The sequence below is a fragment of the Oryx dammah genome, unplaced genomic scaffold (assembly GCF_014754425.2).
Source record: "Oryx dammah isolate SB20612 unplaced genomic scaffold, SCBI_Odam_1.1 HiC_scaffold_27, whole genome shotgun sequence".
NCBI classification, from domain to species: Eukaryota; Metazoa; Chordata; class Mammalia; order Artiodactyla; family Bovidae; genus Oryx; species Oryx dammah.
In genome coordinates this window covers 115,368,892-115,440,980 of record NW_024070211.1, presented here as the reverse complement: position 1 = coordinate 115,440,980, position 72,089 = coordinate 115,368,892, and positions in this window count along the sequence as shown.

The following is a 72,089-nucleotide window of genomic DNA, read 5'->3' as shown; positions in this document are numbered from 1 at the left end:
TCTAGGCAGAGCCAAAGACGGCGGGTTGCACTAGGTGGAAAGGCAAACAGGACATGCGAGTGAGATATTGTGGACTATATAACAGGAGAGAAAGGCGTGCTGTCCAGTTAGTCAGCGCTGAGACCAGAGCTCAGCACCACCAGGATGGCTGAGCCACTGTGAGATTGCACCTCAGCATCACAGACCTGTGGAACAGGATGGAGAGCTCTTTCCCTCCAGTCTCTATTCCCGTCCATCATGGGAGCTGCAAATTCCCACCCTTTCAGGTTGCATGTAGTAGTGGGTTTCCACAGGCATCTCTCTCAGCCTTGATGTCAGAAGGGCAGGAAGCCAGAGGTCCACAGAGTACCTGAGGTTAAGCACTGTCAAACCTGGCCAGCGTGAAGCTAATTACAGGAGCAGCAACTAGATTATTAAAAAGTGAGCCAAAAGCAGGAGGCAATGTGGATGAAGTCTTTAACATAGGGAGATAAAATCGCTGAGGTGAAGACTGACAAGTGAATTCCAAGCAGAGTACCCAGCTGGGAAGTTCAGGATCAAGGTGCTGGCAGATTCAGTGTCTGCTGAGAGCGTGCTTCTTCCTTAATGACTGTCTTCTCACTGTGACCTCACACGGCAGGATGGACAAGGGAGCTCTCTGGGGTCTCTTCCATGACACCACTAATTTCATTTATAAGGGGTCCATTCTCATGATCTAATCACCTCTCAAAGGCCAAACCTCCTACCCATCACCTTCGATGTTCAGTTCAGTTGCTCAGTCATGTCCTACTCTTTGCGACCACATGGACTGCAGCATGCCAGGCTTCCCTGTCCATCACCAACTCCTGGAGCTTACTCAAACTCATGTCCATTGAGTTAGTGATGCCATCCAACCATCTCATCCTCTGTCATCCCCTTCTCCTCCCACCTTCAATCTTTCCCAGCATCAGGGTCTTTTCCAATGAGTCAGTTCTTTGCATCAGGTGGCCAAAGGATTGGAGTTTCAGCTTCATTATCAGTCCTTCCAATGAATATTCAGGACTGGTTTCCTTTAAGATGAACTGGTTGGATCTCCTTGCTGTCCAAGGGACTCTCAAGAGTCTTTTCCAACACCACAGTGCAAAAGCATCAATTCTTTGGTGCTCAGCTTTCTTTCTAGTCCAACTCTCTCATCCATACATGACTACTGGAAAAACCATAACTTTGACTAGACGGACCTTTGTTGGCAAAGTAATGTCTCTGCTTTTTAATATGCTGTCTACCTTGGATGTTAGGTTTTCAACATATAAATTTGGGGAGGACACATTCGATCTGTAGCAGTGGATTTACATATGGTGATTGTTGTTGTTTTTCAGTCACTCAGTCATGTCTGACTCTTTGTGACCCCATGGACTGCAGCATGCCAGGCCTGCCTGTCTCTCACCACCTCGCAGAGATTGCGCAATCTCATGTCCATTGAGCTGGTAATGCTACCCAACCATCTCATCCTCTGTCTTCCCCTTCTGCTCCTGTTTTCAGTCCTTCCCATCATCTGGGTCTTTTCCAATCAGTAAGCTCCTCACATCAGGTGGCCAAAGTATTAAAGCTTCAGCTTCAGCATCAGTCCTTCCAATGAACTTTCAGGACTGATTTGCTTTAGGATTGACTGGTTTGATCTCCTTGTTGTCCAAGGAAATTTCAAGAGTCTTCTCCAACACCACAATTCAAAAGCATCAATTCTTTGGCACTCAGCCTTCTTTATGGTCCAACTCTCACACCATATATGACTACTGGAAAAATCATAGCTTTGATTATATGGACCTTTGTTGGCAAAGTAATGTCTCTGCTTTTGAATATGCTGTCTAGGTTGGTCATAGCTTTTCTTTCAAGGAGCAAGTGTCTTAATTTTATGGCTGCAGTCACTATCTGCAGTGATATTCAAGCCCAAGAAAATAAAGTCTGTTTATTTATTTCCATTGTTTCCCCATCTATTTGCCATGAAGTGATGGAACTGGATGCCATAAATCTTAGTTTTTTGAATGTTGAGCTTTTAGCCAGTTTTTTCACATCAAGAGGCTCCTTAGTTTCTCTTCACTTTCTGCCATAAGGCTGGTGTCATCTGCATATCTGAGGTTATTGATATTTCTCCTGGCAATCTTGATTCCAACTTGTGCATCATCCAGCCAAGAGGCTCTTTTGTTCTTTTTCACTTTCTGCCATAAGGGTGGTGTCATCTGCATATCTGAGGTTGTTGATATCTTGATTACAGCTTGCGCTTCTATCAGCCCAGTGTTTCTCATGATGTACTCTGCATAGAAGTTAAACAAGCAGGGTGACAATATACAGCCTTGACATACTCCTTTCTCAATTTGGAACCAGTCTGTTGGCCCATGTCTGGTTCTAATTGTTACTTCTTGACCTGCATACAGATTTCTCAGGAGGCAGGTAAGGTGGTCTGGTGTTCTCATCTCTTGAAGAATTTTCCACAGTTTGTTGTGATCCACACAGTCAAAGGCTTTAGCATAGTCAATGAAGCAGAAGCAAATGTTTTTCTGGAATGCTCTTGCTTTTTCGATGATCCAACAGATGTTGGCAATTTGATCTCTGGTTCCTCTGCCTTTTCTAAATCCAGCTTGAATATCTGGAAGTTCTTGGTTCACGTACTGTTGAAGCCTAGCTTGGAGAATTTTGAGCATTACTTTGCTATCGTGTTAAATGAGTGCAATTATGTGGGAGTTTGAGCATTCTTTGGCATTGCCTTTCTTTGGGATTAGAATGAAAACTGACCTTTCCCAGTCCTGTGGCCACGGCTGAGTTTTCCAAATTTGCTGGCATATTGAGTGCAGCACTTTAATAGCATCATCTTTCAGGATTTGAAATAGTTCAGCTGGAATTCCATCACCTCCACTAGCTTTCTTCATAGTGATGCTCCCTAAGGCCCACTTGACTTCACAGTCCAGGATAGCTGGCCCTAGGTGAGTGATCACACCGTTGTGGTTATCAGCATCATTAAGATCTTTCCTGTGTAGTACTTCGTGTATTCTTGCCACTTCTTCTTAATATCTTCTCCTTCCTTAGGTCCATACTGTTTCTGTCCTTTATTGTGCCCGTCTTTGCATGAAATATTCCCTTGGTATCTCTAATTTTCTTGATGAGATCTCTAGTCTTTCCCATTCTATTGTTTCCCTCTATTTCTTTGCATTGTTCACTTAGGAAGACTTTCTTATCTCTCCTTGCTATTCCTTGGAACTCTACCTTTAGATGGATGTTTCTTTCTTTTTCCCCTTTGCCTTTCGCTTCTCTTCTTTCCTCAGCTATTTCTAAGGTCTCCTCAGACAACCATTTTGCCTTTTGCATTTCTTCTTCTTGGGGATGGTTTGACCGCTGCCTCCTATACAATGTCATGAACCGCCCATCCATAGTTCTTCAGGCACTCTGTCTATCAGACCTAATCCCTTGAATTTACTTGTCACTTCCACTGTATAATTGTAAGGGATTTGATTCAGGTCATATCTGAATGCCCTAGTGGTTTTCCCTACTTTCTTCAATTTAAGTCTGAATTTATTAGTAAGGAGTTCATGATCTGAGACACAGTCAGTTCCCAGTCTTGTTTTTGCTGACTGTATAGAGCTTCTCCATCTTCAGCTGCAAAGAATATAATCAATCTGATTTCAGTGTTGACCATCTGGTGATGTCCATGTGTAGAGTCTTCTCTTGTGTTGCTGGAAGAGGGTATTTGTGATGACCAGTGCATTCTCTTGGTAAAACTGTTAGCATTTGCCCTGCTCCAAGGCCAAATTTGCCTGTTACTCCAGGTATCTGTTGATCTCCTACTTTTGCATTCCAGTCCCCTATGATGAAAAGGACATCTTTTCTCTTTTTTTGTGTTAGTTCTAGAAGGTCTTGTAGTCTTCCTAGAACCATTCAACTTCAGCTTCTTTGGCATTAGTGGTTGGGGCATAGACTTGGATTATTGTGATACTGAATGGGTTGCCTTGGATATGAACAGAGATCATTCTGTCTCTTTTGAGATTGCACACAACTACTGCATTTCAGACTCTTTTGTTGACTATGAGGGCTACTCCATTTCTTCTAAGAGATTCTTGCCCGCAGTAGTAGATATAATGGTCATCTGAATTAAATTTGCCCAGTTTGGTCCATTTTAGTTCACTGATTCCTAAAACGCTGATGTTTGCTCTTGCCATCTCCTGTTTGACCACTTCCAATTTACCTTGATTCATGGACAGGTTCCTATGCAATATTGTTCTTTACAGCACTGGACTTTACTTTCACCACCAGGCCCATCCACAGCTGGGTGTTGTATCCACATATATGATAGATGGTTCATTATTGAGTATAGTTCTGAAAGAAAAGAACTTTCATTTTCACTGGTCATTGGTGTGGCTAGATTCTATCTCTGTACATTTCAAACTTTATATCTCCTTCACCATTCACGTACTTTTATGTTGGGACCTGTAAACAGTGCCAGTACTATGATATGACTTCTGGACTCTGCCTCTTATATCCTGATGCTGAGTGAGTCCACACAGGTGGACAGAAGTTTCTATATTGGGATGGTTAACAAGAACCTGACTAAACTGCAGGCCACATAAATACACCTCAGGAAACCCAAACTAAATGTTGTTCCAACCCAATTGCCCTCAACTGGATTGCCACAATACTGGTAGTCATTCCAGACATACTGCTTACCAACTAGCAGAAGTATCAAGAAGGGAAGTCGCGGTGATCTTAACTAATTGCATTTAAATACCAAACTTTCCCAAATTAAAAAAAAAACAAACAAACATGTGGCCATGTGAACATATGACCTGGGCCTTATACAGTGTCTTGGAAGGGACTTAAACAAGTGAGGGACCTCATTTAAGATTAGGGTTCATTAGCATTGTGGTAAACCTGAGGCTAGTTGAAATGATATCAGTGGGCAACACATCACTGTTCTACCCCTCCTCCTCTCTAGGCTCTTCTAGGCCAGCCCCTCCTAGGATTCCCAGGCCCAGCACCCAGCACACAGCTGCGCTTACACAATATACTTAAACAACACTGTTGTTCAGTCGCTAAGTCCCAGCTGACTCTTTGCAACCCCAGGGCCTGTAGTCCGCCAGGCTCCTCTGTCCATGTGATTCCCCAGGCAAGAATACTGGGGTGGGTTGCCATTGTCTTCTCTGGGGGATCTCCCCAACCCAGCGATTGAATCTGCCCTTTCCTGCTTGGCAAGTAGACTCTCTACTAACACGGAGCCACCTGAGAAGCACGTACAACCACTATTCAACTCAACTACACTTTGGATGGATTTTTATTTGAAGCGAGTCCAATTTTTTCAATAGAAAATAAATTTGGTATTTGTAATACTCTATCTGACAGGATTTCTTAAAATGTAGTCTATAATAACCATGCTTCTAAGAATAAAAGAACTGGAGGTTGGCTTTTGAAACCAGATAAATTACACAGGAACAATGCCCTCATAATAAATTCAACCAACACTTCATTTACATCAATATTGTACAGATGGACACAAAGGAATTTATTATAAATCTTGGCCCCAATCTACACTCTTCACTAAAGTGTTTTGGGCTTGAATTACTTTTTCCTCCACCAAAAAAAAAAAAAAAAAAGAATACAGGCAAAAAGCCTCCCCACAATAATTTATTATATTTATTTTTTAAACAATTAATTTTTTTCTCAAAAGATAAAATATGTTTCCATAGCCTCTTCTATCTAGACAGCAGAAGTAGAAGGCAGTCTTTCCAGAGGCTTAAACACTCTTTGTTTTAAGCAAGATTCTAATAAATGCACCCAATTTATAAGTGATACTTTGAGGAGTATCTCACAGAATTTAAAGCAATCCAGGATTTAATAGCAATCAACAGAATCAAGGCAAAGTGAAACTATTATGGCTGAACACACTGGAAAAGTGGAGTTTGAATTGATGCTGCATATTATTCATTTTGACAAGTGCAAACTCACATTGAAGATAGCAGGGATAGAGACGCGGACTGCAAGGAAAGGTAATACAAATGTATTATTAACACAGAAACAAATCTGACTTTAAACCTGGCATGTCTCCTGGTTAGCAAGAATAATAATAAGGCCTTGAATTCTCATTGTACTTTACATCGAAAGTAATCAAAGAAGTTACAAATTTTCACAGGAAGTACGATGGTTGGTCTACATCAGTTACATCTTCCAAAGGAAACCTATCACCAAATTGAATGTGTGCATATTGGGTTGAGTACAAATAGGTGACATCAAAAATGCACTCAGACACGAAAAATATGGAGAGTAGAGCTGCAGTGTTCTTCCTGCAAAGATCAGCCAAGCAGCTAATCTGAGACTGACCCTATATATAAGGTTTAGGGAGGCTCTGAAGATACTAGCAATGCAGTGAACTCCAGCAAGTCTGAGCATCTGCTGTAGACTGGGTCCGGGTGGGGAAGTGACAGCCCTCACAACATCTCAGAAAATTGCCTGTGACTGGTGGGGTCCATTGGACTTTCACAAGTACTGTAGTAAGATGGAGAGGGCAAAGGTACAGTCAGGATTCCAACTGTGGTGACTGCCGAGGCCCAGAGCATGTATTGAGCCTACCTATCATGTGCACATATGAGCGCCATGGATTGTGTCTCCGTACTCTCAGAGTACTCTTACGAGGCAAGTCCTATTATCATCCCCATTTTGTTTATAAGGAAACTGAAGCACAGATAGATTGAGGAATTTCAGAGGATCACAACTAGGTGATGCCGACAAAATGGCCAGGAAGGAAGAAACTCAGTTTAGTGGCCATAAGATCCATCCTTCACAACTGTGTGTTTTGTTTGTTTGCTAGCTTGCTTACTGTATCCACGGACTGCCCCAAGACTTGCAAGATACAGTCAAACATCCTGGGTTCTAATTTCCCACAGAGCCCATCCTCTGTCTCTTCATCTGTTCCAGTGACTGGTTAATGAGAAATTTATAAATATAATTGCTAATCTAATGGCCCAAACAGAACCAAACAAAAGATAGAGAATGTGATCAGAACGTACCTACTAGAGAAAACACTCCAGACAGGGAATTATTTGATGTGTCTGCTCTACATGGAAACATCCACAGCCTGAGAAAGAGTTAAAGTAACACTCGTGGCTGTCACAGGTAGCCATTATTCTAATGCCACTGCTCCCTCTGAATTAGTGTCAAGTATGTAAACCCAAATTTATATTAGCATAAATATTGAGGAATGTTTAACACTCTGCTGTATTCTTGATTTATAGGAGGACAAAACAAAACAGATAAATCATTTTCCTTAAGTGCCATGGCAATACATCTTAAAATAACCAGCCCCTCAACTCCAAAGGCGCCAGTTTTTCCTTTACCCACATTTGTAATTCTCATTAGTATCCAATGAGGGCTGTACCCACCAGGGAGAAATAAAACTGAACAGATACCATGCACTCCAATTTTCAGAGCAAAGTGAACAAAGCAGATCTTTTGACTTAATCGTGGTCAAGTAGTGCCACTAAGGCAAGGAATACCAGAACATCGGAAACTCAGAATTAACCATTCGTTAACATTGAGCTACATTGAATTCATCAACAGTGGAGATTGTAAATGAATTAGCTCCCCATAGAAATGTTGCAGACTATAAAGAAAGGAAGAATGATTGAATGAAAGTACGTCTTTCTTATCTGCCCTAGAAGTCTGGTTTTCAGCTCCACGAGGAGTACATTGTTCTTTAAGAATTAAAAGGGAGAAGTAATTATCAATAATGTAGTCAGCTTGTGTATGTCTGACAGATAAAGTCAAGCCACTTTTAAAAAATCAATGAGATACAGAATATGAATTTATCTTTTAACGGACAGGAACAAAGAAAGAAGAGAGGAAGGCATAACCACAGTCCTAGACTCAAGATTTTCAAGTCGGGTCCAAAATTTTTTATACAAGGTGCTTCTTAAAACCAAAAATAAAAGTGGAAAAGACTGAAGAGTCAGCCGACAGCAGTGAGCTAGCTTCTTACCAGCTAAGGGGCTTTTGTTAAATATTCAGGAATTTCCTGAACTAGATCTTAGACTGTAGATAGCTTAAAATTGGCCCTGGAGGGAGTATTTACACAACGGAAATAAGCAAATGCTACAAAACAGGCTTCCCACCCATCCATCTACCTCCGACCCCTTACCCCTGTCCCCAGAAGCACTTACTGCACACTATTGGTCAACTCCTAGGATGTGCCCAGATACATTTGAGCCTGATTCCAAAGTTGTAGACTTCTACTCTCACACTTTTTAATCCTGAGTCAAATTACTTCATTAGTAGTCAATTCAGTGAATAGGAAAGTTGCCACTTTTTAAAATGCATTGGGTAATGAAGATGCTGCCCAATAAAAGGTGATTCAGTAAAAAGTTATTGTCTGGGAAGAAGAAACCTGGCCTTTGGAACTGGGAAAATCACTTGACTGCAGGCTTTCCCACTCAGCAGCTGGGTTCAGTCCAGTTCAGTTCAGTCCCTCAGTCGTGTCCGACTCTTTGTGACCCCATGGACTGCAGCACACCAGGCCTCCCTGTCCATCACCAACTCCTGGAGTTCACTCAAACTCATGTCCATTGAGTTGGTGATGCCATCCAACCACCTCATCCTCTGTCATCCCCTTCTCCTGCCTTCAATCTTTCCCAGCATCAGGGTCTTTTCCAATGAGTCAGTTCTTCACATCAGGTGGCATCAGTATTGGAGTTTCAGCTTCAGCATCAGTCCTTCCAATGAACATTCAGGACTGATTTCCTTTAGAATGGACTGGTTGTATCTCCTTGCTGTCCAAGGGACTCTCAAGAGTCTTCTCCAACACCACAGTTCAAAAGCATCAGTTCTACAGCATTCAGCTTTCTTTATAGTCCAACTCTCACATTCATACATGGCTACTGGAAAAACCATAGCTTTGACTAGATGCACCTTTGTTGGCAAAGTAATGTCTCTGCTTTTTAATATGCTGTCTAGGTTGGTCATAGCTTTTTTCCCAAGGAGCAAGCGTCTTTTAATTTCATGGCTGCAGTCACCATCTGCAGTGATTTTGGAGCCCAAGAAAATAAAGTCTGTCACTGTTTCCATTGTTTCCCCATCTGTTTGCCATGAAGTGATGGAACTGGATGCCATGATCTTAGTTTTCTGAATGTTGAGTTTTAAGCCAACTTTTTCACTCTCCTCTTTCACTTTCATCAAGGGGCTCTTTAGTGGGTGGATTGGGCAATTCACTTCGCCCTTCTGAGCCTTCCTTTCCTTTCTCATATGCATAATGGAAATAATGAAACCTTCCTTAACTACGTCACAAGATTGTTGGAGGAGGTGCCTTTGAGACCATATTCTAAAATGTGAGGCTCTCAAAAGGTCAAGAAATTCACAAAATTAGCAGTGCATTATATTTGTCTTATTTTCTACCCCTTCCTCATAATTTTTAGTCTCTATAATTGCAAATGACTCTATCTCCTCGTGGTCTGGACCTGTATCATGATTCCCTAACTATCCTGTTGGTCTTATGGGCAAAGATTACACCATGTGTTTGTTTTGAATACCCACAATGCCTTGCACAGCCATAGACACATTGCAGTGTCCCAAAACTGACTTCTTGAGGGCTTCTTACTACCAGAAATGAATAACTAAGAGCTTTGCAGAATTACACAGAAATTAAAATTCCACTAAGAAGTTCCTTTTTTATTATTTCAGCCTGAGCATCTTTTTGGCTCCCTCTGATCACAAGTTTCCGCAGATTTGACCTTTGAATCATTCACAGCCTCTATGTCAAATCGCTCCTCCAAATTCTCTGCTTCATGAAGTTCCTATGGCCCCAAATGCCATACGATTCTTCCCAGTCTACACCTAACTGTATGGGTCTTACTCTAATAAACAGCAGAATAAAGATGCCACAGGTAATCAGGTAATAAACTGCTATCAATATCCACTAATCCTTATTCACTTTAGTTTCCTATTATCCTCTTTTGTGCTTATTTTTTACTTACGTATTTATAACCTGCAGAAGAGATCCTCTATTTTTCCCTGTAGAATAGCAGAGAGTAGTGGAGAACACATGTAGGATTTTGGACTCAGCAGATCAAGGGTCAGATCCCAACTTTATTGGTTAATAGTTGCATGATCAAGGAAAATTATTTCACCTCTTTGACCTTCAGTTTTCTCATCTATGAAATGGGAACAATAAATTAAGTGAGATAGAGATGTGAAGTACCAAGCACAGTGCCGAGCAGAAAGCTCCTCTTACTCACCTGTCTTGCCTACCTCTGGAGATATTTACAACCCATACTGCAGTCACACAAAACATCCTAAGAACAGAGGCTCAGACTCACCTGCCGTTTAGCCTCTGGTTGGCTAGTGCAAAGTAAACTTCTAGCTAGCTGAATTAATTGAGGTAAATCACTGTTTACTGCTATTTGGGAACAGTTTAGAAATGCTTCCTCTGACTGATCAAGGTTGAATTTGATCTTCCCAGTTGCCACTGGATTTTTTTTTTTTTTGGATTTCCTTTTCTTCTCCCTCTCTTTTCCCTCCCTGCTTCTCTTCTTTACTTCCTGTCTTTCTTTATTTTATTTTTGCTTTCTCATTAGGTCAACAAATGTTTATTGCATGTCTACAGGAGACAGGTACAGGTTTTGTGGGGCTTGAAGTTTGTAGGAGTTGGGAGACCCTCTTATGATAAAGAATATAAGACTGCAAATACAAAGTCAGGTACAAAAGTGAATATTTTTAGAATGCATAGAGGAGGGAACCTAAAGCTTAAGGCTGCTCCACTCTATAGTAAATATGTGTCTGATATCCACCACATGCCAGGCACCTAGTGAGGCTCCGGGGATATGGAGATGAATGCAATAGACAGAGTCCCACTCAGGTGGACCCAGTGGGCTAATAATTTTCCAATGATGCTGAGGCTTTTCATGCTTCCTCAGAGGGCTACATGGTCCTTGCCCTTCTCACAGTTCAGTGTCCTTGAATACCAGCACCCTTTCTGTGTCTTCCCTGCTCTGTACTAGAAAGAGCCCAGATTCTTCAACACCTAGTGGCTATCCACCCTCTCAAATTTCCTCCAGCTTCCCTCTGGGTGTCAGTGGAGCGATTCCTAGAATTTTCTCAGAATTTGAAACCTTGTTTATGGATGAAGACCTAGGGTCCAAAATGCTTTTAATGTAGAAAGATAGTAGGAGCAAAGCCAAGTGCCCTGCATTGGGCTTCAAAGGCACTTCTGTTTCAACATATTGTCTCTCCCAGACTGACTGTTCACATGGAGAATAAGAAAAGGCAAAGAAACCTTATCCCTCCTTAGAGAGGAATTTTAGCAAGCCAGCTCACAACAAGAATTGTAGATAGTTGGCTGTCTCTACTACCTTCTTGGCTCTATAACTAATCAGCCTTTAAAATTCAGCACTTGCCATTTTTGGTTGTGATGGCTGTCAGCTTTATCTAAAACATACATCAAAGTCTAGAAAAGAGTTGCATCTTTATAGCATTAAAAATAAATTTAAAAATTAGGACATAATGCTTGTGTTCTTTTTATTTGAAACTTTATTTTCTCTTTCTTGCTGAAGAACGTAGTCCTATTCATCTAAGAGATGGACCCAATCTCACCAAATTAGCATCTTTTTTCTGGTCTGGGTATAAGAGTTTGGGTGTGTATAACTGCTGAATCTTTTATCTTTAAGTGACAAGGATTAGCCACTAGGTGCTCCTTTTAACAGGACAATATAATTGTGCCTTTTCTTGAATTTTGGCTTTTGATTAAGTGAAGCTGGTATTCAAGCAATAGAAACAATGATCCCTGAAAAAACATATATATAAGATAGGTATCGATTCCATTTGAGAGTAATAGCAACCCACAACATTGCTGTGAAATTATCAAATTTGGGTTGGAAAGCCTTAAAGAATGAAGGCTGGGGACTTTATTGTACTATCACATATTGCATCTTTGCAATAGCAGAGAAAAAGCATGTAGCAATTGCAGCTGAAAACATCAATGTAAATGCTATTATGCCTTCCCAGCTCTCAGTCATATTGGCTGCTGACATCTCTCAGTGCCGGTTGATTGTCAGCGGCAAAGCAGGTCTGTTGTTGATTGGCTGGCCAATGTCACATGATTCCACTGCCTGCACCCGCGTAAATCACCCAGTGAACTGTTGTGTGAAATTGTTCGTACACCCTTTGGTGAACTTGCAATGTGACAGCTCACATCAGAAATAGATCAGATGTCTTCAGACCACATTTGCACTTTGGACAATCCATCTAGGAACCTGAGGTTCCTGCGGACCCCAAGACTCACATTCTTACTGTCTCTAATTCACATGCCGGGTCGTATAGGCTTTGCTCCCTCACGGGCGCATCACTTGCGTCTTTATTTGCTGAGTCTCCCTTTACCTTTGTGTTATGTCTCCTCACGAACCTTCATGATGAACATTCTGCAGTGGCCTTCCCAGTTGATGTTATTTCCCCAGATCTGATAAAGAGCTTAGCAACGCGCTTCAGTCTTTGTGTTTGGATAATTTATGTGGTGAAGATGTAGCAAAATCAGAATTAGACGGACATTGAGACATCTTCTTTCCTAGGAGAAAAAGATACTATGGACTGCATCCTCAAATCTCAGTGTGGACACATTTTGCTTCACAGATATCTTATTTTCTGAATACATAATAACATTTTCATATGCTGATAGTGAGAGTGAAAAATATAACCTTTCTGGAGGACAATTTGGCACTAGCCTAGAAGAAAAATTTGTAATGTGTGCAAAAATGCAGTTGTAACAATGCTGAAACAGAGTTGTTTATAATAGCAAAGTAGCTATTTATAATTATATGTATTTATAATAGTTATAGATATTTATGTATTTTAATAGAATTATAACATTAAAATAAATGAGAAAATAATAGACAAAAAAAAGAAAGAAAACCCAGATGTCTGTTCAAACATGAAATACTCTGCCATAATTATTGAAACTTTTGAGATTATGTTTATATTTAGTATACCTAAGTAAGCAAGATACAGAACCAAACACAGAAAACAATAATTTTTGCTACCACAAATTTAAAATATATTTGGTATAGCAAATAAATACAAAAACAAAACAGGATAAACAAAATCAAATGTTTGTGACACATACATTGATAAAAAGTATCCAAAGAGCTCTTACAAATTGATTTCAGAAGAAAGGTGGAAAAGACAAAGAAGAGGATGCTAATATAAAAACAGACAAAGAGCATACACAGATAATTCATAGAAATTCAATGGCCAAAAGACAAATGAAAAGATGCCCAGCTTCACCAACAATCAATAGAAAGCAAATGAAAGCCATCATTAGATATTTTTCAGCAATTAGACTGGGGAAAAGACCAATAATATTCACTCTTGGCAACAGAGTAAGGAAACAGGCAGTGAGAGTGTAAACGGGTTCAACGTTAGACAGCACTTGGAATCACTTAAAATAACACATACAGAAACACCTAAAATAATACATACATGATATATAACAATATAACAATTGCTTGCAGTTATTATGTCCTTAGCGTGTGCTCAGGCTAAGCGCCTGTACAGCTACATGTATTAACCATTCTATCCCCACACTGGCCCTGTGAGCAGTGCTAGGCACTCTGCCTTTCCAGAAAGCACAGTTCACAGACTCCTGTGTGAAGGTGCCTCCTGGAGTGGGCAAAGCAGGCTCCCTGAATATGAGGCAGGACTTCAACTTTCCCCATTCTACATAGGAGAAAACTAAACCCTGGAGAGGTTATATAACTTTTCTGTGGTCATGCAATGGTATGACAGCAACTCAGCAATCTCAAAAAAAAAAAAAAAAGAAAAATGATAAAGAAAAAAACCCTGATTCATAGCATTTGCCAATGCCTGTGGTGTAAATACTTCTACCATGACAGATTTCAAGCTGTTGATAGAAACATGAAGTCACGGAACTCAGAATTGGGTAGATTTATGTGTAAGTGGCTCTCGTGCTGGCCTCAGCACTCCACAGTTTGTAAGTGGTACAACTAGGATGCAAATCCAGACAGCTTGGCTTCCAAAGCACGTGCTCAGTGCTCAAAATTCTAGTTCTAGGACTACACACAATCTACAAAATACATGTGACCCAAGTTTTATGTGAAGGAATATATCTAATGGATAAAATTGAAAACACTGTAAGCTTATTCACGTATCAGTTATTGGTTGAGAGTCTTTTATGAAACAGTCACTATATAGGTGCTAGGATACACCTGTGATGAAAGTACACTGTTCCACACAGCCTGCAGAGCACAGAAAGAACAAGAGACTAGGACTTAGGTAAATTGTAATTCATCTAATCAAAGGGGCCTGTATAAATGGAAACATAGGTTATATATGTGAAAAGATTGAATCTGTGTCCGACTCTTTTGCTGCCCCAGGGACTGTAGCCCACCAGGCTCCTCTGTCCGTAGGATTTCCCAAGCTAGAATACTGGAGTGGGTTGCCATTTCCTTCTCCAGGGGATCTTCCTGACCCAGGGTTCAAACCTGCATCTCCTGCACTGGCAGAGGATTCTTTACTCCTGGGCCACCAGAGAAGCCCACGTGAAAAGATACAAAGTTTAAAACTTGTAACATTACCACTAATGGTCTTCTCTGATAGCTCAGTTGGTAGAAAATCCGCCTGAATGCAGGAGATCCTAGTTCGATTCCTGGGTTGGGAAGATCCCCTGGAGAAGAGATAGGCTGCCCACTTCAGTAATTTGGGGCTTCCCTTGGGACTCAGTTGGTAAAGAATCCGTCTACAATGCAGGAGACCTGGGTTTGATCCCTGGGTTGGGAAGATTCCCAGGAGAAGGGAAAGGCTACCCACTCCAGTATTCTGGCCTGGAGAATTCCCAGTCCATGGGGTCACAAAGAGTCAGACACAACTGAGCAACTTTGACTTTCACTTTCACCACAAGTAATGTTTTCTTCTTTTTAAAAACTGTATATATGTAATCTTTTTATAATTAAACATAAAAATAGACAAACACAATTGCTATGCAAAGATGCACTGAGGTTGTTAACAACAACACTGTGCATGATATGAATCCTTAAAAAAAAATATTTCTGCATAAGACAAATGCCTACAAAGATATGCACTGAATCGCTAGCAGTAGTTGATTAACTAAAGCTTTTGTCTTCTTCTTTTTTGTCTGCTTTTATTTAGCAGTGGTTCTACTCAGGGGACATATATAGTTTTCGCAATGAAGAAAATATACAATATAGATTATTTTAATAAATAATAAGAATAAGGAATAATAAGAGAAAAAGTCAGTTCATGAGATCTCTTCATTTTTTTACGTGAGTAAGCTCAGAGTCACTTTTCTGCATCAAATCCACTGAAAAGAATGAGCTGGTGGGATGTCTGCTGTCCCTAAAGGATGGAGGTGGGCTCTCTGAGCTTGGAGGCACCACGACAGTAGACAGGATGTCTCCCTTTGATCTGAGTATCTGCCTTCAGGTAATAATAGCAACTCTGTGAGCTGGTTCAACCCAAGGGGAAAACAAGACAGAAAAATGCCCAATAAACTCCATACACGAAATCACCTCCCCAGTGGAAATCGCTGTCAGGCTCCAATGAAGTCACACACTTTTACGCATATAATGCCAAAGGTCAATCTACGGTTTTCATTCATACAAATATGACGTGTCCCAACCATTGTCATTCTCAGAAAAATACAATGCACAACTGCACACCAGAAAAACAACCACCCAGCAAGGGGAAAAAAAAATTCAATAGCATTCACATGGCTCAACAAACCCACAAAAGCCAGGAAATTCAAAGTGAAGTTTTACACTCCCTCCTTAGTTCCACACTATTGTGAAAGGGAAATAAAAGGCACAATGGCGTGTGTTAGGGGTGCAATGTCAGCAGTAACAGCACTTCCAGGCTTTTATTGACTTGTGTCATAACCTTAACATTCTATAAACAAGGGACTCGGCTTAACACCTGGGACCTTTAAAAGAGAAATATCTTCTGGAAGCCCAGACTAGGGAAACCCAGTGAGGTTTCTCAGTCTCTTAGGCATACTCAGTAAATCATTATAGAGAGAGGAAACAGATAAAATTGCTGTTAAGATTACAGCCTTTCTGGCCTCTCAGGGAAATAAATAATTACAGCAAAGAAATCCTACTTACTTATGAGAACAGAAGAGACTCCTGAGGACTCTGGCCTACCAGCTAATTATTAGACATGTTCCTGTGCAAAGCTGTACATTTAGGGAATAAAAGTATTGCTCGGTGATACTTAAAAGTGCTGATAGTTTAATGTTTCTTGTCTCACCATTTGTCAAATACAGCACACTTTAGTTTGAACGTTTAATGCCTAAATAAACTGAAATTCCAGCCAATTCAAGGAGGACAGAAACTTTTGGAAAGCAAGCATAATTTCATTATCAGGCATGAAACCTGGATATTTTTTTAACCTGTTTTTTTTTTTTTTTAAATCAGCTCATGGGTATGGAATGGTATCAAATGCCTTTGAAGGCATCTTTGAAGAAGATCATACATTTTTTTCTCTTGTAATTTATCAACTTGATGAATAGCATAATTGATCCCATAATGTTAAGCCATACACATATTTTTGTAGTAAGCTCAGTCCATTCGTATGTGAGGAGGCAGAGGAGGCAGAGAAAGATAGGCGCTTCACATGTTTAAAAAGAAAGAGAGATGGATTTGGTGACTAGCTCCCAGGCTCTGTACACCAGCCATGCCAACTCTGAACCTGCAAGAATACCAGGGGCCACAAGGAGGGGCCCTGAGGGAAAGAATGAAGTACTTCCCCTCTCCACTGCACCGCCAACTCACAATAACCAAGAAATAGCAGTGATCTAGAGTGAGGGGGCTGAGCTGAACTTTCTTGCCTCATAAAAATAAAATCATTCTTGGAGTCACATTTCAAGACTCTGTAGTCACATCAAGAGTGCAAAAGGTCTATATGTTTCACTCCTCTATAAGCTGAGTAAGTATAAGCCATTACTTAAATGTACCATCATTGTTAGCTTTTTAACTGTAAAATGATACACATTTTCATATATTTTTATATTGTCTAATAAAGCAATTGTGTAACTATTACAGAAACCAAATTGTGCATTTTATTTTTAAACTAGCAATAGGAAGCAGAGGTAAAACAACAAAACATTTAGCTGAAAAATCAAAAACCCTATTTTTTAGATGTTTTAAAATTGCTTTTATGAACTCAATGGATAGTGTATCCAAAGGTGAGTTCCATCTAGCTGTGAGTGTGGCGGATGGAATCTTGACACTCTGCTCTGCCCAGGAACAATTTGTGTGTTTGTCTTCCTCAGACTACAGAGACTCCTCAGTAAAGAAAAAGGTCTATCAATATAGAATGGTTACTTGCTCTGCCTTTCACCCATCAGCCTTAACTTGATTGATCAGCTGGATCTTACAGAGAGATTTGATGAGGTTTGACTGACATTGTACATGGTTTGACTGAAACCATTGATTGTTATAGTCCCTAAATCATTGATACACACTCCCAGCCAATTTATTTAGATCAAATCATACAACTATCATTTGGTCCAGGACTGCAAAAAAAAAGTCATCTTATATTTTTGAATAAAATATTTAAAGACCTTGCATTTTCTAGAAGGATGAAGGAAAAAAATATTCAAAAGTAGGAAAATATGAATGGTAGTTGAATCTCAAAGATGATTAGAATCTCTAAGCCAAATATTTTAGAGCACTTCTTTGCCACAGACTCCATCTCAAACACTCCTTTCTCTTCTAAAAGTTTGGGGAAATCACCATAACATCTTGTCTCACCTGGGGAGCTCCCAACAACACCCCAGGAAAAGCTAGAAACTTTCCTTTTTCAGATAAGAATTGGGGGACTTGCCTGGTGGTACAGTGGACAAGAGTCTGCCTGCCCGTGCAAGCGACATAGGTCCGATCCTGTCCAGGAAGATTCCACGTGCCATGGAGCAACTAAAGCCCGTGTGCCACAATACTGAGCCCTTAACGACCGAAGCCCATAGGCCCAGAGCCTGTGCTCCGCAGCAAGAGAATGCACTGCAGTGAGAAGTCCATGCACCACAATTAAGAGTAGCCCCTGCTCACCACAGCTAGAGAAAGCCCATGTGCAGCGACGAAGACCCAGCGCAATCAAAGTAAACAAAAAGGACTGGAGCACAGAGACCTTAGATAACCCACATCCATAGGGAGGGAGCCAGGTACCAACCTTGAGCTTCTGGCAGATCCCACGGCCATGCTCATCCCCAAACACCACGCGCCCTCCCTGATCTATCAGGCACTTGATCTGGGATGGTGGTACTCGTGGTTTAGTCACTAGGTCGTGTCTCACCCTTTGTGACCCCATAGACTGTAGCCTGCCAGGCTCCTCTGTCCGTGGGATTTCCCAGGCAAGGATACGGGAGTGGGGTGCCATGTTCCTTCTCCAGATCCTGTGATGGGTCCCACCACAGAGACGCTCACAGGCTCATCCTCCTCCCATCCTTAGTGCAAAGCCTAAGGCTCAGGCATTGTTTCCCCCAGAACAACAATGGAATCTTTGTCTTAGGAGAACCTAGAGACCCCATGCTTCTACATGGGAGCCTTCAGATTCCAGGATTCCATCACGTCTCACTACTTCGCTGCCATCCCTCCAGTCCACCACCACCTTCTACCTGAATTACCACAATGACTTCCTGCATGTGCCCCCACCCTGCACCCTCCCTTTTCCTCCCCTCAGTCTAATATCTTAGCCAGACAGACTCTTTTAAAACCTAAGGCTGATTATGGCACCACAATGCTCAAAGCTCTCCAGGTTAGCCATCAAATCAAAACCACAGTGAAATACCACTTTACACCCTCTAGGATGGCTATAAAGCAACAGGAAAAAAAAAAGCAGACAATAATACATGTTGGTCAGGATGTGGAGACACTGGAGCCCTCATACACTACTCGTGGGAATGTAAAATGGTGCAACCACTTGGGAAGACAATCTGGCAGTTCCTCAAAAAGTTAAACATAAGACACGGCAACTTCCCTCCTAAGGGAGAAATATTGATGAAACATATTTCCACAGCATAACTTGCTCATGAGTGTTCCTAACAACTTTATCCAAAATGTCTAAAAAGTAGAAACAACACAAATGTTCATCCACTGACAAATGGGCAAATAAAAAGTGGTCTATGCAGACAATGGAATATTATTCAGTAATAAAAACAATGAGCTGTGTGTGCAGACTACCACATTGATGAACCTTAACAACATGATAAGCAAAAGAAGCTAGCCACAAAGGACCACATATATGGCTCCATTTATATGAGATGTACAGCATAGACAAATCCCTAAGTAAAGTAGATTAGTGGACGTCTAGTGCAGAGAAGGCTAGGGGGATAAGGAATGACCATTGGCGACTGTGGGATTTCTTGTTAAGGAGATGAACCTGATCTAAAATTGATTAGAACAATTTCACAACTCTATGACATACTAAATTGTATGGAATGTGAAATATATCTCAATAAAGCTGCTATTTTTTATAACTCTCCAGGACCAAACAGAGAACCTGGCACATAGTAGGTGTTTAGTAAATATTATTTGAATGAATGCATGAATGGGAGTTTTTCATTTGTAATCAAATTAATATCATGGAGTGAGCAAGCAGAGTTCAGAAAAGAAACTTAGGTTTTGTCTCAATAAATCATTCCTTGGGAGGCCGTCACTGAGGTCACTCCCCTTGGTCCAGTCTCCCCCAGTATTGTCCCATTCATGTCACATGAATTACCTGCTCTCCATGAGGAGAGAGGCCGTAGTTGCATCCTCACGATGCCCCCCTACACCCCCCACCAGCCACCAGCACAGATCCTGGTGCTCAGTCTGTGAACACCTGTGAACTTAGTACTTGTATGTCAAATAAGTCAATATTTATTTACACCTGCTTCATGTCAGGCAATAAGTAGTAGAGGCTATGGAGACTATAAAAAGGCTAACAGTTCTGAACTGACTTGTTATCATTAGCACCTATTACTTTTGTAATGCAAAAATAGTGTTTAAAAGCTTTTTAAAGTTCTAAATCCTGGTTTCTTTTGCATATTTGGAAGAAAAAAAGTGATAACTAATTCAGAGGGTTTGCCACTGATACCTGATCATCACAGGTATGAACACTAATAATGTGGATATGCACCATGATAGGCCAAGTGGCAGAATGGAGTGTATTGAATATGAATGCACTTCCTGGTCTGATTCTTGGCCCAGCCACAAATCACGTGTGTGAGTTCAGGTGGGCTCCTGGGTTGCTCAAAGCCTCAGTTTCCTCATCCGTAACTCAGAGATCTTGACCCTATGCCTACTTCACAGGCCTATTCTGAGGATAAAACAAGATAACCAACTTGTTATCAACACACTGCTAATTATCAGTTGCAATATCAGCAGCAGCATAAAGAGGAAGAGACGGTCTTAGAGAGAACTGGGAAGGAGGTAACTCTTCATCTAAAGGCTTCAGGGAGGTTTGATTGGCACTATGGTCTAGGAGTCAGACAGCCCAGAGTTCTAACCCTGGAGTGACCACTCATCAGCTTGGGGAACTGGGGCAACTTTCTTCTCAGCAGACTCATTCTCTTTTACTTCTAAGTGGGAAAATTAAAAATCCCTACTTTTGGAGTTGTGACAAGAATTCAATGAAAAACTGCTATGTTGTATGTCTTCACATGGTGAGCCTCCCATCAGTTGCGGCTGTTACTCAAACCCTGATTCTTAAGAGAGAACTGTGCCAAGCACTTTTCAAAATGGATGAAAAAATAAGGTGCAAAGCAACCTCCTAACCGGAGAAAGGCACACACCTCACCATGCCCGTGACAAACATTATTTTGCTTCCTAATAATAGTTCACTGTGATCACATCCCACAACTATCTTCTAATGGTTATCACAGTTACTGGAGCCAAAGGTTTCCTTTCTGGAGCTGGTTGGAAATACCTTATAGAGAGCATTAGAAAGCTTCTCTAGCAATTGACAGTCCCTGTGTTTCCCTACAATGGACTGTCAGAAACTCCACCATAACACTGATCATTAAGCAAACTGTAGTCTCCCACAAGAATGGTATCAAAGTTGGGAACAGTGTTCCTCTGTGTCCCATCTCCACAGGGCACTAAAGATGTGTTGTTCCAGGAGGACAGAAATCAGGCTCAGTACATCAGGACCCTGCCTTTGTCCTCATCTTAGTTGAAGGGTTTGGGTCCCCACTTGACCAGCTTCTCATCTTTCCTATTACATATTCCCATATTAACTAGATTATGAGCGCCTCAGTTATTTCCATGATTCTCCAGTACCATGCATAAGAGATCCAGAAAGCTTGTGAAAACACAGATTGCTGGGCATCACCCCACAACCTCTTACTCAGTAGATCCAGCATCAGTTCAGTTCAGTTGCTCAGTCGTGTCTGACTCTTTGTGACCCCATGGACTGCAGCATGCCAGGCTTCCCTGTCCATCACCAACTCCCAGAGCTTACTCAAACTCATGTCCATCAAGTCAGTGATGCCATGTAACCATCTCATCCTCTGTCGTCCCCTTCTCCCGCCTTCAATTTTTCCCAGCATCAGGGTCTTCTCCAATGAGTCGGTTCTTTGCATGGGGCACTAGAATTCACATTTCCATCAATTTCCGGGTGAAGTTATACTGCTGGACTAGGAACATACTCAGAGAACCAGTTACCTATACTAACACACAGCTACTTGGGAAAAAAAAAAAATTAAAGCTGGTTTTCTCTTTAAAAGAATGCTAACAGTAGTAGAGCCTTTCCGATTAAGTTCAATGTGCAGAGTTTGGGACATTTCTAAAGCTTGGACATTTCTCTCCAATACCTTTGGAGAGGTATTGAGTCAAGAACTGATTGGTTGCAGCTGCTGTGATGAAATATCCTATAATCAGTGGCTGCTGGTCTCCGCAGACCTCCCTTAACACAAAGGGTTCCCAGGCCAGCTGCCTGCTCCCGGCTTCCTGGAGTGGAGCTGCAGCTGGTCCCACTTCCCTCCACACAGAGGACCCAAGAGTGTGATGAGGACCTGAGCCCGGCCTCCAGGGTGGACTTCCTCCCCACTTCCTCCCATCTCTTGATGTCAGCAATCAGTCAACACTGACTTGAGGGCAACTGTTGGAGGTTTGGTTGCCATGGTAACTGATCTTCTATCCACAGAGTAGTAGAGGAACCCTAGTGTGTGATTCAAAGGATGGGCTGCACCATTCCCATTTCCCCAAACGGTAACAATTTTCACCACTAGAAACACCTTCTTTTGGATTAAGCACGTTTCCATTCAAAATCCCATCTGACCATACAGACAGTCCTCAAGAAGAGTAGGAATTCTTCTATCAAATCGAGCCTGGTGCTAACCTCAGAGGAGAGATTGCCAGACCCCATCCACAAAGGCTGAGAGCAGCAATTTTGCCTCCCATACAATTGTACTGAAGTCTTGCATGAGGTACTTGCTGAGGGTGGAGAGGGGAGTGACTGTGATCACAACAAACTGAGGTTGGGATCAGTAGCTCTCAGTTGCTCGGTCCTGTCTGACCCTTTGCGACCTCATGGACTGTAGCCCATTCAGGCTTTTCTGTCCATCGACTTATTTACCGTCTGAGCCATTAGGGAAGCGCCCCCTACAGAGAGAGATGTTTTTAAAATTTCATGACCAAAAGCTGAGCTCTAGAGATGATCGGCAAACACCTTACCAGTCTGCCTGTCATGAAACTATGGAGAAATGAAGAAATAACCTTTGTGATTATAACCTTCCTTAACAGAACAATTTGTCGATGTTTCAGGACAAATGCACCTTTATGGCTTGTATTTTACTTCTTTTGCTATCATTTATTTTAAGATCTTGAGTCAGGTTTTACATAAAAGAACTAGAGCCAGGATGTTTGGGAAGTTAACAGATGATATTTAGCAAATATTTTGACGGGTCATAAAGAAACATCTGCAGCGAGCCTGGGACTAGGAGCCTGTGATGGGGGAAGGAGGCCCCTTTCCAGCAGCTGCGTTAGGTTACAGGGTTGAGCTGAGCTGAGAGTTCAGAGCTGATGACCATGCAATTCAATGAGTCCCCAGCAGGGGGCACGCTTTTGCAGTAAACTCAGTCTTTTTTATAGCTTTGGCTCCCCAGCATCAGACTTTACAGATAATTGGCATTTTGATTTCTCTAACCCTCTGCTTCTGCCTCCAGAGCAGACACTCCCCTCTAGGAAGCGTCCTCCCAGAGCTTATGAAAGTGGACATTTTGATAGGAGATGGCTCTTGTGCTGAGGATTAAAGCAAAATCTGAAAACGAAAGACAGTCAGTGAAATTAAATAGATTATGAGGAAAGTTAAATATATACTTACAAAAGTTTAAAGAAGGTCTCACCTGATTTTCCTGACTGACCCAAAGAGCACAAGGAATTCCTAGACTGTCTCATGAAGGTCTGAGTTAGTAATACACAGGAGTATCAGTGTAAACCTGGCCTCCTTGTATTTCATTTCTCAAGGGTCAACTGTGTTACTTGACAGACAGCCTATGCCTGTCTGCTCACCCATGTTCTCCCAGCAGTGATAGTCACAATAAATAATCCACTCATTAGCTAACACAATCAACCCTGTTTTAGACAATCCCAAAATGTCTTGAACACAAATAATTCAGAAGTAGATCTCAGTGTCCTTCTCTCAAAACCAGGCTCCAGTATTGCCAGCCATTACAGTTACATTTTGAATAACCTATTTCTCTGTCGTTTGAATAAAATTAGTCCATTTAGCTCATTACACTCACACTTCACAGTTCTGTAGACACATTTGGGCAATATTCTCATTTTAAACTTGCTATGGATTTTGTAATTTGATAAGTGCTTTTTCATTTCTCCTTTAAAGATTTTCTTGCTGGAGTTATTGTCTAGCAAGATTTCACTGTTCACATTGGCACTCTTCTCAGTCACATTTAAAAAGCCAATTCATTCTAGAAGTTGTAAGTCATAAGCAGTAGCTGAGGTAGATGCCTAAGACAGAGGGGTAAACCAAGGCACTGTGAAGTTAATACTTGCAAGAACACACCTACTGGCAAGTAGCCCAATCTGGATTCGGGCCAAGAGGTATGCAGCTGAAGTTCAAGTACTTAACCCCCATGCTATATAATCTGTTAATAAGGAAACGTCCTTGGTTGTATACAAACTCAGCTAGTAAATGGCTTTTTTAACTAAACGTGATGATTTATATAAGATATCCAGTCCTAGCCCTGGTTTATAACAGATGATCAATAAAACTTGGGGGTGGAGGTGGAGAAGATATGTATGCATGTACATTGATCCTCAGTATTCATATAGTGAAGTAGTTGAAAGTGCTAGATTAAACAGAACTAGAATAGCTCCGGTTCTTTCAATCACTGTCTGGGTAGACTTACACAACCAACTTAATCACACCAAATTCAGTTTCCCCACCTGTGGATAACACTCAAGTCTACCTCCTAGAGTGGCAGCCAGGATAAATGAAAGAAAGCATGTGAGAACTTAGGAAAGTGCTTGGCACAGGAGAAAAGGTTGCAATTTTTCCTTTCAGTTTCATTTAGATTCAGTTTTATTTAAGGATTTAATCAGTCTATAGTTTTATATAAGGACAAATATTTACCCAAATGTAAATAAGGCCAATCAAGGAGCAAGTTCAAGTCTTTCTGGAGAGAAACAGAAGCACTTGGTCGTCAGTATTGACTGTGGGTTTTGAAAGGAGATAAGATGAAGAGCACTATTAGAAATCAGCTATGGACTGAAATTTGGCATGGTTTACAGAGCTTCAAGTTCAATACTCCTCTGTAGCCAATACTCTTTAATGTGTGCAAGAGAAAGCTGGAGACTGCCCTTGACAGGTCCAGAGGATAAAGAAAGCGGAGAAAAGCCCAGACGAGCCATGCTGAACAGCACAGAGAGGAGAGGAGGTCTCCTCCCTCCTGCCCTCTCCTGGGCCCAGCTCATCCTCTCACAGCTCCTCATTTCATTCCCACTTCCCCTGACCCAACTCTTCCCCACCACCCTCCTGGAGCAGCTGTTGGCTGGTGAAAGAGCATTCAAGCTGCCTTTGCTGCCTAGGGGCTGTGACAGGAGCTGGATGGCCTCAGTGAGGGACCAGGGGTGGGGGACCAGGGGTGAGTGACCAGGGGTGATGAAGGTCCGAGGTGTAGAAAGAGATTTCCCTCAAACCACAATAGATGCATAAGGGCCATGGGCATCTTTGCTGAATAGTCATCTTTGCTATAAAAAAGGGAAAACAATATTCAGTCTTAAATGCTGTATTTGAGACTACTGTGTGACTCATGATTGGTGATTCAGTATCAGTCTGGGGCAGTATTTTTCCAGTGGTCACATGCTTTGCTGGGAAGTAGCTCTTGCACGATATCTTCCTGAGAATCTCATAAGCAACTTTTAAGATGACATTTTAATGTTGCTATTTCTTCTCTATCCCTTGACATTTTCCTTCTCACCCAAAACTGATGACAATCACGTAAGTCCAAAATACATGAAGAAAAAGAAAGAGTGCAATAGATCCAGGGTGCTGGTAAGAGTTAGATACAGTGAAAAACAACAGAATTCCCTAATAACCCATACCCAACCCTAGAGACTCTGCTCTGTGATAGGTATCCCCACATTTGTGCATCCCAGGGGCCCCCAAAGGACAGTTGGGGAACTTTTACTGAAAACAGTAGGAAATGAATTCCAAAGAGATTTCATGATATGATTTATTTGTTCATTCACATTATTTTGAGCTCTCATTATGTGCCCAACACAGGAACTACAGAGAGGAAAGAGGCACACTTCTTTCCTTCAAGGAACTCGTGGTCTAGTCAAGGGGGAAAGCCATGAAATCCAGCTTCCACGGGGTGATGAGCCCAATAATGGAAACACAGTAAGAGGCTCTGGGTACCAGAGGGGAGCTCAGAGAGGGGAACATAACTTAGCTGAGTTGTCTAAAAGGAAGGCTTTGCAAGGCATCTGACCCTTAAATCTAGTGAGCTAGAGTAGGAAGCGGGGGCAGGGGGGTGATGCTAGGCATCAGGAACCCAACCAAAGCATGGATTATATGCGGCAGTTGGAAACTGCAAGAAGCAGAGCTTACTTGTGGAAAACCCATGGGAGATGACTCTAGACAGACAGGCAAGAGCAGGGGTGTGGAGAGCCCTGTGGGCCAGGCTAAAGAATGAGTTGTATCCTCCAGGGAGAAGGAAACTGCTAAGGTATAAATCTGAGACTAAGCTAAGTCAGATTTGAATCTTAGAAAAATCGTTCTGGTAGGAGTAGAGGAGCTCACTGTCAAGGGTTGGTCCATGGAAGCACCATGACCTGGATTCATTTCACATGTTCATTCCAAAAGTGAGTGTTCACTTCACATTAAGCAGAAGTTCTGACAGTCCAAGCTGGGAGGAGCCCACAGTTCTAACCCTGACCCTCCCATCTATGATGCATTCACAAAGCAGGGCAACAAATTATCTGCAGCTCCACCCACTAAGAACTGGAGTCCTTTTCCCACGACTTCTGATTCACTTTGACCCACAGAATGTGGCAGAAGTGACATAGTGAGATGTCAAGCCGAGGCCTCGAGATCCTGCAGCTTCCACTTGCACCCTCTAGGGTGACCATTCTTGCCATATATGGAAGTCCAGACTAGCCTCCTTGAGACTCAGAGACCCAAGTGGAGAGAGAGGCCCAGGTGTCAAGCCATTCCCACAATTCCCTCACTTATGAATACTACCATCCCCAGCCGGCCAGCCTTCAACTAACCAACTGTAGCCACGCAGATGGCCCCAGGTAAGACATGCAGGGGAACCATCCAGCTGAACCCAGTGCAAATTACAAAACCAAATTCACAGCTGTTGTTTTACACTACCATGTTAGTTACACAGCAACAGAGAACTGGGCCTCCTCTGTACCGTCATTCCTGAACACTATCACTGCCACAATTGTCTGTCCAGAGCTTGACTGAATTAATACTGTCTGGAGGGTAAATATACTCCATATACTTTGTAGAGAAAGGGTTTCTGCTGGGGTTGTCTGAGTATCCTCCCCCGCAGAGTGCCAATTAGTGCGCTTGACTTTCGCTAACTTATATCTAACTATAAATGCACTGCCCTGATTGATGGAACATCAATATTCATTAATAATTCATGGTCAGACTTTTTCACATGTAATCACAACTTTAAATCTAGAGCAATGCTCTTATAGATAGCTGGTTATGAAAAGCAACTTTTCCTTCAAATTCTGACTTAAAAAAAACAAAACAAAACAAAAACAGTTATCTTAGTCCCTTAGAACAGAATTTTGGGAAAGGGTGTGAAAAAGTCAAAATTGGCCAGAGATGACATTTTTCTCCTCAGGGCAGGATACCCCTTCTGCAGAATGTAGCTTTCACGTGAACAGCCCCTACCATGGGGACAGGCAAGAAGAAGATGGAATGATTGGGATTCACAGCACTCGGATTCCATATGGTGGGGTGGGGGAGCGGCACAGGAGTGGGCACTTGAAACCGTATTGATGTTATGAAATTGACGGCGTCTAGATTCCTTCATGGACATCAAAAGGGAAAGAGGCTTGTTGCCACACACTTGAACTTATGTTGAACCTGCAGGACTACAAGGCCTCATCTTTGTTCCATAAATCTAAAGTTACATTTCTATCTCTCAGCTGTCACCACATCATACCAAAACAGCTAGACAGATTTTTACCAAATTTAGAGGATATATTTGGGGTGTCCGGACTTGGGGGAGAAAGTAGGCCCTGGGATTTGCAAGCATGAAAGTTACTTCAGGAGGCCCCCAGTGACTTGGGGAGGCTCATTTTAGCTGCAGAGAAAACCAAGACGTGAAAGACGCTCATAACCACAGATCGGAGGCAGGGTGAGCAATCAAAATGCTTGAGCTGGAGGAAAATGGAACCGTTTCAAATGCGAGCCGAAACGCAGATTCATCGAGGGTTTCCACTGCAGGCACACTTCTCAAGAAGCTCCGTTCATAATGTTCTCCAGGGTGAGGAGCTGCAGGGATCTATCCCTTTAGCAAAAGGCCTCAATCAAGATCATTCGTAGGAACACAGGGGAGGCCAAGTGTCCTTGGCACAGCCGGGCAGTGCCCTGGGGAGACAGAGGCAAAGCTGAGTTCAGACCTGTGAGATGATGTCTTGGGTTCTTTGAGGTAAGACTTTCCACCACAGTAGGGTAGTTCAGGCTTTCCCTGTGACCAAGCACAGGTTGTTCCACGCAAACAGTTCTGTCAGAAACCTGCCAGGAACCCTCCAAAATTCACTTGCAGGTTTCCATTGACAGTATTGTCTGTATATTTGCACATACGCTCACAGAGGCGTTTAATAAACAGTAGTTGCATGAGAGAAGGAAGGAAGGGAAGAATGTTGTCTGAGGAGATGTGAGAGGTGGAAAAGTGAAATGAAGCATCGAACAGACCCTTTGCAGGAAGTCAACCTTGTTAGCCCAGCTTTCGATTGAATGGCATGTTTAGTTTCATTACCCAATAAATGGTGAAAATTTTCAAACTATGTTTAAAAGATCTAAAACAAAACCGTGGCTTCAAAAGGCCAAGATTATGCTGCTTCCATAATACTTTTCCTAAGAATTGTTTACCTCATGTTTAATATTGGCACTACCACTGTTCCTACAATGAATTGACAAAACAGTTCAATACACCTCATTTAGAACCATTATGGGGCATTTCATCAAAGATCTGGTTATGAATGTCTCCAAAGAAAGGATCAATGAGGTTTTTATTATCGTTGGGACGGATTTCTTTAGGAAAAAAAAAACACATAAATCCTTATAAAATGAAGGTGATGGGAATAAAGCATGACCTGGGCAAAGGACATGTTCTGTTTGATTCCACTGAAAGTAAACATAATTTTTATTTTTACCATAATCTAGTGCCCCATATATTATCCATGTAATTGTTTTTGTTTCAAAACCTACTTGATGGCAGTTTTACAAGCAGCATGGATAGACTATTCTCGGGAGTTTGTGCCTGGGGACTGCCTTAAAGAGAAAATTGCTTTATAATTAGCACGTTTGGTGTATTAGCTGCAAAGCACCCCTTGGAAGGCAAACAAGCCTGCAGTTCACAAAACCCCTCACTCTCAGAAGAGCCAGGCTCTGGTGGCGCCCACATCCCTACAACTGGGTTGAGGTTCTCTAACACTGTGGTCTTAAAGAGCCTGTGAAACATCATACATCATTTATTTGTGTATCTTCTCTATGCAAAACATATTCATTCAGCCTTAGTGTGATTCTATTTAGTCCCAGATAGTTGTGTAACTTGATAAGAAAAACATTTCTAACTGGCTTTACTATTTTTCCTTAGGTTGTACCTATCAAGTCAATAATTTAAAGCATGCGGAATAAAACTTTCAAAAATGTTCTGTTTTTACATCATTTCCCCGATTTCATTCAGCTTTATTAATAAGCTCTTATACTTTCTGTCCTTTATAAAATCTCAGAAACATATTAACACAACAGCTTGAGAAAAGCAAATACTGTTTTCTGTAGTATCAGTCAAGATTCTTTGGTTGCAAGGCAAAGAACAGGACTCTGGCTGGTGTAAGTCAAGAATAGATGATGGGAAATGAGACTAGGGCAGCTCAGGGCGAGGAAGGACTGAAGAGTGTCTCAGGCAGTGATGGAGGGCTCCCCACTAGAGCCTCAGCCTGGCTCCACCAACCTACAGTCTCTCAGGATAGGGAATCTGTTTGGCCCAGCAGGATCTAGAATCTCTACCCTTGAACTAATCAGATATGGTCAGGAACTGGGGAGGAAACCACCATGAGCTGAGCGGCCCCCTTTCCTTATGTCTACTACAACACTGCAGACTTATACGTTGTAATTATCTCTAAAGTGACTTTGGTTGTATTATATCCGCCAGAGGTAAGTGCTTATTTTTCAGAATATACTCAACAATAATGACACCTGGTATCTGTGCTGAGTTTTATAGTTTTTAAACACTTGGCATACATTATTATTATTAATAGCACATTATTCAGTTCAGTTCAGTTCAGTCGCTCAGTCGTGTTCGACTCTTCGCGATCCCATGAATTACAGCAAGCCAGGCCTCCCTGTCCATCACCAACCCCCGGAGTTCACTCAAACTCATTATTATTAATGGTAAAAAGCTGTCATTTTAACACTTACAAATGTTCTGATGGTAAATTTCCACTTAAGGTGTGCTAACAATGTGCGAGGCTGGTGCTAAGCACTTGGCACAGATTACCTCTAATCTTCACTGAGAACTAGCAGGTATGTATTCTTATCAAGTTTGTCAGATCACTTCTGGAATAAGACAGGATATAAACAAAATAAAATAATAAATACAAAACCAAGGTGATATCTCACATATGGACATATCTAACGCTCCCAAAACCATGATGAAATCATAATTATTCACACTGCACAGACATCCAAGGCCCAGAGAGTGTCTGCCCTGTACCTCTAAACTTATAAATGGTAGAATTTGCTTCTCCTAACTGCCTGCCTCTGTGCTCTTTACAATATTGGGCCAATAGAACTTGAATGAATTTATTGATAGCACTGTTTCTAGAACTTTGTCTGTCCTAGACAAACTCAGATAAAGTACACAGGATCAGGAGTAATTAGAGAGAAATCCTTGCTGAGTTGAGTTTGTTTGTTTATTTTCTTTGACAGAGATGGAGGGTGAAATGCAGGAATTAAAGTATAGTCTAAGCTGCTGTAATCAAGAGACTCAAAAGTTAAGTGATTTAGTTTCTCTTGCACCTGGAGTGAGCAGGCCAGGAAAGTCAGGGCAGTGCTACTATCCTTCACCTGTGGCATCTATTCATCACCATTCCCAGCCAGCGAGAAAGAGGAAAAGGGAAGTTCAGGGCAAGCAGCTTTTGCTTTAAGACCCAGAATTCCTACATTCTCAGTTCAGTTTACCTTCTGGTTGGCCCAACTTTAGACACATGGTCTCACTTACTGAAGGGAAGATGGAAAATAGATTCTCTAACTGATGAGGCAAATGCCCACCTAAAACTTAGGGGAGAGCTGTTATTGGAAGGGGGGAGGGGAAAGCAGAAACCAGGGAGAAATTAGCCATTTCAGACACAAGAAGTATTTTCACATCTTCTTTCTTTAAGTGATCAGAATTTGAAAAACATTACCCATAATCAAGGGCAGATCTATGTTTTCTGGAGCCTGGAGCTTGCACAAACTGAAAGGAAGTGATGTGCAGAGATCTTTCTCAAGAAAAATAATACAAAAATATCTAACTTTTGGAAATATTACAAAAACATGTGATCTTAGGAACACACTGCTTGCTGCTCCCAGAGCCCTGCCCAGGCCTGGGTCTGTTCGACTAAGAGGCCTAGAAGCCTAAGCCTCATTCAGTTCAGTTCAGTTCAGTCGCTCAGTCGTGTCCGACTCTTCGCGACCCCATGAATCACAGCACGCCAGGCCTCCCTGTCCATTAGCGGCAGGGTAAACCAGTCGTGCCTGTAGCAGCTGCATTCTCCAGTTCCTTGTCCCTGTAAACTCTGAACACATAAAACTATGACTTTGTATCTGAAATAAATGACTGCGTCAATGATAGAGACAGTCAGTATGGTTTTTACAGTAGCCAGTTCAGTCGGCCTGAAGCCTGGCAGCCCAGCAGTGGGTGAGAGGCCTTTAGTGAGCTCTACTGACCAGTTAGCCTCTGGCAGCCATAAACAGACGTGGTGGAACAGTGACTCATAAAGCAAACGGTCATGTTTGTTTGTTTGTTGTGTTGAGGCTGAAATGGAAGAGCTGGGTCCCATCTCTGAGCATCCTGACCAGCGCTGTGACCTCGACAGCATGGAGCAGTATCCTCTGCCTGCCTCGGGCCCCAGACCCCAGCAGAGCTGGGCCCTGCTCAGGCTTCTTAATCTGAAAGGAAGATTCTGGGGAAATCTTATTAAAATGTGCTCTAACCTGCTTCATTTTATGGGCTTGAGCTCGAAGATAAATGAGCTGTTGTTAAGATGGTCACTTAACCATTTGCCCAGAGGAAAACCACAAAGTATGACAAGTACAGTTTTCCTAAAAGTGTACCATGAGTGGGGAAGAGAAAGCTGGTTGGAGGTGTCCACTCCTCCTGGAAGGCCTGCTTTTCCACTGGATATTTCCAAATGAGCACAGTTCTCCTCAGCACAGCTTAAATATTCATTCATTCATCCATACATTCATTGAAGGAACATTTATTTTCCACTTGCGCTATGCAGGTGGGCCTGAGGATGCAGGAATGGATAAGGGAAGGGTACTGACATCAACAGTGTACACACACACACACACACACACACACACACTCAGAGTGCAGGGTGAGAAGGGCTGTGCCAGCATTAGAGCCCATGGGAACACAAGTATAATCCTGAACTAGAAGGGAAGGGAAGGAACTCCACAGTGGAGGATGACAGGACATTAGCTATTAGTCAGCACAGAGATTATTTCTCTCCTGGGCGCTCCAGGCTGGGGTGATCTCTCCTTTTTCAGAGTACCAGGTACATGCGGCCCCAGGGACATCCCCCTGCACAGCACACAGCATCAGCCTTCTCTCTCCCACTGGAATATAAACTGGAGGATGATAGAATGGAATTCAAAAGGCAAGACTGAAAAGGACACTGGTATTTATTAAGCATTCGTTTTAAGTTAGGCAGTTTATATAATTGTTTCCTTTAAATTATATTTTTAGAAACTCGATGAGGAAGATAATATTCCCATTTTGTAGATAAGAAAACTGAGGCTAAAAAAAATGAAGAAAGTTTGTCTAGGTTCATACACCAAGATCTGAGCCTCTGACTGCAAAACCAAGAGACTCTGTAGATACTAGACTTACTCATTTTTCTTTTACTTCACAATATATAGAACACTTGATTAGTATTTGTGAATAAGGAAACTTTCTGCTGAAACATCAGCCTCATGAGGCCTTTCTCCTTGGACCTTGTTTAGATTAGTGATAAAGAAACCTACCACAACCTGGTTTCTCCCATACAGACGTCCGTTGGTTTGGGATAGAACACGAAATACTATAGCAACGGGCATTAAATAATGATTCCTTGGTAACAACTTTGACTTTAGCCATATTTTAAAAAGAAGTTTGACAGTTAAACACTCCAGAATGTCATGTCAACACACTGTCAATCCCAAGACTTCTGGTAAACCTGTACTCTGAACTTTCAGTTCTTAGAAGGAAAGAAACTTAAAAAGAAGAAAAAAAGAAACAAGGCCATGATTACTGGAAGTGTTGTTTTTTTCCCCACATAAACTGATTTGTCCGTTGACTGGCAGCTGGGTGATTTAGTTTGGCTACTGGTGGTCATACCAAAAGCAAATTTGCTTTTTACCAAATCCTATTATATACCTTATTGCTGGAGCATGGGAAAATATTACTGCATATTTCCTATTTGGTATTCTTAGACGATATCTATCATCCTTTCTAAGCAAAAGTAACTAGATATGATTTTTAGTTAGTATTAATATTCTTGTCACTAAGTTCCATTATGGAAATCATATACAATGGATTATTGAGAACAAAATAAACCTGGGCTGTAACCCACGTGATGTATAGTGTTCCCAGCACTGATGTTAGACCAGCACAACCACTCTCTGCTGGTTTAGGATTTTGTGTCTGTGCACAAACAGCCAGCAGACTGTCTTCTGATGCTCTTTCTAAACTCTTATCTCAGCCAACTTAGCATTAAATATTTGAAATTACTTATTATAAGAGTCAAATTTTAGTGGCATCTCACTCATTTAGAAAATAAAAACCCTTTGCACTAAGAGGAATATTCAAGACCCTACAAATGATACAATAGAAAGCAAAAGTAAACTGATAAAAATTGTTCTCAGAAAATAATAATAATATATATATATGGAGATGTGGGCCCCTACTAGTAGACCAGAAATAGCAGGGTGATTCAAAGCAGCCAGCTGGAAAGAGAGAACAGATACCCCAGTAATAATGTAGCAGGGAAAACCAACTAATTATTTCCTATTAATTCATTTCAATATAAATAGAACATTTTAAATCTAACTAATATACTTCAGTCCTTGCTCAGATTTCATGAAGAGCAGAATCAGCCCTTTTTCCAGGCATGGACATTATTATTTACCTTCTTTAATGAACCCAGAATCACAAAGTTCATGTAGCTGTGCAAACCAACATTATAGCTGTGATCCTGGGGCCAAGAGAAGCAAAGTGATGTGCCCATGGTCACACCATTTGGCGGAGCCAGGATGAGAAGCCAGTTCCTCTGGACCAAGTGTCCCAGCTTCAGCACTGTGAACATTCTAGACCAAGAATTCTTTGTTGTGGGGGCTTTGTTGTGTCTTGCTATCTATTGGACAGCCTATTATGTATGAATGAACTAACTCCAAACTCTGAACTGTCTCTGTTCTACGTTATGGTATCAATGAGTTTACATTGTAGGATATTATCAGCATCTCTGATCTCTAGCCTTGATGCCAGTAGCGATGGTCTCCCCAGTTGTGACAACCAAAAATGTCTTCAGATTTTGCTAAATCTCTTCAGCCAACATCACTCCAGTGAAGATCCACTGCTCTAAACCTACCTTGATATGCCTAATTGATTCCTCAGCCCAAAACCAGTCCCAGATAGGCCCAAGCTCGCTTTAGGAGGGTCTGTTTCTCACAAGTCCATGTTTTTCTTGGGAGGAATTGTGGTATGATAGAAAGAACACATAGGATTGAGTACTTGGCAAAATTTAGGTTTAAATGCTGGTTTTGCCACTCACTTGAACAACGTTTTTAATTTCTTTGCCCCTACCCTACCATTTCTTCAGTTATAAACGAGAATGACAATTCCTATATCCACAGCTAAGTATTAAACAAGGAGCCTGTGAAAACCATGACTAATTGCCTGGCACCCAAGAAAGTACAGCAATGTTAACTCCCTCCTACTTTGATCCCTCCCACTAATCATGGTACCAAAACCAGTAGAAAAAAGGAAGTATTTACCAATATAGGTGCTATAGCACAGACCTTAAATACTCAGGGCTACAAAATTTAGTACCTTGAGAAATTCTGTAACCAAGCTTTGGCAGGAAATCTCAGGCCTCAGCAGAGAATGGAGTTTACCTGAATTCTAGCTGTTGGTGAAACTAAATCAAGAGAAGGGCACCCAAATAGCTGGGATCTAACTGGGGGCCCCAGGGCAGAAACATATATGCAGGTAAGATTCAGTCTTGAGTGAGAAGCCTAGTAAATGAGCTCTGAGTGAGTTCATCAAGGATGGGAAGGAGATCGGGGTCAAGGGATTTTCCCATATTATAGAGATCTTAGTTTTCCAGTGGAATCTTTCAAAATGTAAAATTTTCTTCCTTTTGGAAGCCTTGGCAGTGTTGAAAGTTCAAAATATGCTGAAAACATAAGTTCCAATTATCGCCCATGGAAAAATATCTGGTAAAACTTTACCACACATGGCAAGACAATATGCTTCTCAAAACAACTTTTCTGAACTAGAATTAACATTTAGTCAAAATTTACTATTCTAAAATTTTCATTTTGCCCAGGTTAAACTACCTCATTAACTACTGAACAACGCTCATCTCTTTCTGAGCTTACTCTTTATGAATGAGCTGATTCTAAGCTCCAAACCATCTCAATTATACTGAACTGACTGCAAACTCTGAACTATATTTTATTTCTCTTTATAGTATCAATCAAAAACAGGTAAAAATGGAAAATAGGAATAAATCAAGGTAAACTTTTTTATTTTCAATCTCTTCTTTTTAAATTTTAACATTCTATTTTTTTAATATAAATTTATTTATTTTAATTGGAGGTTGATTACTTTACAATATTGTATTGGTTCTGCCATACCAAATTCAGACTTAAATTGAAGAAAGTAGTGAAAACCGCTAGACCATTCAGGTATGACCTAAATCAAATCCCTTATGATTATACAGTGGAAGTGAGAAATAGATTTAAGGGCCTAGATCTGATAGATAGAGTGCCTGATAAACTATGGAATGAGGTTCATGACATTGTACAGGAGACAGGGATCAAGACCATCCTCATGGAAAAGAAATGCAAAAAAAGCAAAATGGCTGTCTGGGGAAGCCTTACAAATAGCTGTGAAAAGAAGAGAGGCGAAAAGCAAAGGAGAAAAGGAAAGATATAAGCATCTGAATGCAGAGTTCCAAAGAAAAGCAAGAAGAGATAAGAAAGCCTTCTTCAGCAATCAATGCAAAGAAACAGAGGAAAAGAACAGAATGGGAAAGACTAGAGATCTCTTCAAGAAAATCAGAGATACCAAGGGAACATTTCATGCAAAGATGGGCTCAATAAAGGACAGAAATGGTATGGACCTAACAGAAGCAGAAGATATTAAGAAGAAGTGGCAAGAATACACAGAAGAACTGTACAAAAAAGATCTTCACGACCCAGATAATCACGATGGGGTGATCACTCACCTAGAGCCAGACATCCTGGAATGTGAAGGCAAGTGGGCCTTAGAAAGCATTACTACAAACAAAGCTAGTGGAGGTAATGGAATTCCAGTTGAGCTGTTTCAAATCCTGAAAGATGATGCTGCGAAAGTGCTGCATTCAATATGCCAGCAAATTTGGAAAACTCAGCAGTGGCCACAGGACTGTAAAAGGTCCATTTTCATTTCAATCCCAAGGAAAGGCAATGCCAAAGAATGTTCAAACTACCGTACAATTGCACTCATCTCACATGCTAGTAAAGTAATGCTCAAAATTCTGCAAGCCAGGCTTCAGCAATACATGAACCGTGAACTTCCTGATGTTCAAGCTGGTTTTAGAAAAGGCAGAGGAACCAGAGATCAAGTTGCCAATATTTGCTGGATCATCGAAAAAGCAAGAGAGTTCCAGAAACACATCTATTTCTGCTTTATTGACTATGCCAAAGCCTTTGACTGTGTGGATCACAATAAACTGTGGAAAATTCTGAAAGAGATGGGAATACCAGACCACCTGACCTGCCTCTTGAGAAATCTGTATGCAGGTCAGGAAGCAACAGTTAGAACTACACATGGAACAACAGACTGGTTTCAAATAGGAAAAGGAGTATGTCAAGGCTGTATATTGTCACCCTGCTTATTTAACATATATGCAGAGTACATCATGAGAAACGCTGGACTGGAAGAAACAAGCTGGAATCAAGATTGCCGGGAGAAATGTCAATAACCTCAGATATGCAGATGACACCACCCTTATGGCAGAAAGTGAAGAGGAACTAAAAAGCCTCTTGATGAAAGTGAAAGTGGAGAGTGAAAAAGTTGGCTTAAAGCTCAACATTCAGAAAACGAAGATCATGGCATCTGGTCCCATCACTTCATGGCAAATAGATGGGGAAACAGTGGAAACAGTGTCAGACTTTATTTTGGGGGGGCTCCAAAATCACTGCAGATGGTGACTGCAGCCATGAAATTAAAAGACGCTTACTCCTTGGAAGAAAAGTTATGACCAACATAGTTAGCATATTCAAAAGCAGAGACATTACTTTCCCAACAAAGGTCTGTCTAGTCAAGGCTATGGTTTTTCCAGTGGTCATGTATGGATGTGGGAGTTGGACTGTGAAGAAGGCTGAGCGCCGAAGAATTGATGCTTTTGAACTGTGGTGTTGGAGAAGACTCTTGAGTCCCTTGGACTGCAAGGAGATCCAACCAGTCCATTCTGAAGGAGATCAGTCCTGGGTGTTCTTTGGGAGGACTGATGCTGAAGGTGAAACTCCAGTACTTTGGCCACCTCATGTGAAGAGTTGACTCATTGAAAAAGACTCTGATGCTGGGAGGGATTGGGGGCAGGAGGAGAAGGGGACGACAGAGGATGAGATGGCTGGATGGCATCACTGACTCGATGGACGTGAGTCTGAGTGAACTCTGGGAGTTGGTGATGGACAGGAAGGCCTGGCATGCTGCAATTCATGGGGTCGCAAAGAGTCAGACACAACTGAGCGACTGAACTGAACTGAACATGAATCCACCACAGGTATACACATGTTCCCCATCCTGAACCCCCCTTCCACTTCCCTCCCCGTACCATCCCTCTGGGTCGTCTCAGTTAACATTCTATTTTAATAGAATCAGAATTCTTTCTGGTTGAAGATATCTATGGCAGCTCTTTCTGTTCTAGTACCACCATCGGCCTTCCCAGGTAGCCCAGTGGTATAGAATCTGCCTGCCAATGGAGGAGACAAAATAGATGCAGGTTCAGTCCCTGGGTCGGGAAGATCCTCTGGAGGAGGAAATGGCAGCCCACTGCAGTATTCTTGCCTGGACAATCCCATGAGCAGAGGAGCCTGGCAGGCTACTCTGTCATGTCGCAAAGAGTCAGACAGCACTGAGCCCACAAGCACCACCACTATCAGCAACACCACATCAGTAATAAAAGCCTGGAAACAACCTACATACCTGTTATGGATTGAGTTGCACTCCCCTGAAAAGACACATTGAAGTCCTAACCCCTGGTACCTTGAAATATCACCTTATTTAGAAATAGGGTCTTTGCAGATGTAGTCAAGATGGGGCCTTAATCCAATATGACTGCTTTATTAAAAAGAAATGTTTGGAAGCACACACAGATGGGCATGAGGGAAGACTATGCAAATAGACATAAGGAATATGCCACATGAAGAGGCAGGACCAAAATAAGCTCTACAAGCCAAGAAATGTCAGATTGCCAGCAAACCACCAGAAGTTGGGAAGAAACAAGGAAGGATTCTCCCACAGGTTTCAGAGAGAGCATAGTCCAACTGACACCTAGATTTTGGACTCCTAGCCTCCAGAACTGTGAGATAATACATTTTTTAAGCCACCCAGTTTGTGGTATTTTGTTATGGCCACTCTAAGAAACTAACATAAAGTCTAACAAGAGAGGAATGTTTAATTTTATGTTAAATAAACACATTTATGCTACATCAAATCCAGGAAATAGTTTACAACTGCTAAAAATGATGATTTAGAATGACTTAATGGGTCAATATTATAACATAAGGAATAACTACTATAAGTATTGAAAGAACATATTATAAATGGTTTATACTCTGAATGCATAAAACATCTCTGTTATTGGGAAAATGCAGTGCAAAGATTAAACCTGTGTGTTTATATATTCCACTTTAAATCACTTCTGCTTGCAACCTTTTTCTTCTCGGGCTAACCCAATGGGGTGATTGTCCCAGGGAGGATACATTTCCAAGTAGCATAGGGCAGAGGGGTGTACTCAGAAAAAAAAAAGGCTGGGGATTAACTTCAAGCCTCAGAACCACCTTTTTATTTAATGAGACATTGATCTTGACAGCCAGACTTGGATGAAGGAGATGGGGTGTCTACATGCTCTTATTAAAATGTCAAAAGTGTGGTCTTGCCAAATAGACCATAGTTTTATATGAGGAAGTTTCGCACCCCACAGGAAGAGGAGGGGAAGCTTGTTGGATGTGGAGAGGAGACTGAAGGGACAAGAGCTTTGGCCCTACCTCGTATGGGGACTCTTGGGAGGGATTTGGCTCAGGCCAAACCAGAGGCTACTTCATCAGTGGACTCTGGAGTACAGCACAGGTTGTGAGAGAGAGCTTTCCCGAGTCATCCTGGAGTCCATGTGGCTTGACTAAGACCAGGAGTTCCTTTGTGTCCCTGAGGTCAGACACAGATGGTAGCAGCTGAGACCTACCCTGGGGGCCCACCGGGCAAAACATAAAACAGGACTGGCCACCAGGCCAGAGCCAGCAGGTGGCACAGATTCGAGGGGCCTGCAGCACCTGCAGTCAAGGCTAAGGACTCAAGTTCCTAGTGGAGACCTCTAGCCTTACCCACACAGACCAGAGGCTAATCTAGCCATGCATCTCAACTTCAGCTACTTGCCAACACTCACTATGAGCTGGTCCCACCCAGGTGGTTGCCTTCACAGGAACTAACCAACAATTTTACAACAGGGACAGATAAGGATCCCAAGGGAATCTCTACAAGATTTCAGGACCCCCATCTCCGTCTACCTCCTGTCAAATGCCCAGATCCCTCTGAAAGAAGGAGGGGTGGGGCAGGCCTGAGCAGAGCCCGTTTTATCTGTTTATCAGGCCTGAGCACCCAAAAAGACTGTTTAAATGATTGCACCAGACTAAATTTATCAGCCAGCAAAAATCTAGCTTTTAACTTTTTTTTTTTTCCTGCTGCCAGGACACAAATTAGGAATCCATGAGGAAGATCAAACTAGCCTTATACCCCCCCAAAAAGCCACATATTTTGTATATATGAGTGTATCCTGAGAAAACTTGTGACTCTGCTATATAGCCATGTAGACAAAGATTAAAAGGAAATATCCAAAATGAAGTTTTTTTCAAATTTTTTACATTATTTTTAAAAGGAACATCTTGCCTAGTCCCTGTCTCTAAAGTAGGTTCTACAGCTGCTGCATAATTGCATATTTATAATAAGACTATGTTTTTAAAGTAAACATCTTTCCAGCCAGGGCCTGGTTCCCATGTGCATGAGTGAATATGCTAAGATGCTTCAGTCATGTCCGACTCTGCAATCCCATGGACTGCAGCCCCCCAGGCTCCTCTGTCCATGGGATTCTCCAGGCAAGAATACTGGAGTGGGTTGCCATGCCCTCCTCCAGGGGGTCTGCCTGACCCAGGGATCTCCCACAGCTCCTGCACTGCAGACAGATTCTTCACCACTGCGCCACCAAGGAAGCCCAGCTCCTATATAAATGTTTAGTAAAGTTAAAGATGCAGAAAACCTCTCCTTTGTTTTTTAGTCCTCAATTCATCCTGCTTTCTGGGATAACCAAGAGTAAAACTAGGAGACGGAAACAGAAATGGCTCAGAAAAGTCTTTACAACATCATTCATTCTGTTCATCGGCTGATAATCTGCAGATTTCGCGCATGAAAAACAGCCATTCTCAGCTCTTCAGCATCAAACATGCTCCAAAGAGCTGGTGGGGCAGCCACCACCCAGGTCCCCCTACATCTGTGACCACTTGTCCCTTCACACACTTTCCAGAGCTCACGTGGTATCTCCAAAAGTAATTCAAACTTATTGTGAAAGAACTATCTGTGTGTTTCTGTTTATTCTCTTGTCTCTTATTCAGAAGGGAGGCCAGCCAGCCCTTGCATGTTGCCTGAGAACAGGATCAGCCCCATGCCTGGGAGTGCCCAGAACATGTGGCTGGAAGGGTGCGATGACAGGCAGCCCTCCTCACTAGGTATATCTGTTCTATCTGTACCAGGAATCCTAAGATCAAGGATTCATTCCACTGGTCTTCAGGATGCCTCTGCTCTCCAGAATTGCCTTTAAAAAGCGTCCAGCAGCTGGCAGAAGTAACACGTCTAATATCTGTCAGCTACCACTCATCCAGGACTGATCAACCAGATATGTGATCAAGCAGCAAAGCCCTGGAGGACAGAAGCTAGGGTGAGGACTGGAAGAAATACAGAATCATCCAGTTGGGGAAGAGTAGGAAAAGGAATCTATGGCTGATTATTCCACTCTCGGGAAGTGATTACAAGAACAACAGTCACCATTTTAAGTGATCGCTCTGTACTTGGTACTTTACTGCCATATCTCATTTAATTTTCATAGCAATGTTTTGAGGATATATTATCTCCAGTTTTCAGAAGGTTAAAATAATGCTCAGAGAGGTAAAGTAAGTTGTTCAAGGCCATGCGAGCTGTAGAACTGTGAGCTGGAGCTACCTCTATTCTGAGTGTGTGTGTGGTGGGAGGTGAGGGCGCAGGTTCATAGACACTACTGATAGAGGACAATTTGAAAGTACTTGTTAAAAGCATTTAGCTAGAAGGTTTAGTTATGAAACAAAGTAATCTAATATTCCATCTGAATATTCAGATGGGAAGATATATCCATCTGAATGCAGAATTCCAAAAAACAGCGAGGAGAAATAAGGAAGCCTTCCTAAGTGATCAATGCAAAGAAATAGAAGAAAATAATAGAATGGGAAAGACTAGAGACCTCTTCAAGAAAATTAGAGATACCAAGGGAACATTTCATGCAAGATGGGCATCATAAAGGATAGAAATGGTAGGGACCTAACAGAAGCAGAAGATATTAAGAAGAGGTGGCAAGAATACACAGAAGAACTGTACAAAAAAGATCTTCATGACCCAGATAACCACGATGGTGTGTTCACTCATCTAGAGCCAGACATCCTGGAATGAGAAGTCAAGCAGGCCTTAGGAAGCATCACTATGAACAAAGCTAGTGGAGGTGGAATTCCAGGTGAGCTATTTCAAAGCCTAAACGATGATGCTGTTAAAATGCTGCACTCAATATGCCAGCAGATATGGAAAATCAGCAGTGGCCACAGGACTGGAAAAGGTCAGTTTTCATTCCAATCCCAAAGAAAGGCAATGCCAAAGAATGCTCAAACTACCACACAGTTGCACTCATCTCACACGCCAGCAAAGTAATGCTCGAAATTCTCCAACTTAGGTTTCAACATGTGAACCGTGAACTTCCAGATGTTCAAGCTGGATTTAGAAAAGGCAGAGGAATGAGAGATCAAATTGCTAACATCCGCTGGATCATAGAAAAAAACAAGAGAGTTCCAGAAAAATATCTACTTCTGTTTTATTGACTATGCCAAAGCCTTTGACTATGTGGATCACAATAAACTATGGAAAATTCTTCAAGAGATGAGAACACCAGGCCACCTTACCTGCCTCCTGAGAAATCCGTATGCAGGTCAAGAAGCAACAGTTAGAACCGGACATGGAACAACAGACTGGTTCCAAATTGGGAAAGGAGTATGTCAAGACTGTATACTGTCACCCTGCTTATTTAACTTATATGCAGAGTACATCATGAGAAAAACTGGGCTGGATGAAGCACAAGCTGGAATCGAGATTTCCAGGAGAAATATCAATAACCTCAGATGACACCACCCTTAGGGCAGAAAGCAAAGAGGAACTAAAGAGCCTCTTGATGAAGGTGAAAGAGAGAGTGAAAAAGTTGGCTTAAAGCTCAACATTCAGAAAACCAAGATCATGGCATCCGGTCCCATCACTTCATGGCAAATAAATGGGGAAACAATGGAAACAGTGAGAGACTTTATTTTCTTGGGTTCCAAAATCACTGTAGATAGTGACTGTAGCCATGAAATTAAAAGACACTTGCTCCTTGTAAGAAAAGCTATGACCAACCTAGACAGCATATTAAAAGCAGAGACATTACTTTGCCAACAAAGGTTCACATAGCCAAAGCTATAGTTTTTCCAGTAGTCATGTATGGATGTGAGAGTTGGACCACAAAGAAAAGTGAGTGCTGAAGAATTGATGCTTTTGAATTGTGGTGTTGGAGAAGACTCTTGAGAGATTCTTGGACAGCAAGGAAACCAGTCAATCTTAAAGGAAATCAGTCCTGAATATTCACTGGAAGGACTGATGCTGAAGCTGAAGCTCTAATACTTTGGCCACCTGATGCAAAGAGCCGACTCATTAGAAAAGACCCTGATGCTGGGAAAGATTGAGGGCAGGAGGAGAAGGGGACAACAAAGGATGAGATGGTTGGATGGCATCACTGACTCAATAGACAAGAGTTTGAGCAAGCTCCAGGAGTTAGTGATGGACAAGGAAGCCTGGCATGCTGTAGTCCATGCGGTCACAATAGTCAGACATGACTGAGCGACTGAACTGAACTGAATCGAATATTCAACACTGGGGGATTAAATTTGAAACAGTATGCTATTTCCATAAAGAAAATTGCTCTACAACCATAAGATGATGCACAAGAAAATGGAATGAACCTAGAGTTCCCAGTACGCTGCTAAGTTTGTTTGTTTATTTTAAGCATGTTTTCTGGTTACTATTGCTATATAACAAGGTACCCAACTACTCCATTTGGTTTTTCTCAAAAACTGCAGGTCAGGAATTTGAGACAGGCTCAGTAGGGTAGGTCTCATCCTATTGAGTAACTGCAATAGGATGAAAGCTTTATCATCTAAGATTGATTATCCAAAATGGCTGCCAGCTGGGCAATGAGCCTGGACTGTTGGCTGGAATGTCTACCCATGGCCTCTTCATGTGGCTTGAGCTCCCTTGCAGCATGGGAGCTTCAGGCAACTGAAGTTCTTGCATGATGGTTCAGGGTTCCAGCACAAGTGTTAGGAAGAACAAGGCAGCAGAAGCAGAATCTCCTTTTTTGACCTGGCCTTGGAAGCCATCTAGAGTCACTTCAGTCACATTTTGTTGATTATAAATGAGTCACAAGCCTGCTCTGGTGGGTTAACAATGAAAGGAGCATCAGAAAGTTTACAGCTTTTTTTAAAACTGCATTTTATTAAAGTGTTTCTTATACAGTTGCATTTTTATTTTGACACGTAGCTAGGGGAAAAAAAAGATTATAAGATAAAAAAAATATTGAGAGTGATTTCCTCAGGAATTTAGGTGAGCTTTATTTTCATCTTTTTTACCTGAATTTTGATACAGAATCTCTATTAATGTGATCAGAGACAAATTGAAAGTATTTAATTTTTGAAGTTTGAAATGTACACCTTTATCTCTATATTCTTCACTAGTTAGGAACTTTTTCCCACATATCCATCTTTTGAAACCACCACAGAGCAATCTATCATACCTAAAACCCTCAGGTACACATAACATGTGAATTCATACTTGTTTTCTATCACTTTCATGTAATAAATCTATTCAGTGTCTTAAACAACCAGGTTACCTGCCGTGCCTGGCAATCCATAATGAGGCTGGGAACACAATCTGTGCGGGACACCATGGAGGGAATCATCATTGCCATGACTTTCTCATGGAACACCTTCAAAGAGGGTCAGTCACAAGAGCTTCAGCCACACTCTCCTGATAATGGGAAATGTGGGGCTAGCTTCAGCATTTTTTCTCATAGAAAGTAAAATGAGATCTCAGATCAATCAATGACATCAGCTATTTAAAATGTTACTCTGGGAAGAAAAGAAAAAAAAACAAGATCAGCTCAATTAGCCAAGTCCATCGGAAATGATAAATATGCCCTTTCAATCACATGGATAAAGCATGATTGGGATGAGCCATTCATTTAGCCTACCTTCAATGCCAGGACCAACGGCTGCAGACACAACGAACAGATGTCTTTCGCTTAGTGACTGGAGGCATGTACTAGACCAAAATATTCACAAAAGTCTCAGAGGTTAGACCATATTAATGACCCTCTCCTTTTCTTTCCTCCTCCCCTGAAAACTCTATTAAAAAACTAAGGTCACCAGCTGTTGCGTGCCATCAAAAACTAAAGAATTTATGGCAAGAGTCCTATTTAATTACAGCTCATGAAACTGATCCTATGGTATTGCAGACCTTATATATAAATATTATTTATATCCCCAACTTTCAGGAAAGCAAGGCCTATTTCACAACCTTGCCAAAGGTCAGGGAACTGCCCCTGATGTTAAACATAAAAGGTGTTGTATAACATAGCTAAACAGATTACAGGCTGGTTTGCAGACATGGTTTTCTTCTCCACACAACTATAGCTCTCCTTCTCTGACAATGGAGAAAGAGCTCCATTCATGACACATCTCCTTACAGCCAAGAGTACCTGTCTAAAGAGTGTGTATTTAATTCAGAGGCCCACAGGGAGCTATTGAGGGCTTACCAAGAAGGGAATGACGTGATCTAAAGTATACCTTTGGGGGATTAAAGCTGAAATTAGTAAAATAAAAAAAAAAACAAAGCTACATAAATTTGAAAACTGGTTCTTCAAAAAGATGATTAGAATAGGTAGAATCTTCCTATGCTTGATTAAGGAAAAAGAGCGAAACAGTAAAATTAGGAATGTGAAAAAGAAAAGATAAGTTCAAGTTCTTAAGGAGGCGAAAAGGGCTTTAATGAAATATTATATAAAACTTATAGTGACACATTGAAAGCCTAAAAATAGGTGATTTTCTGGAAAATATGATATTTCCTAGTCAATTCAAGAAGTAGTAAATGTGAATAGACTATGTACACAGAGAGGTAATGACTGGTCCCATATTGGATGAATTCAAGAGATACTTTTGGATTGGAAACTGTAGGGAATAAGAAAGAGGTATATGTGTGCTCAATCATGTCCACCTCTTTGTGACCACATGGACCCACCAGGCTCCTCTATCCATGGAATTCTCCAGGCAAGAATACTGGAGTCGGTTGCCATCTTCTTCTCCAGGGGAGCTTCCCAACCCAGGGATGAAACTCACATTGACAGGTGGATTCTTTACCAGTGAGCCACCTGGGAAGCTCAAAAAGAAGTGGATGAAGGTAATTCATACTAACCTGGCCTGACTGAATGAAAAGACTGACTTCAGGCACAGAGAAGGCAGGAGGAGAAGCTGGATTTAGGGGAAAGATAATGAATCACCTTTGAAACATCATAAGGTATAGCCAAATGACGATGTATATCCAGGTGACATACAGAAAGGAAGCCTGCACCCTACCCCCAGCCTGTCCAGCAGCTCAGACTAATCAGTGTGCTGCACTGGTATGCAAGGAAAAAATAGGTTATATTTTTAATCTCATCATTTCTTAACTCTTAGGTGTTTGATTTTATTATGTATAAAATATATTAGTACTGTTGTACAAATATACAGAGTGTATGTATAGCATGGTGTAAAAAAAGTTTTTTGGAATACGGATAAGCAGTCAAAAACATTTACAGGGATATCCAAACAGTAGAATATTACTCAGCAACAAAAAGACTAGAAAACAAACAGTCCCAATTAGAGCACATCAGAAGGCTGCTTTTCTTCGAGAAGATGTCATTTATGCATATTGTGTTTGACCTATTGAAAAGAGATTTGTGCAATTTCAGGAAAGCTTGGGTTGAATTCAGTGATAAATATATAGATACAACAATAAATTTTAAGACAATTATAAACTTTAGGGTACACAAAATATTGTATGAGACAGAAAAGTTATTAAAATTACATGGCTCAGTACATGAATAGCATTGACATAGTCATAATTATTTAAATACAATGCAAATGTTGACATAAATAAAATTAACATATAACTACACTGAGAGAGTAAGGACACAGGAAAGGTATGTATGTTACAGGAGGAAGGTAAAAGAGAGTTATCACTTCATTTCCCAAATGAGAAGTCAATGTGCTAGATAGTGTCTGACATGGAAAAATACAAATAGGTACTTTCTACGTAAGTATGAAATAAGAAGGTAAATCCCAAGAAGAAGAAGGAAACATTACGCTAGACCTCAAAGAGAACAGAGACTCAAGGGAGAGAAAGATATACAAAACATACTTGTCATGAATACAGGACCCAGAGGACAGAGAAACAAACTCCACCTAAGGAAAGCCTTCACAGAGAAACAGGGGTAGATAACTGGAAACCCCATTATCCATCCTTCTCTTCCTTTATGTAACAGAACCTACTGTCTGTACCCATCTCCACTTTGGGTTGTAACTGAGCACAGAGTCACTAGAGATTCCATTTCCAGCTTCCCTTTCTGCTGATTATGACTATGTTACTAAATTCTGAAGGGGGCAGATGTAATATTTGCAACTTCTACATTATAGCCTCAAAAGAAGCTTATTCTCTATTGCCTATTTTAGCCCTTCCTGAGGGCTGAAATGCAGATGTTAGTAGCCTGTTTAGACCCTATGGAAAAGGACGAAACCTTAAGGGATGGCAGAGCAATAGAGTAGAAAATACCCGGGCCCCACGTGACTGAAAGGAAGCCTGCACCCTACCCCCAGCCTGTCCAGCAGCTCAGACTTTTATATGAAATAGAAATAAACCTTCCCCCCATTTTAAGTCACTGTTAAATGGTCTCAGTTAAAAGATCCAAGCCAATATCCCAAGTAACGTAAGGAACCCTGTCTGGAGGAAGTTCACAGTCAGGCACAACAGGGAGAGGCCAGGGCCAGGAATAATGAATGGGGCTGGAGTGGGGAAGCCAAAGGAGGCAGAAAGGAAGCTGGACTCAATGACGGAAGCCATGCAAGAGAGTTTTCACTTTATAATAAATTGGAAACTATCAAAGTTTCCTTCACACCAATAGTGCAAACTGTCACTAAAATGATCTTGTGATTATCTGAAAATAACCTATAATCTAACTCATGCATTTTTAAAACCACATACAAATAGGTTTCATACAGACTGTAGACAACAAATTGCATATAATAATTGCTGTCTCAAAGAATATCCTGGCTGAAACTAGTAGTTTTTCTATTATATCCAAAGGTCTTCTTCCATTCAAATTATTCCTTGAGAGTATTGGAAAATAAATGTTTTATTTCATGTATAATGTAGGCATTTCTAGTGATAAAATTATCTTCCCAGTATTAAAAAACTCATGAAAATGTTAATGTTCTTCCTTTATTAAGCAATGTTTCTAAATAGTCTCTAATATTGAGTAGAAAGTTTAACTAAGACTAGTAAATTGATTGGAAAGCTATAAATATTTTAAAATGTGCTAGTGGAAAGATTAGCTAGATATCTGTTTGGAAAAAGGAAATTAAATCCACTTTACATGTGATAAAAACAATATAAAAGTAAAGATAAAAAGATCACAATTCTCATTCCAATAGTAGTCAAAGGAACTTTATAGCAATTGAAAGACATTATTGACAAGGTAAATGAGATCAACTAGGAAAAATGAAAAATGTATCCAAAGTAGGAAGAAGAGAAAAGAAGAAATGTAAAATGTTATTTGCATTACATCTGAATAAAATACTTAATTTTTTAAAGTGAATGTCAATCCATAATGTTTTCTGCTTTTTACTAGGCAAATTTACAAAAGGTAAGGAACTGATGAGAGAATACCAGAGAGAGTCAATGTTTAAAATAATATCATATTTCCTAATATTAAAAATGAAAATTGAAACTATGACCTAGTTCCTGCTATTATATTAGCAAAATATTAACTACATGTACCCTCATGTCAGTAGCATTGTACATTAATTAATCTTTTATAGGAGCTTTATAATAGGTCTGTCTTTTGACATAATAACTTTGAGTAACGTGCCCAAGAAAATATTTAAAAGAAAAGGTACTTGTACAAAGTTGTTCTAACAATTTCATTCATATGAGTTTTGTTAAAGCTACCAAATTAGGAAATGGATAAATGAATTTTGGTATAATGTTACTGCTATCATAGTTTTTTATAATTATTAAATAATAATGGTAAATTATATGCAAAAATGTTTGTGAGACCCAAATGCAAAATCACATGCAAAAATGTTTATCAGACCCAAAAATGTTAAGTAGAATATAAATTATTCTGTTTACTGATTATGTAAAAATTTAGGTCATTACATTAAAAAGCATCAATAGAAAGCATATATGTAGTTATCTGGAGTCTAACATTAAATGATTATCCTTTTTCTGTAAAATATTGAAATGTGCAATAAAAAATAAAAGATTACTTGATAAAGTAAAAATAAAAATAAAAACCCCTTCTACCAGCTTGTAATTACCTTGAACCCCAGAGTAGTAATTATTATAAGTACTACTTACTGTTTAATATATGCCAGCAATTCTGCTAGGCTCCTTAAATACAGAATCTTGTTTAAGCATCATATCACCCCTGCAAACTGGAAGTTATCATCCCCATTTTATAGATGATACCTTGAGGCTCAGAGGCATTAAATAATTCACCAAATATCACTCAAGTAGAACATGGTAGAACCTCAATTAATCTAGTTCTGCCTCCAAAGTTTTAGTAAAACATTTTTTTTTCATGAGGATCAAAATAACTCATGCTTATTAAGGAAGATATGGAAAGGTACAAATACTATTCAGGGATGGGGGTAGAAATCTGTGATTCCACTATCTGGAAACAATCACTCAATTATTTCCCCAAATTTCCTTCCCGTGTTTTTCTAACATATTTTCTTTCTCATAGTTGAATTCAGCATCTATACACAACTTGATATCCTGCCTTTTTATTTAACATTACAGCATATCCATAAGTTTTAATGGTAGCATAATATACTATTACATTGATATTACATCATTCCATATTCCATAGTTAACTATTCTACTAATGTAGATTTAGATGCTGCCAGTTTTTCTCTATTGCAAAAAGCACCACAATAAACCTCCTTATACATAAATCATGCTTAGCAAGAAAATCAATTAAGAGACAAACAATTGTAATGAAGGTAATGGGGATTCTTAAGACTTTTGTTACATTTTGCCAAATTTCTTTCCAGGAGGGTTGTATCAATTTACATCAGTAGTGATTGAGAATGTTTGCCTTTCAATCTTTATCATAGCTATTGTTACATTTAATCTTTGCTAATAGATAGGTGGAAAATTAGTCATACTGTATCATTCCTGCTTGAATTTACAGATGGAAGTTGCTTTTTTGCATGTTTTTTAATGTAATATTCTTCAGAAGCTATGCTAATTCACCTGAATTATTACAGTTTTAGACATGTCATGAAGCCATCATAAGCCCTTGAGCTTTCTGTTGCCTCCTAAAATAAAGTGCACCTGCCACCTTTATTTCATTTATTCACCCCATCTAGTCATGCAATCCTTAGACAATCTTTATAGAAAACACTTTGACAAAAGTATCAAGTCTTTAAAATATTGATATCATTTAACCCCAAAGATTTTCTTTCAGTAAAATGCCTTCTGAGGACCAGTCACATTTGATTTGTTTTCTAAAGAAATGAGGAAAGTAATCCCCAAGGAAATAGCCCCCATCTTTTGCTTATCTTTCTCTCACTTCATTTCAAAAAAGGAAAACATATTACCAAGAACAGCTGTCTTGAAAATGGTGGAAGCTAAGCAGGTGGTACCACCTGTAGCTATGAAATCACAAGCTCTGCACAAGGCTATCCAGTTGAGCTGATATCCAGCTATTCTCAATTTTGTTGGGAACAGTGTCAAGCCTGGACAAATTCCAGTTCATAATTCTCCAGATAGACAGATAGATAGATGATAGATAGCCACTGGAATAGTGATTAACAATCATCTCCCTTTCTAATTTAATTTTCATGAAGCATGTTTTCCTCTGACCACTTTATTTAAAATTGTGAATACTAACCTTCCTCTTCTGCTCTCCTCACACTTCTGTTCCCTTGAGCCCACCTGACCTTTTCATTTCCTGGGACACCTTCTAACACATCATGTAGTTTACTGATTTGCTGCATTTAGGTTTTATTGTCAGTCTCCCATGTGAACGTAAGTTCCCTGAGAGAAAGGACATTCGTTTGGTTTGCTGACCTATCCCAGGAGCCAGCAACAGTAGCCAGCAGGTAGTAGGCTTTCAAAAACCACAATTATATGAAGATAATTTGAAGCAACAAATAGCACATTCATGTTTTAAACCAGTTTTTTCCCATAGAAGGATCAGAGAAAATCAAGCTGTTATCCACAGCAATGGAAGAACTGAGATGGGACTCTTCAATACCTGTTGTCACCTCTTCATTCTAATCCCAATGGTAATTTTCTTGTGATAGTAACAGCCAGCTTCCTCGAGGCTTGTTATTTAACATTGTGTCCATCTGTGGGTATTACCTGTGTTGGAGTGTCATTCACCTGGACTGGTATAGGGGCATGAAGCAATATATGTTTTATTGCCTGTGACTGTTGTGTTTTACCATATAGTTCTGCTGTGAGCAATACTAAGGAAACTAAAAAGCTGGTTCATTTACTGGAATGGACTGTTATGTACTATGTAATTATAGTTATCAACAGTATTGCATAAATTTAGAGGCATGCCAGATAATTAGCCAGTACAGGTATTAACGCTTCAGGCATGGATGAGAGATAACCTGCAAGATTATTATATATTTATTATATAAAATGTGTGGATGAGTTCTGCTCAAAATTATACATATGTTCAGGAGCAGAGTCATAAAACAGAACCAGGATGACAAAGCAGCCACAGTGAGACTCTGGTATAGGCCCGGGACCCCTGAGGGGTGTGGTCCAGACCCTACTGCTTTCATCTCCAAAAAGCAAAACACTGCCTGTGCCTTAAGATTTCTTAATAAAATTATAGTCCATTTTATAATCCCAAAGAATGTCATGAATAGGAACTTTCAGAAGAGTGCCCTGAGCCACTGCAACTTCAAAGTTCCAGGTCCTGCCAGCAGCAGCTCTTTGGTTCATCATGAGCACTGCTCCCAAACTCTCTGAAGATGCCTCAGAAGCTGCTGGTGACCTGTCCAAGAGCCATTCCCCCTTGGTCCTCACCTTAAGAAATCCCGTTACCCTGGCTTCCAGTCTCCCTCAGGCACGTGCTTCGGAGGGTGAAACGTGGTGTGTCACCATCCTGGCCAGTGAGACACAACCTTCTCGTGAGACCTTTGAATACGTTTTCATCCCTAGTAAAGAGATACAGGAGAAGAAACAGCCTCTTCATAGCCCTTGGTTGCTTCAGCTGGAGGTGATTGCTTCTGCAGTGCCTGAGAAGGCAACCGTTACCACACCCAGCACCGAGACAGGCTGGCACGATGAAGACGGTTCAGCAGAGAAACGTAAGACCTGGTATATGATGGTGTTGCACAGCCGCTGCCCTCCTGAAGCCCCTCGCTTCTGGACTTCTTGTTATGTATAATAATAAAGCCCTTTATGGGTAGAATAATGTGATAGGCTGAGTAATGGCCCCCCAGAGATGTCCATAGCCTAATTCCTGGCTCCTGTGAATATATTAGGCTACAAGTCAAAGAAGGACTCAGGTTGCAGAGAGAATCAAGGTTGCTAATCAACTGAGAACATAAATTAGGGAGATTATGCTGGATTATCTAGGTGGGCCCATCACAATAGGCCTTAAGAGTGGGAAAGGAGATCAGAGAGATGGCAATGTGAGGAGGACTCAGCAGCACATTGTTGGATGAAGGGGCCACAGGCAAGAAATGCGGGCAGCCTTAGAAGCTGGAAAAGGTAAAGAAACAGATTCTCCCCAGAGCATCCAGAAGGAAGCAGGTAACACCTTGATTTTCACCTAGTGAGACTGGTGTTGAGAGTCTCATCTACAAAACTGTAAAATAAATGTGTTGTTTTAAGACTCTAAGTTTGTGGTAATTTGTTACATCAGCCATTGAAATAACACAGATGACCACATACTTTATCTTTCTAGTATGGGCACTTTTGAGCGTGCAAGGGGTGTTAAAAATCAGGACAGAAAAATATAGGTCAACTCCAAATGTCCTGGGAATACCTCACTTATTGCTTACATCACTGAATTGGATTTTCTGATACCTGTGCCCCCCAAAATCCTAATTATAGGGAACATGTTCCATGTATTGGCATCATTCACTTTTGGAATGCTTTAAGATATTAATTCCAACCCAAACAGAGCCAACACACAGGAATTAGTAGCTACCTCAACCGGGGAACCAGCTATACATGTAAAGGCCTCCCTCATAATATGGAGAGCCTAATGCCAAAATTAGCTCAGAAGAGAAAAGAAAGGAAGAACCAGTCCCCACTTGCAAAAAGTTTACAATCAAGTTGGAGAGACAAATGTCACGGAAATTAAGGGCCTAATGAACTGATTTATGGAAGTAGCTCTTTCTTGGCAGCCCTCAGAATGTTCCTATGCCAATTTTTTTTATTCCCCAAAAGACAAGGGAAATGAAAAACTAGCATTTTTCACTCCCTCGTCTAAGCATCCTTGCTCCTAAATGCTGCAAGAGTTCTTTCCCTGAGTGAGCCAAAAGAAATAGAATGCAAAGGTTCACCATGAAAAGCTCAGTTAAAAAGAATTTGGCATTATGAAAAAATGACATTCAACCTTTGAATATAGGAGAAAATAAATGTGCATAGGAACTTCACTGAAAGAAACTCTATCTTTAATGCAACTCTATCTTTATGCAAGAAAACCAGAATCAGAACTGCAATGAGCTTAGGGAATTTGCCTTGGGTATTTAAGTGAAGAACAGCAGCAGAATTAAGAGGCAAGGGCTAAATGCAAAGGAACCCTGAAGGAATTAACTCAGATTATCTATCTATGAAGTAATGCAAGAAGAAAGAGGTAAACTCGGGGCTCCAGCTTGGGAAAGGAATTCCATTTCCTGGGATCACTGGAGCAGTGTGGAGTCCTAAGCACGGAGCCATCAGACTGGAGAGGGTTCAGAGGCCCCTGTGCTGTGGCCAGCCTGGGAATTCCTGCGGGAGGGACTCCATCTCTCAGAACATTTCCTGCACTGGGAGGAATGAGGAGAGCTGATGGGAGAGTATTGATTTAGGACGTGTATAGGAAGAGATTCAACCTCCTGTGAAGTCACAAAATCTGTCGGAAACCGCCAGTCGACCTTTTCTTTTAATTGATTTGTTCAGGTGTATTAGGAAATGTTTGGAGAAAAGCGAAATGCCCTTTGAAGAGAGAAGGCAAGCCTACTCTCTTAGGCAAGCCTAAGCAGGTTAGGTGAAAAAACTGCTGAGACAGAAGCAGAGTTAGAGAACTTGAGTATTCCATGCAAAATAACTTTTATACCAAAGCATGTGTGTCTCTGGGGTACCAGGCACCTGGAATTCAGCTCCTGATGTGTTTATTTCCATGAGAGAGGAAGCAGGGAGCATTAAGGATATAAATATTGATTGGTGGGGAAGCTGAAGATCTGGTATAACCAGGGCATCTAATTGAGTCAAAAAGATCCAGCCCCTTCAGCTTAATTTCCACCTGCACCACCGCAAAAAGAAACCACAATTCCCATCTAGTTAATGACTTCTTCACTTTTGTAAAGAAAAATGGCTCTACTCCATCCTGAATCTTCTTGAACTCTCTATAGCCTCCAGCCATTGATCAATAGCTATTATCTTCTACTTCTGAAGCATTCCCCCCCCTAGTTTAGTCAGCTTCCTTTCTTCCTTTCTTTCCTTCCTGCCTCCCTTCCTCTCCTCCCTCATTCATTCAATAAACACGTATCCATACACTCCCCAAGAGTGCCAGACCCTAAGGGACGATGAATAATACCCAACCTGATTCACATCCCAGTGTAACACTCTCCTCTGGCAAAAGAAACAGAAAGCCCATCCCCATTTCTTTGGCTTCACACTTTCCATATTTTCCCACTTGCTTTCCTAAGCAAGGCCCTCCCCAAATATCCTTCCTGGGCTTCATCAACAACCTCCTGATAGACTTCCTTTCTCAATAGAGGTACAGTGTAAACCTGCTCCAACCCCATTTCCACTACCCAACCCCAGAGACCCAGAATAAAGTGACACCTTAATTTGCCCATTGCCATGCTCCGGTTACCAAGAAAAGTCTCACTGTCAGATCACACACACAGAAGCCGAGACTATGGCACCGGCTTTTGAGAAAAGAAAGAGGTTTGCAGCAAGGCCAACCGGCACAAAGAATAGGAGCAAGGCTCACAGATCTATCTCCCTGATCCAGGCTTCCAGGAGATATTTAATGGTTAGGGGAATTTCAAAATCGGAAGCTAATTGGCTAGTCTTCAATTAGAGCATCTGAGCTACTCGGGCTGCTGGAAGCCAGATTTTCCCCAATTGAAGGATTTCTCATTTTGCAAAGTATTTCAGTGACAACATTTCTAGTCTTTAAGTTCTGTAGGCTAAAGATTCTTGGTTCCGCTGTCATCCTAGAAACATGAATTCCCATCTCACACACACAGGATGCTGTCTGTGTAAAATGACTCAAGGTTTGATTAATCAACAACCTATGAACGGAGGCAAAACCAGTTTAAGCTGGTGCTATTTCAATTTGATTAATCAACAACCCATTTAAAGAGGCAAACCCAGTTTAATTTAAGCTAGTGCTATTTCACTCCTACCAAAAAAAAAAAAGAAAGAAAGAAATCTTCCCCACCTGCTCCTACTGATCAGATGAATTCTTAGGAGCTTAGCTCAAAACTGAAAAGATTGAAAAAGTTGCACTGCTCACTCCACTTAACTCATTGTTGCTCCTGTTATCAGTGATGTACCCCAAACACATGCAAACATGTCTATCTTCTCCTGTTCGTGGATTGCTATTTAATTGCTCCATGGTTCTGCCTATTTTGACTTCCTCAAGTAAGTTCCTTTTATTTTATATTCTCAAAAGTGTCCAGTTCAGAACTGTACTCAATACAACATTTAAAATGTTGCTTACTACATCTTTGCCTCATCATTAATTAAAAGTGGAAAATAAAGAAATTCCACCCCTAATTTACCACAGAGCTCTGCTTACTCATTACCATGGCAACGGTGGCATTTCAGGCTCCTCCCAGGCCAAAAAAAAAAAAAAATAGGCCAAGAGTCCTGTTGAATCCTCATCTTCTACACGTCTTCTAGGACCACAGCAAAACGCTACCACTCTGAATGCATCCCCTTTTTGTTCATCTCCTTCCTCTCAGTCTCCACAAGCAAGGTGTTGGCCCAAATCCTGTCTGCTCTAATGACAGGAGCCCCATCTCCAAGAACTGAAGATAATAACATCCACTACCTCCCCCACTGGATTCGGCAAATGATCCTCAACTGATTACATAAAAATTTCGGTCACTGCATAAAGCACGATGTATGGAGTGCTTTGAGGATGGCCAGGGCACATCAGATACGCAGCACTATGGACAAGTCCACTGCCCAGGCCCTTCACTTTCCACAGCACTTTCTGGAGCAACCCCCAGTGGCAAAAAGTCACCAGTGGCTTGAGCCAGATGAGTCTGGATTTGAAAGCTGTATTAGCCACAAATAGTGTGAAATGGGTGACAACACTTACCCTCCCTGTGCCTCAGTTTCCTCATCTGTGGGCTGGAGGTGATGCCATCTTCTTTACAGATCACTGGGGGCTTTAGATGAGATGCTAAATGCCAGCATTATAGCTTTTTACCATTTCCTCTTGCCCTGCTCTGCCACAGCACCCACTCTACCACCTTGCTTCTTGAAGGATCACAGGGATTTCTCTCTGCTTCTGGTAACGTTTTTATTTTCATCAGATAAAAATAAAAGGATTTTGTTTTCGGATAAAATTAAAATGCTGCTCAGTGGCAGAAAGGAGGACCCCTTTCTGAGGCAAGTGTCAGAAAGACCAATCCAAAGTCTGAACAGAAATGTATTACTTGTAACAGCTGAGAAGCCCAGAGTAGCGCCTGAGTCAGACCCAGCTGGACTGGGGCTTCAGGATATCCCCAGGACTCAGGCCTCTTGGCTGAGCTCTGCTTTTCTGCACTTGTTGATGCCCCACTCAGGCTCGCAGTGGTCCATGATAGTGCAGCTATTTCTGCAGACTCTGCCTCCCAGATTCAAGGCCACAAGAAAACCATCCTCCTTTCTTTTAGCTTCAGAAAAAAAAAGAACTTGGATGAACTCCAATCAGATTAGCCTGGGCCATGGACTTAAGATAATTAGTGCAGAGGGGGAGCCAAGCTGGATTGGGCAGGCTAAGAAGCAAACACCTGAGCAGTACCATCTCAGGGCACATGCTGAGTTCTGGCCATGATCAGTGATGATGGCAGATCTCTGCTTCGAGTTGAGGTGATGGTTCATGTCCAGTGTGATATTAACTACAGGCCAGGGGAGGGTTGCTTCGGAGCAAAGAAGCAGAAGGAGGATTTTGGAAATAGCAGAATGATTTTCAAAGGCTTTGCCCCTTTTCTCTGAGATAATCTGGGTCATGGTTAAGAGTACAGGTTCTAAGATGCTTGGGTTCAAATCCTGGCTCTGCTGCTCTGTTGCTTAGACCAGTCTCTTCACTGTGCTTCAGTGTTCTCTTGTGTGAAAACAGTTATGAGTCTTCAGTAAGTAAAAAGCTTAAGGCAGGGCTTGGCCTTGTAAGCACTCAGTTACACTCTGTTAATGGAGATCTTGGGGAGAGTACCCACATCACTGCCATGGGTACCTCTGATGGATGCAAGTGGATGATTGAAGCTGAGCTGGTGAAAATGTCTTTGGAGAAACAATGACCCAAAAGCGGCACTCTGAGTTTCCAAATCCCTTGCAATGTGAGCACAGAAACTTCATACTTTTTGAAGTTTAATTAAAATGTGGTTAAAATATAAAATTTTTAAAGAATGATGTATTGAACTTTCTAGTTCCTGGGTGCCTTTGCTCACTGAGCTCTTATACACACAGGCATCTAACATGCATTTCATTAAACCAAGAAAGCTAGAGGCAGGTTAATTGCATACCTGGTAGCAGTATTCATTACAGAGGCCCCTTAATCAGATGGTTAGCGTGAGTGATTCCCCTTGGAAGGTGACCTGACTAGTATCTAAAAACACTCAGATGTCCAGGCCCAGTTGATGGAGGGCAGGAAATGTAACCTTTGACCAGGCAAGTGGTAACAATGTTGCCCTTTCCGCAACCAAGAACCAAAGGAATTAAAATTGAGTCAGTCACCAAGTAGATTGCATTTGGGGTCACCTATAAATCTCTCAGAGGCATTTACCAAAATGTTTACTTTTCTTAGTAATTTAAAACGAATGGGGACAGGCTTTGCACCAAACACTGGAAAGAGAAACTGGGTTCCTGCTCTGTAGCTCTATCCAGCAATCTGGCTCAGTTCCTCTCAGTACACTTTCCTAAGCACCTCCTTGATAGGATCGCCATCACGCAAATGACAGTGAATTCTTCCACAAATTAAATATACTTCTGTCCCTTCAGCTGGATAGGCGAAATTATTCTTCAGTGTTGTATATATGGGACTGACATTGAATTTCTCACAAGCTAAGGCAGAGATGACAAAAATTCGTTTCATGTAGTTTGTTTTAAATCCTCCTTTGTTTTCCAATTCCCCTTTAATAACATTCAGATTGTGCTGTGCAACGCCACCAAGAATCTGAGTGGGACACAAGGGACCCAGTTCTGTGGTTGATCCTGTTTATAATTACCCTGTTTATTCTATGGATAGGGGCAGGTCAGAGATGGAGAGGTTCTTTTACATTTAGGTTTAAACTAAGCAAATGTGAGTAGAAAAGCTGCTTAAAACCTAATTTTCAGCCTCGTCCTGTATCATAAGTTTTGGTTAGTAGAGTGTGAAGATTTAGGTCAGATTGTAACTCTGCTTACAGACCTTCCTCTCTCTGATGTTTCAGTACTGACCAGACTCCTTAAGGACTGATGTGAAGTAAATGCAGCTTTGATAATGCTTCCTACTTTGACACTACATCATGGTATCCTGCTCAAGCAATGTATTGATTTTAAAATTGGCTTCCTGACGTCTAAGTAATTGTCAATTCTTTTTTTTTTAATGGAGTTCCTGTCTACTGAATATACATTCCCTTTTTGTTTTTCTCCTTCTATAAGTGAGGTCCGTTCTGAATCTCTAAGAATCATTTTGTATTCTTAAGATAAAAGAATCAAGGAAAGTGAATGGAGCTGTGATTCATCTCCAGGAATGAAGATGAATGAAGATGAATTCTCTACTGTTTCATGAAGATTCTCTTCTTGTTTTCACACTATCCCTAAATTTTGACTTCAAAACCTTATACAGCAGTGGTCAAATTGTAAAAAAAAAAGAGATGATTTTGTTTCATATAACCAAGGTTTCTGTTTGGGTTTTACATTTGCTTTATGAGGATGGCCCAGTTTGGCATCTACTCCACAGGGCCTCCTGGGGCAACATGACAAAGAATGGATTTACCTTGACTTGCAATTTCACCTATAATCTGAACTTTAGACATGGTGTCAGGTATGAGTTAGAAATGCCATTGTAGATCTAGAAACTCCTGGTGACAGAAAAGGAAAGAACCTGAGGGTCCAGGTCGTTTCTCATGAACCCAGCTTCTATTTTGTGTGTGTGTTTGTGTGCTAAGTCACTTCAATCATATCTGACTCTTTGCAACCCCCGTGGACTGTAGTCTGCCAGGATCCTCTGTCCATGGGATTCTCCAGGCAAGAATACTGGAACGGGTTGCCATTTCCTCCTCCAGGGGATCTTCCTGACCCAGGGGTTGAACCTACATCTCTTATGCCTCCTGCATTAGCAGGTGGGTTCTTCATTACTAGTGCCACCTGGGAAGCCCCCAGCTTCTATTGGTTTGTGTCATTTCTGAGATGGCCTGAAATTATCTCTTTATTAGGCATCCAGGTAGATGGAACTTTCTCTGCATGCCCTTAAAGTTTATAGAAAAATAATGACAATAATAGCAGGAGTACAATATACTACAGTGAGTGTTCCAACAGAGCCACCATACCCCCGGCCCTGCAGACTCTGTTCTCTCTTCCAGGGACTCTTGAACACCCGCATGGTCTCCCTCTATTCAGGCCCCCAGAGGTCACTTTCGTGTTTTCTCTCTGTGGCTCTGCTTCAGCATATTAATTGATAATCATCCATTCAACAGTGTTTCTGGAGTGTTGGCAACATCTCCCTTAGCCCCCAACAACCACTACCTCTGCCCAGGCCCCACAATCTGGAGACCTTATTCTGGCTATTTCCTCCCCTTTTAAGCCAGGCTCCAGATACCCAAGACCCCAGAATTCCCTGCCCAAACAACCCTGAGGAGGAAGCAAAGGACTAGCTATGGTAGGTAGAGAAGGATGGATGGAGCTTGAGTATAATGCTGGGGTGTTCAGAACTGGAAGACAAAGCGGGGAGTGGACCAAGGCTTAGGGCCTCCATTTGCAGCTTTCCTCAGGTCCTGCATGAAGTGTTGAGTGGTGAAGGAGAGAGACAGTCCCAGCACTTCTGAGACCTCCAACCCAACTGGGAAGACAGATGGGGGAGAGTCGTCAGAAGGGTGACCAGTTCTGCAAATGAGATGTGAAGGGGACCCTGGCAGCTTCTGCTGCAGGGTGGAGAGGAAGGCAAACCAGGCTTGAGTAAGACGGGAGATGGAGGAGAGTAAAAGAGGCCTTTTCCAAGGAAACCCTGCCCAGAGTATCTACCCCAAATTTCCCCCCCCAAATTCCCACATTCTCAAGCCAAAATTCATACACTAGGACTCAAATACATAATTTTCTTTATTAACACACGTCTGATGTGCTAAAATAACTTTGATTTCAGCACTCTTTTCCAGCGTAACTCATTCTCTTTCAAGTTCTCCTTAATTCACAAATACATATTCTTCTTCCATCAGCATGTGGCAGAGTGGTGTCTTAAGAGCAATATGAGCATTTTCCAATGAAGGAGGCTTCTTTTTTTCTCTTAAACTGCAGAGTGTACAGGCCCCACCTTGTTACCCGTTTCAGATGTAGCTTGACTTTGAGCATCTTATCTGTATACTGGAGAAAACAATGTCCATTTCAGGGGCTGGCATGAGAGGTCATGAGATGAAATACTTAAAGTATGTGGCACAGAGCCTGGAATAGGGTAGATTTCATTCCACCTGCAATGCTGGAGATGCAGGGTACGCAGGTTCAATCCCTGGGTCAGGAAGATCCCCTGGAGGAGGAAATGGAGACCCACTCCAGTATTCTTCCCTGAAAAATCCCACAGACAGAGGAGCCAGGAGGGTTATGGTCCATGGGGTCAAAAAGAGTCAGACACAACTGAGCAACTGAGTACAATGCAGGACAGTAAATGTTAGTCATACTTTTCCATCTCCTATTAACCTTAGAAACCCAGACTGTTTTTAGCTTTTGAATTTAAAAAAAAAAAAAAACAGGAAAGAAAGAAACACTATGTTCTTCACCCTCAATTATACTCTGGTTCACTTTCATGCTATTAATAAGAAGTCATAATTTTATTTTCTACAAAGACAGTTACTTAATAATAAATACTTGCAGAGAGAGACTGAAGGAGAAACACATTCTTTAATGGTGAAAAGAAACACAATTAATGCAAATAATGTCATCCAGATTGCTATGATATTTACAACTAACTTTTTAATTTAAAATCAGACAAATGGATTCCTGACCAGGAATGGCACTTGGGGGAACATACTAGACAGAACTCACCTGGTGTTGCCAGGATTATGGATTGCAAACAAGTAAACAGACGTGGAGAGGATGAACAGCTTTACACTTAGGATACCCTCTGAGCCAAGGTCTCCCTGCCTTCTGTTGCCATTTGGGGTGTAGACACTTCACAGCTTCTCATACCTACCTCTGGTCCCCATCAGGCTCCCAGCTCCTAAACTCTACTTCTGAGTTTTACTAACAAGCCCTCCAAAGGTAAAATTCCAAGATAAGGCATTAAATTCTGGAATTATCTAAACTCCAGTAACGCTGAAGACATGAAAATTCACAGAATCATGGTTCTTGGTGGGTTGATAAATAGTACCTCTATCCTCATCTTGGGTTTCTGCTCTGTTATGGTAATGTAACATGCCACCTTTCTTGAATGACTATCTCTGCCTCCTTTATGTATGGTGGTGGTGGTGGTTTAGTCGCTAAGTCACGTCCGACTCTTACGATTCCATGGGCAGAGGAGCCTGGCAGGCTACAGTCCATGTGATTCTCCAGGCAAGAATACTGGAGTGTCTTGCCATTTCCTTTATGCATAGGGAATGACAAAAGCAGGCATCTGTATTTTTCGTTTTGTGTGGTGAGGGCGGTGACTCGATAGGCATATATAAGTGTACTATTTTCTACATAATGTAGTAAGCACAGCCTAATGAGATTTCTAAAGGCAGCATAACTATCTCCCCAAAGTAAATTTAAAGAGAAAAGCTTTTTGGAAGTCTGTTATTAGTTGTTGAGAAAAATAATAAATGTAGTAAATAAAATGTTCAACATTTTTTTCTATAAAAAGCCACAGCCATATTTCTACCATCCACTACAACTACTTTCACTATTTTCTGGGTTGTCTTTGTTGTATGCATGCATTTTACAAAGTAATCTTATTTTAAACGTCATTGTGGTTTTGGCTTTCTAAACTTATAAATAGATCCTCAGTTTTCTACAGAATGAACAAGTTTTTTACAATCACTCTGAGTCTATATAATAACTTAGTTACTATTAATGACTCCAATAAATAATCTGACAGAGGATAAAGTGGCTGGATGGCATCACCGACTGGATGAACATGAGTTTGAGCAATCTCCGAGAGTTGGTGGTGGACAGGGAAGCCTGGCGTGCTGCAGTCCATGGGGTCACAAAGAATCAGACATGACTGAGCAATTAAGCTAAAGAATCCGCCTGCCAATGCAGGGAATGCAGGTTCCATCCCTGGGTCTAGACGTTCCTCTGGAGAAGGAAATGGCAACCCACTCTGGTATTCTTGCCTGGAAAGCCCCATGGACAGAAGAGGTGGAGGGCTACAGTCCAAAGGGTTGCAAAAAGTGACATGCCTGATGCACACAGTGACCCCAGTCACAGTGATTTACATTTTGATAAGGGCTGTCTCCTGAAGAATTCAAACAGTTTTAAAATAGCATCTTGGAAAACATAGCATAGCTCAGAAATCCTCCCTAGTTCAATGTCTCAGTTTTATTAGCAGGAAAACTGAGGTTCTAAAGAGGTTATGGGACCAGCCAGGATTCTTCGTGGCAGATTCAGGACTGCCACCCAGGATCCCAGACCCAATCCAGACCTGTCAGCCCTCGCATCTCTGTCCCATTCTGGGTGGACACTGGAGAGGAGGGGAGGTCACAGAAAGATAACATCTCACTTAACAAATTTTCCAACTTAAGTGGACGAGGTAGCTGGTATCTGCTTCTACCTGGGGCTTGAGTATCGTAATTCTCACCTGACTACCAGAACGTAATTACCATTGAAAAACTTTTTTATTTCATGGGAATCGGAGTCCTGGGTACTACTAGGTGCCAACACCATTGCAGTCCTGACTACTGTGTCATAGAACTGGAAGCTCTGTGAACATGATATGCACCTTTCTGCAAGCGTTGCTGCACCCAGGTCAAATCAAAGGACCACGCCAAGACTCTCCTAGAGGTACCTTCAGGGTGGGACGGGGCCTGGAGGAAACTCAGAGCTCCGTGACTTGTTCAAAGACCTGGAGTCAAACCCGGAAGCCAAGTCCTCTACACGCCAGGCACGATTCTGGGCAGCTGGATTCAGGCATGAAAGGGTTTCCTCGGGGCTGCCGGAATCCGTGCAATCTCGGAGTCACGGGTCAGGCGCTCTCCCAGCCCCCAGCCCCCGCGGCAGAGCCCTGGGGAGGCGTTAAGAAGGCGGATGGCAGCGGGGCTCGGCGGCCCAGGGGCGGTCTGGCAGGTTCGGGTTTCCCCGAGTGCCAGCTGAAACGGCGGTCCTTCGCGCTGGGTTGCAGCTGCAAGAGGGCCCGGGGCACCCGCTTCCCAGCTGGCTTCCGAGCCCATCCCGGGCGATGACTTTGTCATGGCTGAGCACAGCTGCATGTGTTCTGATGACCACACTAATCTGCGCTAGAAAGGTCCGTATCATTTTACAAATCCCCAGAGCCTTACCATCTATTTGACTTGATGCTCTTAAAGTTTCACATCGTTTTCAACATGTTAAGCCACCACTTCAAGAGTATTATTGAGTGTGAGGAAGAGAGCCGCCCTTGAGCGTGTCGTTGGACACTTTTGCCCTGCGCCTTTTATTTCACAGTTCACACACCCAGAGCCAGCAGGCGTGCCGTTGGTTTAAGGAGCCTATGCTGCCCTGCTCTCTGGGAGGATCTGTCTACCTATTATCTAGACAGAAAACAGCACTTGAAGAAATGCGTTAGAGAACACCTCCACCCCACGCAGAGGATCCTGTGTAACAAATAGGAACACCGCATCCTGCACCATCTCAGAAACCCACTGATGACTTCTCCCAGACAAGCAGGCATTCGTTAGGAACGTTAAACAAAGGAAGTTTTATGTTCACAACAGTATTACCACTGCCAGCAGTGTTTGTTTAGAACTAGCTGGCAAAAAACAAACGAACAAACAATCAACTTACTTTTGCTTCATGAGTAATATTGCACTTCAGTGCGTGGTCCCAGAAATGGTAACTACAGTAAAATGCTTTAAAATACGCATTTTCCTTCCTAGTCTTTCATCCAACCAACATATGATCATAAATATTTAGTGAATTATATGTATGTTTATTAACTATATGTTATTTACCCCCAGAAAAAACACAGAAGTCATATAAAATCTGATACAATTAGAACTCCTGGATTACTTCAGAATTTTTTAAAAATATTCTTGCTGTTTTATACAGCTTTCTAGTACCTCATGGATTTAAAGATGCCAAAACTTATTTAAAACCTGACACAGTTAGAAATTCTGGAGCATGTTGGGATTGCGGGGTTTTTAATTTATGGTTGTTGTGTATGCCACTTCCTGGTGCTTTATGGATCGAAAGGTATTAAAATCCTTTACATTCCATCAGAATTGCCAACCTGCTTTTTGCCCCAGTATAACTCTACTTGAAGAATTCTCTGGTGGTGAGTGTTTGGCAGCATTGTTTTTTATCTTATGTGTTGATATTGATGACAAAACGGAGAAATAAATGTGCAAGGTATCCAGACTCCTTCCCTTCACCCATACACACATTTTATTCCGAAAGAAAAGTGATGTTCTTGCTCACGGTATTTTGCGGAAGACCTGAAACAGGAAACATTATGCAAAAAGTTTCCATACTCTTTTGAGTTTGGGGGCATAATAGAAGGGCTTTTATATGAATAATGAATAGTAATGAATCGTTTTCAGATAAACTGGCAAATAATAAGTACATCCTAATAGCATCTTAAATTTGAAAGTTCTAGGTAGAAAGAACCTTCCAAAGCACCTTTTCCCAAGAACATTTGTCATGGTCCCTCACGTGGGAGCCGAAGGGAAAATGAGTAGTTTCCCTGATGCTCCCCCAGAATGGCTAGAGCTTACTTTCCAAAGTCCATTTTCTAAAAGCATTGTTGTCTTTTTTTTTTTTTTAATACATTCCCCACTAGGTAAAGAACAGAAATTTTCCTTGAGGTAGACAACTTCTAGCTAAAATGACTTCACTACTGACCATGCCACAGGCCAGTTATTCAGCCGGAACCCCCTCCCCTTTTACCATGCTGCCACACCTCAATGTAGAGCCTTGCCCAAAGACACAGAAAGCCAAAAGAATGGCTGGTGTTATGAATACTTTGGTTACTACAGTTGCCCGGGATTTTAAGAAACTGGCGATTGCAGGGCTAAGCTAAACTAAGGAAATATTTCTGGAGCCCTTAGCAGAGAAATTCAAATTGAACTTACCATAAAGGGAAACATATTGTACACAGAAGGGGCACTGTATCCTGAATTGGAAAGCTCTTTTTTGCTAATGGCTTTGTGCAAAGCAAATATTAAGTAAACAAAGAATCTTTTAATGACCAGAAGGGATTTCTCAAGTATCAATATTCCCAGACTCTATGGGCTGTAACAATTACACTCTAATAGTCAACTCAGGTTGCCATGACAAAATACCACAGACTGGGTGGTTTAAATAACAGATTTCTTTTCTCACGGTTCTGGAGGCTGAAAGTCCAAGACTACGGTGTCAGCAGGCTTGGTTTCTTATGAGGCCTCTGTCCTTAGCTTGCAGATGGTCAATTTCTCCCTGTGTCCTCCCAAGTCACCCTACCATGCTGGTTCTGTCCAGTCTCCTCTTTTCTAAGAACACCAGTCAGACTGAATCAGAACACATCAATATGACCTCATTTTACCTCAATTATTTCTTTAAAGGTCCTCTCTCCAAATACAGTCACATTCTGAGGTACTAGGGGTCAGGACTTCAACATAGGAATTTGGGCAGGGACACAATTCAGCCTATAATATATGCTTATGAGAAACAAAGTAACTCTTAAGTGGAAATATTTGTTTTGGTTATTCATAATATTCTTTCATGTCCATTAATGTAATGGTGGCACTGAGTTATTTATCTGCCTGGTGGTGGTGGTTTAGTCACTAAGTCGTGTCTGACTCTTGCAACCCCATAGACTGTAGCCTGCCAAGGTCCTCTGTCCATGGAATTTTCCAGGCAAGAATACTGGAGTGGATTGCCATTTCCCTTCTCCTGGGTATCTTTCTGACCCAGGGACCGAACCCACGTCTCCGGCATTGCAGGTGAATTCTTTACCAACTGAGTGGCCAGGGAAGACATTTATCTGCTTATTTGGTGCTAAAGGACTTGAAATCCAGGCAAACCTAGAAGACTCTGCTGACACTATTAGATGTACTTATTTTCCTGTGGCTATGAGTCGCAACACACTCCAACTGATAACAGGAAGGCTCCAAAAGAAATTTCAAATTATCTGACATGGTTTTATTCGGTCTGGTGAGGCAGAAAGAATAGTGCAGTAGAAGCTGAGAGAGCTGAGTTTTACTCTTATTTAACCAAGAGAAGTAACTTGCTTCAGGGCCCCTGTAGCATATTTCCTCAGTAGAGGGTAGCAGTTAAAAGAGTAGACCTCCGAAATCAAAACTACATAGACCCAAATCTACTACCCATTAGCTCTGTGATCTTGAGCAAACTATTTAGCCTCTTAGTTGTTCTGTTTCCTCATCTATAAACAATAACAGAAATCAACCACAGAGGCAGCAAGATTAAATGACACCATATATTCAAAACACTTATAATAGTATTTATCATCATCACCCCTTTCAAGGTGATTTCGTTCATGAAGTTGAAACTGGCAAATAACTAAATGTACTTCTTCCCAACACTTCAGCATGATCAGAACCATCTGGAAGTCTTGCTAAAACACAGATTACCACGATTACAGCTAGGGACTTCACCACTCCACTCAGTAATTGATAGAACCACTAGACAAAAAATCAGTGAAGAAGTAAAAGAACTGGACAAAACCATCAGTCAGCAGAATCAAAATGATATTTATAGGACTCCACCCAATAAAAGAATAAATTCTTTTCATATCACCATGAAACGAAAACCAAAGTAGATCATATACTGGGTCATAAAATTCAACAAATGTAAAAGAACTGAAATCATACACATATGTTCTCTGGCCATAATAAAATCAAACCAGAAATTAATAACAGAGAGACAACAGGTAAATCTCCAAATACTTGGAAATAAAACAACAGACTCCCAAATAATTCATAAATGGAAGACAAAAAACTCAAAAGAAATTTTTAAAATTCATAGAACTACATGAAAGTGAAATGCAATATAATAAATTTGAATTTATTTTACAAATTTACAAATTACAGAGATACTGCTGAGAGGGAAACATGTTTACATTAGAAAAGAAAACAACCTCAAACTGAAAATCTAATTTGCTATCTCAAGAAACTAGAAAAAGATCAAACAAAGCCCTAAGCAAGGATAAGGAACAAAATAATAAGAAAAGAGATCAATGAAATTGAAAACAGGGAAACATTAGAGGAAATCAATAAAGAAAAAGCTCTTTATTAAAGCAATGAAGTTAATTAACTTCTAGAAGGACTGATGAAGACAAAAAGAAGATACACATCACCAACATCAGGAACGAAATTAAAGATTTCAATACAGATGTTGCAGCCGTTAAAGTAATAATAAGGGGGTGAACACATAAATTTGACAACTTACAAGAAATTGACCACAATAGAAAATCACAAACTACCAAATGTTAGCCGAGATGAAAAATCTAAATCTATAACCACTAAGGAAATTGAACTCATAATTCAGAATTTCCCTTCCCAAATTCCTGGTCCTGTATGGTTTCACTGGAGAATTCTTCTAGATACTTAAAGAAGAATTAACATTAACTTATATACTCTTTTTCAGAGAATAGAAGAGGCAGGAACAAGTCATCCTATGAGGCCAGAATAATACCAAAATCAACAAAGAGCACCCCAAAAATGGAACCTACAGACAAATATCTCTCATGAAGTTAAACACAAAAATCCTCAATGAAATTTAGAAATTGAATTTTGCTATTTTTTAAGTTAAAATTTTTTAATTTGTTTATTTTTAATTGAAGGATAATTGCTTTACAGTATTGTGCTGGCTTCTGCCCAACATCAACATGAATCAGCCATAGGTATACACATGTCCCCTCCCTCTTAAAATATAAAATTATATACTACAACCAAGTGAGATTTATTCTAGGTATGCAAGGCTGGTTCATTATGGAAAAACCAAATATATTTATATATAATAACAGGTTACAGAAGAAAAATCATATAATCATATCGATTGATGAAGGAAAAGCATTTAACAAAATTCAATAGGCATTCATGATTAAAAACTCAGCAAACTAGTTTCTGCTGATGAGAACTTTCTCATCTTGATAAAAGCATCCACAAAAAAATTTCAGCTAATATCATATTTAATGGTAAAACACTGAATGCTTTCTTCCCAAATTGGGAACAAGGCAAAGATGTCCTCTGTCACTGCTTTCATAGTTACCTCAAAAGGATCACAGTCTTAAATGGAAAATGAAATATTATAAAATTTTTAGAAAAAAATAAAAGGAGGACATCTTTGGGACCTAGGGCTAGGATAAGAGTTCCTAGACTTGACCCCAAAAGAATAATCTCAAAAAGTAATATCTGATAAATTGGACCTCACAACAAAATTAAACACTTTTGTTCTGCAAAAGACTCTGTTAAGAGAATGAAAAGATCAGCTACAGACTGGAAGAAAATATTTACAAATCACACATCTGAAGGACTCTCAACACTCAACAGTATAAATTAAACAATTCAACTAGAAAACAAGCAAAAAACATGAACCAATACTTCACCAAAGAGGATGTACATCTGACATATAAGCATATGAAAAGATGTTGAAAATCACTTTCTATTAAAAATTTGCAAGGTAAAACTACAATAAGATATCAATATACACCTAACAGAATAGATAACTAAAATTAAAAACAGTGGCCAGAAACTGGATCACTCATACATTACTGGTATAAATATAAAATTATACCACCACTCTGGAAAAGTTTGGCAGTTTAAAAAAAAAAATCTAAATATGACTCTTTGGCATTTATCCCAGAGAAATGAAAATTTATGTTTACACAAAAACAGATTCAAGAATGTTTACAACAGCTATATTCATAATAGTTAAAAATGGGAAACTACCCAGTTGTCTTTCAATGAATGAGTGGTTAAACAAACTGTGGGACATCCCTACCATGGAATACTACGCAGCCATTAAAAAGGAAGGACTGTTGATTCATTCAACAACCTGGATGAATCTCAGAGAATTATATTGAGTTAAAAGAATAAAAGCCATTCCCAAGGGGTTACAAACTATACAATTCCATTTATGTAACAAATATAAACTTATAATAAATAAAATTGAAATAATGTAATTACAGAGATGAAGAATAGATTAGTGGTTGCCAGAGGTCAAGCATGGGATTGGAGTAGAATGGAGGGGAGTGGATGTAGTTACAAAGAGAGAACACATGGGAGCCTTGTGGTGATGAAACAATGGTGTATTTTGATTGTAATGGTAGTTGCACAAATCTATGCATGTGATAAAGTTGCTCAGAAGGACACACATATACACAATTGAGTGTATGAAAACTAGTGAAGCCTAAATAAGTTCTGTGGATCGCCCAATGCCAATTTCCCAGTTTTGAATCTTGTACTCTAGTTATACAAGACATCAGCTTTGGGAGAAATTGGAAGGAGGACCTCCCTGTACATTGGTTTTATGCAACTTCCTGTGAATGTAGTTATTTCAAAATTCAAAATTAAAGAAAATAAACAAAACTATTTTTACAAAAGATGAAACACTCAGGAGAGGAGGTTGGGTGGGTCTTTCACCTTTAACTTTGTACATTTCTATAACTGGTTGAAGTGTATATATCATAAAAATTCAGATCTCAGGAGACAAAATTCACAGAGTGATGGGTTGCATTCCTAGAATTTCTGATTTAGTGGATCTGAAATAGAGCTTACAAATTTGCACTTCTAATTGGTTCCAAGGTCTGGAGCCCACACTTTCAGAATTACAGAATAAAGTAAGTAGGAAATCAATTCAGTCCTTGCTTGTTTGGTCTGATCTAAAAGTGCTTCTTAATCTGATGGTTAGATAGCTGTAGAAACTAATCTGAGCTCTCATTTCAAATTTCATAGAGGTTGTTCCTCTCAAATAGACAAATGTAGACAAGCATCAGTTCAGATCAAAATGTCTTTTATCCCAAACAAATGGCTGCTCAACCCAGTCCTGGAAAATAAATGTTAATAAAAATAAAATAGAATAAAATCAGCTTGTAAAGGGAGATATCCCCATCTAATCTGTATCTTAAAATGAATCAATCCTTCTAAAATGTCAGGCAAAAGCAGCCTGTGTGAAAAATCTCCTGTTCCACCAGGTAATCCAGAGCTTCATATTTTTATATCAACTACCCACAGGAAAGAAGGACACCCACCATCCCCCAGAGGGAAAAGCTTGAGTGTAGCTCAGTGAATAAAATGTTATTTTCTTTTTCAGTTCTTTTCTCAGTCACATTTCATGCCCTCTTCTCAGAATGTTTATCACCACCGTGAGTCATATTTCTGTTTGACTATCTGGCAAGTGACTCCCTGCTGAATGGGCCGGCAGAAGCCCCATAAATCAGAGACCTTCAGTCTACATGCAGCCTCCCAGCCAGCAGTGGGACCCTCACATATGCTTCAAAACTAAGTACTTCAAGCAGCCCTCTTAAAAATAGAGGTCCAGTTACTCAGAGCTGCAGGGCATTAGAAATATGCCCAAATTCCCAAGTGAGTGGCACCTTGAGGGGTTGTTAATGGTTCCCTTGAATTCCCAAGAACCCTGATCAGTGCTGACCCCGTGAATTCAAGGGAAGCATACCTGTCTGCAACCCTAGCCTTCTCTGATGTGAAGACAAGGTTCTCACTGGGACATCTGCAAATGGAAATAAAGTACAAAATCATGGGTCTGTAATTATCAGTAAGAGAATTTGATAATTCATATATTAGCAAGTTCAGCATGTCTGAGGTACTTTTAAAAATAACAATTTGGAGCATGAACCAATTCTTCTAATTATTCCTATGTTCTTAACACTCAAAAGTTCCTCAGATGCCAGCAGCAGCATCACTTGGCATCTCCTGCAAGCCAAGACTCTTCAGATCCACCCAGACCCAACCCATCAGAATCTGCATGTTTATAAGATCCCAGGTGATCCATGGACCCAGTGAAGTTTGAGTGGCACTAGGGCCAAGGTAACACATACCTGTGGATTACAGTCAGGGGAGCTGCTGTGAAAGGAGGGACTACGGCAGCAGCGATCTCACAAGTGACTGTGTCACCACCATGAACACGGCAGGACCACACTGGAAAATTAAGCAATGTGCAGTTCCATCCGGGATGATCAGGAAAACTGCTGTAAGCTGTAACACTCCGCCCTCCTAAAATGCCCCCAAAGCCTAGAAAGCTCAGTTCTAAATTCAAACCTCACATCTTTTCAGAGAAGCACTAATTCAACCTCACTTCAGTTCAGTTCAGTTCAGTT